Source organism: Cucurbita maxima, unplaced genomic scaffold, assembly GCF_002738345.1.
Source record: "Cucurbita maxima cultivar Rimu unplaced genomic scaffold, Cmax_1.0 Cma_Scf00028, whole genome shotgun sequence".
In the NCBI taxonomy this organism is placed as follows: Eukaryota; Viridiplantae; Streptophyta; class Magnoliopsida; order Cucurbitales; family Cucurbitaceae; genus Cucurbita; species Cucurbita maxima.
In genome coordinates, this window is record NW_019272044.1 from 217,976 (window position 1) to 278,923 (window position 60,948).

The window sequence follows — 60,948 nt, forward strand, 5'->3', positions numbered from 1 at the left end:
TACCCGTATTCAAAGCTATATCATTAATTTTTTAAAATATTAGGACTTAAAATAAATTTTCTAAAAAATTAAAATGAAAATGAGTTTAAACCCTATAAAATAATAAATAAACCTTTTTAAAGCTATATATCAAAATAATTATTTAAAAAAAATAGCTACCGACTGACATTTAAATATTAAAATTAAACAAGAAAAATCTAAAATTTTGAAAATTTAAAATGAAACAAAAACCATAAAATAAATAAATAAAGGCACAATAAAAAAGATTGGGGTGACAGATAATGTGAGTGTGAAATCCAAATCTGAAAACGTGGAATTTTGTAAGATGGTGATTGGCACACAATGCCACCTCCCCAATTTTCCCTTTCCCACTTTCCAATATTTTGTATGGGCCACATAATTTAATTATACAAAAATGGATCATATGTTTTCTTATCAAAGTCGTCGCTATTAGAATTGTTTTAACCATTATTTTAGAACGATTAAATTTGAGTTTTGATTATGAGCTTATGACTTTCAATGCAGTGGTATGGTCACTTGAATGATTGGAGGGGATTATGAAAGCCCTATAATCAACTTATAAGAAAGTAATGGGTCTACTCCATAAGCAATACCACAATTAAATTTAAATCGAAATCCAGTACATAACCGGTGATATTCACAGGTTATCAAAAATGTAGACTAAAGAATGGGATATAAATTTAAACAATATAAAAGACCTAATTCACAAATGACTGACACCCCAAGACGACCCTCTCTGTGACCACGCAACTCTCGAACACCTACCTATCTCAACTGATAATCAACTGATAATCAACTAACACCTGAAAAAGGAAGGTAGAATGAGGTGAGTATTAAAATGCTCAATAATGAACCTACTTACCTAGGCTCTTGTTATATCTAATTTTAGTAAGTTACCACAACTTTTCTCTATGCTCTAGAAAGTTGGGTCCTAAGTTCTACAACTACTTGAACTTTTGGGAAACCTCAAAGTTTCTAGTGGTTTTGTTCCGAGACACAAATCCAATTTGGATTTGAAAGTTGCTCATCGGATTCTAGAGTTGCAGGTCTACTAGATGGTGTATCTTATCTCTAGGATGAACTAACTTTATTATTTCTTAGACTTAGTTCACATGCATTGTCACAACAGTGGATGACCAGTATCATGAGTAGAGGCGCGACCTCATTGCATCTCATAGCCCAATATAATCTCTTTCTAGACTACATTGTACAAGATTAACTTGCAGCCCTTTCATAGGAACCACCGTAGAGTAAAAAAGCCCAAGGGAGCAACCCACTACTAGTTTACTAGTTTACTAATGTGGTCCTTCGTCCCCTCTCAAGGTGGATTTACAGTGCAATGACCCTATTCATGGAGCTTCTGGCCACTTCACACGTGTTAATGACACTCATCTCAAGCTAAGCTACCTATGTAGTCTTTGTTCCCTCTCAAGACAAGTTTACAGAATTCAAGTTTTAGCACTCAACTCGTTTCTACACACAACAATGACACGCATCATAAGCTAAACTACTTATCTAGTCCCTTGTTTTCTCTTAAAATGAATTTAAAAATTGGGGCCTTAACACTCAACCCATTTCTAACCTACCTATTCAGTCCCTCGTTTTCTCTTAGGATGGATTTATAGAATTTGGACCTTGGCTCTCCAAATGTCTAGACACAATAGTAACTTTTCAAGTAGCCACAACGCGTTATACTATTTGACCTTGGTCAAGCTCGACATTACAGATTCCTGAATACCTACCACTTGGCAAGGATACTACTAGGTCCGACCTAGGTGATATGAACCAAGACATCAATCATACAATATAAATTTCATGGAAGATGTGAATAAAATGTTGTCAAAATTATCAAAAACATATTTCAGTTCATGCCAAGGAAATTTTGGGTGGATCATAATGTAGAGTTATGATGTTTCATTAATACATTTTAAGACTTTTTGCTTACTTTATGTTACATTTACATCATGGTTAATTATTGTCATAAAGTATGAATGTTACCGCTCTTGAAATGCCTAATGGATGGTCAAGAGTTTCATTTTGAAGCTATATAAAGCCATGTATCTTAACTTTGTAAGGGAGACTTGGAAGATGTAGTAAAATGAGCATTTGTGTTTTAACCAATGACTAAGTTTATTTACAATTCTATATAGTTTAGGTTGCATGTAGAATCATTCAAAGTTAGCATGATCAATCTTTCTTGTGGAGTGATTCGAATCTCAAAGTATTCTTTCCTTGAGATATTTGATTAACAAAATAATCCGAATCTCACTTTTCTTGTAGTGATTCCATATCATTAGGTCTCCAAATAGGGGTTACTATGGTACAAAAGAAAATAGAAGGCAATCTAGCATTGATGTATACAGTTCACACTTCTGACGGGCCTTGCAAGCTTTCTTAACTTTCCTTGGATCTCGTGAAGGTTTACTAAGTTCTTATGACATCTAGGCGGCTTAAATTTTTAACTATCATTTGTAGTATGCCCTAGACTAGCTCTTTAGTGCTAATGTTTTTCTACAATCATTTGGAGTATGCTCTAGACTAGCTATGTAGTGCTAATGTTTCTCTAAGCAAAAATCAGAGGGTCTAGGGTTTAGACCCTAATACTTCTAGACTAAGAAAGACTCGAGGAGTCAAAATATAGTAGTCTCAAGCCAGAAGTTCACAGTAAGCCACCTAGCCACCCTAAAAACCTAATAAACCTCCTCAGCTCCCAGAAAAGACCTAGATGATATTTTGATTATGTTATCCTATGCTTTAGGTGATCTATAGGTTTATCTCCATAACAAGCATGCACTAAAGAACCTAGATAAGATTAGGGCGCAATACCTAGTGCAGTTTACATGTTGACATGGTCAGTATGTTTCCAGTGGAGTGAATACAGCAGGATCGTGAGCGGCAATCAGAGGCCAGACCTATGTGTACCCAAAGATTGGATTAGCCCCAAGGAGCTAACTCCGAGAGTCCTAGATATGAGATATGAGATTTAAACCGCCTAGATGCCCCTAAAAACCTAGTAGACCTCCACAACACCCAAGTATGACCAAGGTAACTCTCAAGGCTATAAGTAGTGTGAGTGGTGTCTTCAAACCCTCCACTACCCTTTCCACCCTGGTAACAGTAATAGTACTATTGAGCTAGACAGAGGATGGTTAGAATAATGTGAGCTTCAACTTCGTTGAATGGTCAGTGATCTCTTGAATAGGGTCAATGTGCTATAAACCAATTCTTGATAGGGGAGCATGGGACCACGTCAGATAGTCTAGTAGTTGACCGTGACACGAGAATCGCATCCCCCAAACTTAGGTGACTCTATGGTCCTGAGGGATGTGTCAGCCAACCTCCCTCCCTTAAATGATGTTCAAACTAGAAATCACCGAATTGTCTCATCAGAATTTTATGACGTCTCGCCTCATCCAAAGTCATTAGTCATTCATTACGTAACCAAGTTTTCAAGGCCAAAGAGTAACAAGATTGTAACAACTTAACAAGTCAAAAGTAGCCTCGAGGCCATTAGCAGTTGGTAAATAGAGCTTTCACTTCCCTTTCCACTCCCATACTATACGAGTTAACTATGCATAATTGAGGAAGATCACCAACCTCATCGTGCGATCTAACTATTTAATCATTCCAAATAATTCTAATACTCCTCTCCATTTTAGTTTTTTTTATGATGGTTCTTATTTTAGAGTAATCATAACTTTTGATTTTAATAGTCATAATTATTATTGATTAATTTATTGATGAGCGGTCGTTACTAATAATATCGATAACTATAACTATACGTGTCTACGTTATATTTAAAATTTTTATATAAATTATGTCATATTAATAATTATTTTGTGAGAACTATCGAGGTGCACATGATTATATATATTATTTTAATACGACATGCTCCTCACGTGGCATTTTAATATTTTTTAAATGACTTTGGGTCTTCCTTTACTCAATTATTTATCCCAATGTATGGGAGATTTAATGGATAAAGTAATGGATATTAAAAATCACTTTTTTCCATATTCATACCAAGCTATGATTTCATAGTTAAGTACTTCGGTTGTGATGGAAATTTTCTTTGACACTACCACTTTCGATATCATGGTTGCCTTATTGTCTACCAAGCCTACTTGGTTATCTTCATTTGAAGTACTTTACTAGTATACATGGGTCATCCTTTTTTCGCCTCTCCAATTATGACATTACATTTGTTTTCTATGTTTCAAGACATCGGATTGAAACATCTAATCTTTCTCAGCAAAATTATTTTCATTTGTATATCCGTGTTTAGTACTCTTCTACTTTTCATGACGCTATAACTTTACAATTTCAATACAAATTTTGCTAAATTAAAACATGTTCCGAATCATCAAAATCATGTAGCACTCACATTCTAGGTATAGTAAATCAACATAATTTATTATCTTTTATAAGACATACCTGACGGTAACAAAGCATTCACTGTAAGGCCATAGAAACATTTTGAGCCTACCTCATAAGCTAGTCTACAAAATCTAAACCTAGAGCTTTGATACCATTGCAATGACTTTATTGATGTATCATGGTGTGCATGGCATAACAATAGAGGTATCATGCATCATACAACAATATCCAAAACATATGTCACAACATAATACGTATACAACCATGGAGAGGATACAGAGTGTGTTATTCATATTTCATACCATTCATCCAACCAAGTTAATAGTAAAGCCAACAAAATCCAACTCTCTCAAAAGTGGGAGTCAATGTTGAGTGAAAAATAATTATATATCAAATATGAAATTCATAGATGACATCAGTTACCCAAAATTAGAGTGAGAAAGATCCTAATGGATAGTTTAACCCGGCATCCAAGATGGTCACTCGATCACCAAAGACCGACCTCCTTGGGGATCAGCTTAGAGTCCTACACGTTACTCATTTTACAAAAACACATGTTACACATAATACAAAAGATATCGACCTACTCAATTTTCTATTACGTTACAAAATAATCTCAAAAAAGTTTAGAGAAAGCGATATTAAATCATACTCACAAATATAGTACTTTGTAATATCCAAAACATTCACAAACTCAATACGAATACGAGCATCCAAGCGTGTAACTCGACACTAGACCAAGCACGATTCTTTTTACCTTTCACAAAAGTTCAACTCTTTGTAGGGAAATCCATTATAAAATTTCATTTTCCATTCAAACGATGAATGATTGTAATCGAAATAATTGTTTTGTTTGAATCAAATGATGAAAAATTGAGAAGAAAATGGGATAAACGCGTTGCGACAAATAAGTGATAAAAAAAAAAAAGAGATATGAATGCCCCAAATGGGTCCCCATGATAGTTGATTAAAATACTCGGTTTTCACACCACATTCCCCTCTCTCTTCGCCTCTATAAGTTCTCTTACATTCCATTAAGGAAACCAAAAGGAACAAAAACAATGGGTTCCCAACTCTTGTTCTGCTTCATATTCTCATTGCTCTCAATTTTCTCCACCATTTCGGAATCTGCCTTAGTTCCTGCAATCTATGTCTTCGGAGACTCATTAGTCGACGTTGGAAATAATAACCACTTGAAGCTTTCGATAGCCAAGGCCAACTTTCCCCACAACGGAATTGATTTTCCGACCAAAAAGCCGACCGGGAGATTCTCTAATGGCAAGAATGCTGCGGATTATATTGGTATGTCCGACATAGACCCTAATTTATGTTTTTTCTTTTTCTTTTTCTTTTTTCTTTTTGTAAAGATAAACATACCCAAGAGAGAGAACTAGAAGAGGCTTGATATATTCTCTTCCTGTCATTTTCGAGATATTTAAAACTGAAAAAAGATGAAAGAGAAGATGGAATAGCCTCATATATAAATCTTAAAACTAAGGGTATGAATATGATATATAATAATCTTCTAACTCTACAAAATAAATTAATGTTTTATCGATTAATTAACGTTTTAAAAACCTTGAGGGAAGTCTGAAATGGAAAACCCAGAGAGGACAATGTTGGTTAGGGATGAGCTTGGACGGTTACAAATCATATTAGAGCTAGACACTGGGCAATATGCCAACGAGAAGACAAGTCTCAAACGGGGTGGACATGAGGCGGTGTGTCAAAAAGGACGCTAGCTCTAAAGAGGGGTAGATTGGAGAGTTCTATATCGATTGGACAAGGGCACGAGTGCCAGTGAGGATGTTGGGCACTAGAAGGGGGCGGATGGTGAGATCCCATCGATTGGGGAGAAGAACGAAAGATTTTTTATAAGGGTGTGGAAACCTTTCTCTAGCAACATGTTTTAAAAACCTTAAAGGAAAAACTAGAAAGAGAAAACCTAGAGAGGACAATATCAACTAGATGTGAATCTAGGCTGTTACATAGAATTTTGGTTTTAAGCCAGTACGTATAGCGTTGTGGGTTCAAAATTAAAGTACCAATACAACCCTAAAAATCGTTGATGGTACCCAAACATTGGTCGAACAAAAATTAATCGGAAGCAAAACTATTTTTAAGTATTGGTGGTCGATCATACCTATCGAAATCATCAAACAAGCATTAGGAGCGTAGTCAGCTTTTTACAACTCACCAGCTTGTTGAATTAAAGCTTTTAACGTGGCAAATTCTTCTTTGTTTTCTTTAATATTTAATTTTTGTTAATGGATAGTTAAAGTGGACTACAAACAAAATGGTACCCCTAATGTATGCCAAACTGTATTGCTCTAAACTTAAAACCCACAAAACGGGAGCCCACGTGTTCATGTGCATTCACGAAACGAACATGTGATGTTCATATCATATCAAACTGTTTTTTTTTTTCTTTATAAACAATATTTTAATAGTGTTGTATCCCATGACATGTCTAAATAACACATACGTGGCTGAATTAATTATGCTAATTATCCATAAAATATATGTTTAATTTTTTGAATTTTGATATAAAAAAATGAAAATTTGGACAGCTGAGAAGGTGGGGTTGCCGACTTCGCCGCCGTACCTGTCTCTGATATCCAAGTTCAGAAAGGTTATCAACACCAAACCCTTTAAGACAGGCGTAAGCTTCGCTTCCGGTGGTGCGGGAATCTTTAACGAAACAAATAATCTTTTTGTAAGTTCCTAATCTCGTATCTAATACATTTTTAAATTTTCAATCTCGTATAATACATCTTCGAATCTATTTGACATAAGTCGTGTTTCTTTTAAGTTAAACAAAAAAAAGTTTCATTAGTTAATATAATCATAAAATAGAAGATAATTTGTGTTTTGGTTTCTTGGATTTTTTTTAGAAGCAATCGGTGGCGATTGACCAACAAATTGAGTATTATTCGTTGGTGTATCAAAATCTGGTAGTAGAGCTGGGATTGTCTGCAGCGGAAGCACACCTCTCCAAATCTCTGTTTACCGTTGTGATTGGAAGCAATGATATCTTTGGCTATCATGAGTCGTCTGATTTGCGTAAAAAGTACTCCCCACAGCAATACGTGGAGTCCATGGCCTCCACTCTCAAGTCCCAGCTTAAGGTACCATCTTTTTATTGAAATGAGTGGCTGTGATTTCATATCTTTTTCCTTATAAGACAAACAAGTACGTAAGATAAGATCTAATTGGTTGAATATTTTGTTGGATATAACTCGTTAAGAATTAGGTATCTACACGATGATATGATATTGTCAATTTTAAATATCAGTTTCATGATTTTGGTTTAGGTTTTACTAATAAAGATGTATTCTTTATAAACACAAGATCATTCACTAAATTAGCTAATGTTCTGAAACAAAGTAAACTATAGAGCCTCCTCTGAGGCATATGAAGCCCACGAACAGTCTCCTCTTAATCCCTTAATCGAGACTCGACTCCTTCTCTAGAGTTCTCGAACAAAGTACATCATTTGTTCGACATTTGAGTCACTTTTAACTACACCTTTGAGACTCACTTTTTTATTGGACATTTGGAATTCTATTGACATGGCCAAGTTAAGGACATGAATCTGATACATGTTAGAGATAACAGATCTCCACAATTGTATGATATTGTACACTTTGAGCATAGCTCTCATCACTTTGCTTTGGGCTTCCCAAAAAAGACCTCCTACCAATGGAGATGTATTCCTTACTTATGAACTCACGATCATTCTCTAAATTAACCACGATCGAAATATGTCAAAATAAACAAAGGAAACTAAAAGGACAACGTGAGGGGAGGGATCTTTTGAAACAAAGAAACCTTAAGCAATTAGCTTTTCAATTCTCTTATTGTTGTCGTGAAATTAGCATACATTTCGTGAGTATTTATAGTAGAGAAAACACAACTAATTTCTTAAACTTTTTCCTCAAGTTAAACACCACTAACAATCTTCCTCGGAAAAAACGACAGAGATTATATGGGTATGGAGCAAGAAAATACGTGGTGACGGGAATAGGATTAGTGGGGTGCACTCCATCGCAAAGGAAGAGGAGCAAAACAGGCGAATGCGACGTGGAAGTCAATAGCTGGGCAGCACAGTACAATGTGGCTCTAAAATCAATGCTGCAAACACTCAAAATGGAGCTCAACAACAACATTTCCTTCTCCTACTTCGAAGTGTATGCAATCATGTCCGACTTCGTTCGTTCACCATCTTCATACGGTAATAAACTCACTCTTCTCAAAAATCATGATCTCCCCTTACCACTTTGAGCTCATGCTCTAATCGCTTTACTTTTGGTTTTCGAAAAGGCCTCGTACCAATAGAGATGTATTAGCTACTTATAAATCTATAATCATTTCTTAAATTAGTTAATATGGGATTCCCTCCCAACCATCCTCGGATATTTCTAACCTCATTTTATGATATCAGGATTCACAGAGATTAGGAGTGCTTGTTGTGGGCATGGGCATTTGAATGCAGACCTTCCATGCTTACCAATTGCAGCGTTTTGCTCAAATAGAAACAGTCATTTGTTTTGGGACCTCTATCATCCTACACAAGAAGCAAGCCGCATGCTTGCTGATTACATATTCAATGGTCCATTTACATACCCAATCAATGTCAACCAACTCATTGCTCTATGATTCTACACACAAAAAACAAGTGAGCCCTTAATGTAGTACTATATCTCTTTTGATGTAGAGGACAAAATAAATGAGTGTCTCTTCATAATTCTTAATTACCTTGTTTCTTATTGTTTGTTTTATAGAAATCGTGGTTACTAAATTAGAAATACAAGGTTTAATGTCCTAACTACCGACTTAGAACTCGTTAACATATGTATGCTAACAAAAGAAAAATAAGCCAGTCACAAACTCGAGTAGTTCCTAAAAATAACTTTATTTTTGTAAGGAGTACTCCTAAAAATTAAATTAAAAAGCGATACATTACCATAAGCTCTGTACTATTGAGAATTATTGGGAAGAGTACAGTAAAGATGGTGGAGAGATATATTTGGTATATATATATAAACTGATATTCAATACAGATATATTGGGAGATTATATTTAAATATTTTAAAGCTATATTTAGTAAATTGAAATCCTACTTCATAATAATTAGTTGGGATGTTGTATTCTAGGAAGATAAGAGTTGGGACAGGGATAAGACCTATGAATAATCCATTATGTACGATCTATAATAGGGTGATCAAGAGGAGGCAGCAAATGTGTTTGATGAAAACGAAGAAGGGAGTGCTTCTGATATAGAAGCTGCAGAGAAAAATAATGCATATTTCCTATGCCTCTTTGGCTGAAGCAAACTCTCCTTCTCCTGCTAAGCAAGTTGTAACGACCCTAAATTTTCACATATCTAGAGTCGCTCTAACGTCTCATGCTCATCTATAAAGCGGAAATATAACTCTTACATGAACATCATTTATAACGTAAACTTCGAAAAACGTTTAAAACAACTTCTTCTCTAGAAAACACGCCATGGTTTTATGTGTTTAAATACAAAATACTAAAATTTAGAGGAAATAAAAACAAATACAAAATAATTTAAAACAAAGGAATGCACAACAACCTATAAACTAAGAATTTAAAAGTGTGCAAGTGCGCCTTGCCTTTACCTGAAAAATGATGTGGCACACGGTCTAAGTATTTCAAAGATACTCCGTAAGTGGCCCCACTATAGGGGCCATGCAAATGCAATCATGTTTTAGGGACCTATCTCTAATCATCTTAGGGGTGGCCTTCAGTCTCGGATAAATTGAATGTGTAGTACTTCCCTACACATGACTCACACGTGCAAGTGTGAATCCCCAGGGCGCTCGCACACCTCCTGGATCCTCTGGTCAAGCTAATTTGTAGCGACATCCGGAGGTCAGCGGAACCCCATAGTGTCATATGCCTCATGAACACCCTCATTTGTGTGCATTCGCACCTGTGCGCATTCGCGCTCATCATATGGTGCGCGTCCGCACTCATCATCTCTAGGGGAAGTAGCCCTATACTTATGAACATATGCATGAGGTCCCTCTAAATCCATCATAATAACACATACTCGTGGATATTTATATTAATATCATTTTTCACGCTCTTAGGGTTGTGTCCTATGTCGATCTAACAACATGATGCAATATGACACTCATCATCATATTAAGGTAAACGTCATGCAATCATAATACTCATGATATTGCCACAAAGTGCATCAAACATGTCAAGTACGTCATTCATCAAAATATATATATACTGCACACATCATCGTAACTCATACAATTTTTAGGCTAATTCTTTTTTGTGTTTGCTATTTCGAAATCTAATCTTCTCTCTTTCCATGTATTACTCTTATATCTAAATCGTTTAATTCTATTCCAAGATTCTTTTGGCCTTTACTATTTCCAAATTTGGTATTTTTTTTATTTGAATACGTTTTCCCGATCTTCTTTTCCCTATCTTCCTTTTCATCCTGATTTCCAAATCTTCTTCTTTTTTTTTATTTGAATATGTTTTCCAGATCTTCCTTTTCCCTATCTTCCTCTCTTTCTTATTTATCAATTCCTTTTTTTATATCATTGCAACCCATAATTTCTAAATTTCTAACTCATCTAAATAATTGCTAATATCGTGTAGAAAGGAGAAGCTAAATCTGACTACTAACCTTTTCAAATGGCATCTCTCTTCTTTTGTCTGCCTACCATTTCTCCATTGCCCTTCATCTCTCCCTTATAAATATTATATTTTCTTTTTGTTTCTGTTTTGTTGGCTGAATTATTGATACTAAATGAGGGAGGTATTTTATGGGAGGGACAGAGAGATTAAAGGAGGTTGTCAGTTTTTTTTGCATACAAAGACAGTGATTACGCTGGAGATTTGGATGAGAGAAAGAGTACTTTAGGCTGTGTTCTTATTGAGTTCTAGAGCAGTATCATGGTCATCAATAGTAAGTCTATCTTCCACAGAGACAGAATTCATAGTTGCAACTTCATGTGCATGCCAGGAAGTATGGTTAAAAAGGGTGTTGGAAAAACTAGGTCAGAATCAAGACAAGTCATAGTAGCTCTGCTATCAAGCTTTCAAAAAACCCAATAATGCACGGTCGGAGTAAACACATAGATGTGCATTTCCATTTCCTTCGAGAGCTCAGGCAGGCACTGTGGAGTTGGTGCATTGTGGTACATAGGAGCAGTTAGTGGATGTGATGACTAAACCACTAAAATTGGATGCTTTGTTGAAGTTGAGAGAACTATTGGGAGTCGTTCGTTGATATAAACTAATTACTATGGAGGAATTACTATATGTGTTTAGTTGAAGGGAGGAATTGTTAGGATTGATTTAGATTTGATTTAGTTATTTGGATTAGATTTAATTTAGTTATTTGGATTAGATTTAATGTAGTTAATAGAAGGAGTGGATTTGATTTGTTTTCATTATATAATACTATATAATAGTCAATTTCATTCTTAAGTAGATTTCTTCCAATTTATATATGATCTTTCTAGTTTTCTCTCTCGGTTCTTAAAATGTACATATCTGAAGTCATTAATAAAATGCTTACAAAATGTATATTTCTTCTAATTGTCTTTGGTGAAAATGTATATTTCTTCTAATTGTCTTTGGTGGCGATGTACATACCTGAAGTCATCAATAAAACCTTTAATCAATAAAATGTTCGCGTGAAAGATACCGACCTTGGAAACAAGGATTCCATTTGAGCTTGTTTTGGAAAGATGGCCAAGGACCCTTGGAAATAGAGATTCCATTTGAGCTTGTTTTGGAAAGATTACTGAATTTGGACATTTTTTTTATAGGATTGAAATTGGTGTTGGAAACCTACCCAATTGATTCTTGGTATGGTAAGGAACATTTCTAAAGGAGGCTCGAAGCCTAACAAGCTAAGGAACACAATGAATTTCTCATGGAGACTTTTTGTCTCTATAAATTGAGAAATTCCCCTCACACACTAATTCTCATTGTCTAAGGCTTATTTTGTAGCATCGTGGAGAGATTTGAAACAACTTTGACGAAGGAAATGAAAACTGAAAAGGTTTGAAACGTCCTACTCAAAGTGCTAGTGAGTTTAAGACCAAAAATCTGAGAGCTTTGACTCCAAAATTCTCCCCTTACCATATGATTTGTGATATAAGTCCTAATCTTGAAGCTAGGGTTGGAAGAGAAGCATCTTTGCAAAAGAATGCAGAGTTATATTGAAAAACAAGATCTCACTACAAGAGAAAGATCTAGACTCGTTTACAATTTCAGTATAAATAGGAGGGAAGGAATTAGGGTGAGCACTCTTTGATTGAGGGGGCGAACATCAACTTAATGTCTATCCATTTATACGAAGTTAGGCAATGGTGAGGTTAGACCAATTACAGTCACCATCCAACTAGCAAATCGATCCCTCACTTACCCAGAAGGGTGTTTCGTTCTCCTCCCCAACCAATGTGGAATATCACAAGGTTTCCACACCCTTATAAGGGTGTTCCGTTCTCCTCCCCAACCAATGTGAGATATCACCATGACCCACATTGCTTAAAGGTGAGAAGTAGGGGGTTGGCCTCCACTATAGAAGGGAGATCCCTCACTTCAATTTAGCATCCCACTTGAACTCAGCATTTTCGCTGATTTGATTTGAGTCTGATATGCTCGAAGCCTTCCTCATAGTTTCAGTTCTTAGGAAGTGTTTAAGGTTAGTACGGTACCTCTTAGGTAGTTTAAATTTTTGGAGTAAGTTTAAAGTATCTATGCATAATTAGGCAAAACTAAGTGAGCGAATTCTCATAGTAGAATTCTAATTTACAATGTTAAACTCCTTAGCTAATTAAATTTCAGAGAGTAGCGTTAAGCTAGCATCGATGGGTCATAGTAGCTTCGACCTAGGCCAACCAAGTAAGTGACCTTACTATCATTTAGTTAAAAGTTGATGTTTGTATGATGACATGTGCTCCATGGTTCTGCGCGTATATATGTTTTATATGTGTGATATGTTTCTGAAACAATATGACTATGATATATTTATATGAATATGATATGTTAACGAAATGATATGACTGTGATATGTTATGTACATGATATGATATATGTTAAGGTATGTTGCATTTGACGATATGTTTTTGTCCATGATATATATGTTATGACATGATATGTGCATGATATGAATTAATACATTCAAATACATGATAAGTTTATGATATGACATATGTGCGACATGAATGATATATGATATGATTGACAAGCAAATGGTAAATTTGAATTATGTACAACCCCGATATACAGCTAGAGATTATGATAAATATATATATATATATATATATATATATATATATATATAAGAGAGGGGTTATAATACATGATAATGAAAAAGGATAGATGTTGGGACCTCATGCATTATCATGTGTTCATTCGTTGGGGGATACCCCTTCTCCTTTTACGATAATATGGACTCGTATGTTATGAGACAGAAAAATGATCATTATGTTTACCTTAATGCTACTATGAAGGCCGCTATTCCTAACAAGTGTTCGACATCAATAACTACTACAGAATGCTTGCCCGGCCAGAAAAGACCCAAAAGGTGTGTGAACTGACTGATGGGTTCATACTCGCACGTGTGGACCGTGTGTAGAAAAGTAAATACACATCCAAGTGTCCACTTAGGACAGTCGTCGTAGGAAAATAGATTGATATGATAGTCACACTCATGATTGTATATGTTTGCATCTAACCCTAATATTTCAAGCAAAGGTCTCACTCATGTATGTGTTTGCATCTAACCCCAATATGATAGGTCCCACTCATAGGGTCACTTATTGAGTATTTCTAAAAATACTCAAGTCACGTGCTAGCTTTATTTCAGGTAAAAGCAAAGCATCCCTATACAGCTGACGACGACATCGTAATTCGAGACTATAGCACATGCATACGGTAGTTGTACATAATTTCTTAGACTTAGGTTAGAATATGGTGTTTTAAATTGTAATAATTATTTATTTCCTTTAATATTTGGTTGGGTTGTTTTAAAGATATTTTTTAACCTTTATTGGAATAGGTTTAGGACGTGAATCAAGAATTGGGTAGAAATTACAAAAATACCTTTATTGCACCTTTTACTCGATTTCATGGGTTTAATGAACTCCAAATGACATTTTACTTGTTTTCTAAAAAATCATTCATGAAAAGATGTATGACATATTCATGAGATTATAAAAAGATGATACGTTTACGACTTTTATGCTTGGATTTGGGCTTATGAACCTTACAATATGACATATGCCTAGGTTATGCTTTTAAGTTATAAGAAAGAACCTTAATGCTATAACTCAATAACTTATGCTTGGGACTTCAAAATCATCCTTAACCTAGAAACTATATTTAAGAACTTATAACTCATGACTAGAACCTAAGGATTAAGGTCCTTAAAACAAAAATCAAGATCAAGATAAGAGTGCGGTACCTAACAACCACCATAGATATTGAGCCTACAAGTAAGTTACTTACCGAATTTTATACTCACTCTAGCTTTCACCTTTTTTCTATTTTTTAAGGTTACTTGTTCTATTTAAGTAGTCCATGAGGTTGGAAATTTGGGTAACGCCATTCACTTTACCCAACTTTGATGATAAGAAAGAGGTTCATGCATAATTCGCTTAATAATATCCAAGCCCCCAACTTTGAGTTAAGCCCTTAATGTTCCAAATGTTGTGGACATTGGACAATTTGACAATTTAACTTCAGTTCATCAACCTCTACATCTCAAGTCTTTCTTACAAACTTCTAGGATAGAGAAAGATGTAGTAAAGTTAAATTTGATGATGAAACTCTGAGTGAAGCATAGGAGAGATTTAAAGAACATCCCATCATGGAATACCTAGTTATATTGGGTTTTACCCAAGGACTTGCCGAAGGATGAACTCATAGGGAGAGAGAAGCATGGAAGAACGAAGTGTAACACTCAACCTCCATGTATTGGAGTGTATTTTAATTTTAAATGGGTCGAGAATTTGAAGTGATGAAGAAGGGAAAGTTGGCCCTACTAAGGAAGGAAAATAACAACAACAATAATAATAATAATAATAATAATAATAATAATAATAATAATAATAATATTCAAATAATTCGAAAAGAAAATGGCATATTTGGTTTGAAATTGTACCAATTCAAATGTAATGGTTGGAAATTGTTCATGATTAAAATATGTGGAAACAAATGATTAAAGCAGAAGAACAACTTGAGAAGAGAGAACTATTGTGATATGATAAGGAATTACTACAAGAGAAGTAAGATTCAAATTACCTTGTTGATTGAATATCTCAAGACAAGAACATTGTTTGAGATTCGAATCACTCCACAAGCAAGATCGATCATGTTTTGTTTGAATGATTCTTGTTGATCAAATATTTCAACGTAAGAACACTTGTTTGAGATTTGAGTCACTCCACAAGTCAGATTGATCATGTCGAGTTTGAATGATTCTATATGCAACCTAAATTACATAGAATTGTAAAGAAACTTAGTCATTGGCTAAATAAAGTACAAATGATCCTCTAACTATATTTTCCAAGTCTGCTCATAAATAGAACATACATGGCTTTATATAGCGTCAAAATGAAACTATTAAAGATATTCCAAAGAGTGTAACATTCATACTTAAAGTCATAATTAACTATCATTTAAATATAACCTAAAGTAAATAAAGCCTTAAAATATATTAATGAAATACAATAACTCTAAATTACTCTAAATTGTAATCCATTTAAAATTTATAACATGAAATTTCATTTTTCTTCCATGTGGCATGAATTAAAATATTTTTTGATAATATTAACAATATTTTCTTCACATCTTCATTGAAATATATTGTATGATTGATATTTCTTGATTCATATCATTTTAAATAGAGGAACCTTAAGAAGGAGCTCTATCGTCGTAGGCTGAGGAGCACAGAAAACCAAGCAATCATTAAAGCCCACCTTCGTAAGGATTAGAGATTTTGGCATTTTATTCCATCCAAATTCGAATTTTTAACCTATACCAAAAAAATTTAGAGTTGAAATATGATTTTTCTCCAGAATGACTCGAAAAACGATAACAATGGGAAAGTGTCAACCTATTTCTACAGCTTCATGAGAATATTTGGAACAAGTTTGAAGAAGGAAGCAAGAGCTAAATTGCTCTACAATTCATAACCCATATGCCGTGCCCTAAGATGTGAAGAATGAACCCCTTGGTGATGAGGGTAGCCAATGTTAAAGAACATGAGATGCGTGCATCCTACCCCAAGCACTCCATGATTTGACAATCGATAGAGAGAACATACAGAAGTCATACGGTTGTAGAGGGATTGTTAGATCGGAGTCATCGTACTTGTGTTTATGTTCTTATGTTGTTTTGGAACTTGTATTTTTTTTTAAAAAAATACAAGTTCCTTCTACCTACAATCTACACAGTAGTGAGTGACTCGAAGCCTTATGAGTTGTTATTGAATCAACCTCAACAATTGGATGAAAAGACGCTAACCAACAAAATCACATTAAATGAAAAGAGGCTTAGCTCATTCACTAATTTAGTAGCAATTGGAGGGAAGAAGTTGGTTGGTTTTGGTTCTTGATTGAAGTACTGAAGTAATAAGACAAGTAGAAAGAACCCGACGGAAGAGTTTCTTTGTACGAATAACTTAACTCTATGTTTTACAATTGTTGTTATTTTTTTTTTTTTTTTTTGGAATATAACAAACCATTTTCCTAAACTTCCCCATAATTACTAATAATTCTTTTAAATAAATTACTAATCATTTTCCTAAATTTACTCGAGTTAATAACTATTTTTACTAATTCACTTATACATCTTATGCCTACCTACAAAGCTCAACCGTTGTTGGGACCTTGGTTAAAATATATGCCCATTGCACTATAGTGTCAACATTCCTTTGTTCCTAATCAACTTCGTCTTCTTCCTAATAAATTTTAATTTCACATCATGCAATTTCTTCCCCTTCTCTCTTTTGCATGGGAACTTCTTCATCTTCTAAGGTACTTCTTTGTCATTCAACCCTTTTATTATTGGATAATTATTTATATTTCGATCTACCTCTAAGACTCTTTGGTTAAGATGACAAGTTTAGAAATGCCTTGGTGGTCTTCCTCTAGGTCTCCTTGGTTGATATAATAAGTATGAATAAGAAAATTGACTTATACCTCTAGGCCAATTATATAGGTGATTTAGGGAACATGGTCTTTTATTAGTATCTTATATAGGTGGTTTAGGGAACATTTTACCTTCCATCAACATGGCTTTGTTTCTTTGGCATATCTTGAGAAACAAGCCAACTAACTTCACTATGTTATCTTCTTCTATCTTTTGACCAAGGCTAAGAATATTATTCTTCAAACTCGAGATCTAATATACCTAGAACAAGATGGATCATTTTCTTTGGATTGATACAATTGATCTGTCACAAAGTTTCACATTTCTAATGTACTTCTCATCAATTTTCTTGACTTTGCTCGATCATCAATCATGTGGTTGCTCACTCCATTGTCTAGGTACCACATGTTGATCTCCTCTTGGTTTTCTTAACCTGTAGGGAGGTTGGGCATTTTCTCACCCAAATAAGTGCAGGCTCCTTATCATGCTCCTTGTTGCGGCACTCTGCCACATAATGTCAGTATTTTCTACAAGCGTAACACTTGATCATGCTCATATTCTTCTAGGGTTTGGGATTGTCATGGATTTGTGAGGTATTTTCACGACCTACTCTATCGCCACGTCCACGTAACATTGCATACCTCACAAATAACACATGAGAGGAACATCCTTTAGGACTGCTTGGTAGATGACAGCAAAAGTCATCCTATCCTTATACTCTTAAAGTCATCACCATGCTCAATGGCATCCCACACACTTTGTGCATGTAAGTTAACACACATCTTTATCAACTATGCTGCGTAATTATCTTTGTGAGTAATGGGTACGGAAGCGTTACACTCCCTTTCCTTTTGCTTCTTATCATTATAACATCTCCTCTTATGACTTTTTGTGTTCACGACATTTGTTTCGACATCCTAGCTCTGATATCAAATGTTTGAGTACACAAATGAAAAAGGCACCTAAAAAACTACTAACTGAAAACAATACATACTACTATCTTATCTTAACTTCCATGGTCATTCCAACATTCATCGTCATCCGTGCAGGGACCTTTACCTGAAATGTAAGTGTAGCACATGACTTGAGTATTTTAAAACATACTCTTAAGTAACCCCATTGTTGGAGTTTGGTAATGCAAACACACACATACATGATGAGACCTACCATTTAATATCATAGCATGGCCTTGGGCTCTTTCCAATTTTGGGTAGGATTGGAGGTGTAGTGCTTCCTCACACACAACCCATGAACATGCACATGGACCCACCAGTTGGGCTCGTATACGTACCTATTGGGCCTGACTTGATTAGGCTCAATGCTCTAGCATGCATAAATAAAATGCATGAGGTCCCCATGGTTTAAAATCATAGGATAACATCATAATCATTTCCTTATTGTTTTCATCCCTGACATAAAGCATAAGTAATCATCATGTTTTTCATCTTATATCATCACATAGCTTTACATGTCAAAACGTGGCATGAGATACATATTTTTTTATTTCATTCACAACATGGCATGATAGGATATCACATACATGCATAACATGGCATCATACATCAACACATAACATGTATAAACATAGCATAACATTATAGCACATGCAGGGGTACAGGGCATGCGTAATCATACATCATACAATTCTTCCATTTCATGGGTAGGTAAGTCATTTACCTTATTAACTTAAGATAATGTCACCAATTTATCATAATGAAAGTTCGATTTTATCCTTTGAAATCCTACAAGTCAACTTATGTAAGCCAATAACATCAATTTCAGATCAAGCTTTTAAGAAACTATTTCTCTACATTTCGCAATGGTCCATATATTAGACTTCATGCGAATATTAGAGACTTTAGATGAGTAGAGTCTTGAAATATATATATATATATATATATATATCATCTTCTACTTTAGGTTATAATATCTATACTTTTTTAATCTGACATCCCAAAATTAACTTCATTTTCTATAGCCATGGGTGTGATTCTTATTCCTTAAAATGAAAGTTGTGTTCCATATTTTCATTGTTTCTTGGTAGTAAATATTAAATTAAAAAAGATATTGTCATGTCTCACATAATCTAAATATTATTTATGTTTGTGAAATTTGACAAAACAAAAAAAAAAAAAAAAAATAGTAATGTTTTGGATAATCGACTTACTTTGACGGCCTCTTTTTATGACAATCTTTCTTTCACTAATCATCTGTGTTAAGGAACTGATCAAGAATTTCTACCTGTTATATAATCGCTACTGTGTGAGGCAAAACTCTTTACCGTAATGAGAATTGGCAAGGGAATTTTATGTGAAGTGAGGGTTGGTTTGAAGAGATATATGTGGAAGAAGGAGTTAGGAGAGGTGAGTGTAGAGAAGTTTGGGGAAGGGATGTTTTCAAAAAATATATATATTATTTATTTATTTTATATCATAAAAAAACTTTCATCCCATTTTAATCTTGGATTAACAAGTCTTTAACTATATGGAGAGGTTTATAGTCTAAAACGGATATCAAGTCAGTCAAGCATTTATGAAGAATGGATATGTGACATATATTATCATTACAAAGAGAGATAGTAGTAGTGTTGATCAATATGTAACCAGTTTGATCCAACCTTGAATGTTGAAAGATTCAATCAAGCATGGCTTAAATTGCACTTTCATTTGATTGTTGGTGAAAAATGTGTAAAAATTCATCTGGGTGCTCACTCGTTCTAAAGATTGGGTTAGAATTTAGAAGTTAAGCATGAGTTTTGATCCAACTCTATCGACACAAACATTTCATGCAATCAACAATATCTTTCCTCTATAGTTATTCTCAATTCTCTACAGTTTAGGTATTCTTTCGTAGCAAGACGTAGCCGAACTTTGTAAGTTTATCAATAATCGACCATATCATTGTATATTTTTGAGTGATTTTTTTCCATTAATATCTTGCCACTTGGTATTCATTAAAAGTCTTATTTTTTCTATATGAATATCTTGCCATATGCATAAATGTTTATACCAAAAATGTTCTAATCCCTTGAGATTTTGCACCAAAATATATATATAATATATATATACATACATCAAGTTTAAAAGAGTCTCACACAAGTTCTATAACCTTTGGCTTTAGGATCTTAAAAACATTTTAAAATTATTATATGGGTAGGTGGGTCATTTATCACCCCAAATTTTTGTTTAGATCCTCAACACATTCCAATGGCCTTGCAACTTTGTGTACTTTCTTAAACTATGACATAAGGTTTCTCATCAATTTTCATGTCATTAAGGGTCACTTTGGTCATAAGCGAGTGGACATAATTATAATGGTACTTTGGTCATTTTACCTCTACTCTTGGTTTGGTCCCATATCATAATCTAATGATCTCCAAATTTCCTATATAACATTATCATGTCCTATCGAGTCTTCTTCAAATCATTTAGTGTGTTCGTGGCTCAGTGAAATTAATATTCATGTGGACGCTAATGTTGGAAAATCTTACACAGTCTTAATTCTAACATTCTCATTTCTTCAAGTTGATTGCTTTCTTCCATCAACTAGATCAAGAGTAGATCAAGAGTTTTACTAGTTTCATGCATTACATTGTCGTCTAAGTCAAATTCTCTAAATGTTCAATAATTTACCTCTTTGCCCCAACATCCTCACGGTCTCATTTTAACAACTTTCCTATAAACATAAAGAAAAGAAGCCACAACTTTTTTTTCCTAACTCATTTGTAACACAAGGAAACTGAAGAAAATTATCATCTAAAAACTGATATTATACAAACATAGTGGATATACTTACATGAAATAAAGTTTAGGATAAACGAGAGTTTTGAAACTTGAACTACGACAATATCTTTGAAACAACTTGACATTGCTAGGAAGAATTTATCATTAATTTTCTATAAAAGTTTGTTTGTATTAAGCTTTTAAAATGTATTCGTGTAGCGGGACAGGGAAGATACCACGAAACTTCTAGTTGATTTAGAGAAATTTTCCACATTTATAGTCATAGTGGACCCTCCACCCCAAGTCCATCTTAAATCATTTTCCTAAATTTAAGACATCTTACAATCTCATAGGTTAGTCCATCTCTAAGTACCTATAAATACCTATAAAACTTTGATCATGATTGTAATGCCTCATCCAAACTGTGGCTCGATATTTTTAACTCACCTCATAACTTTCATACTTGCGGTTGTTCTCAAACTTTGATTTAAAACTTTTCGATTAGTGTTAGGGCAGGGGTTTCTACATCTCACTGCTTCCAAAGCTCAGCTTTCAAATTTTTACAATGAACTGTGACTCAAAGCGACAATGTTGTGTATGCAAGAAGTACTCGAAAAGACATCAATACAAAAATATATATTTCAAAGAAAATTTTCATACAAAGTATCAAATCATGATTAGTTTTGACAATGAAGAAACATGGAAGTTTGCGTACAAAAATAAGACTAGATTGACACCCTGAGACACACTTTCCTCTTTGACCATCCATGTATCTCAAACACGCCCTCTCTTGAAAAGTAACATAACACACCTGAAAAGGAAAATGAACAGGGATGAGCATAAAACTTATACTGAGTAAGCCACCTACTTGTAGGCTCTCATCTCATTCTAAGAATAATAGATTTCCACGAGATTCTTATTGGCTCTAGTATGTCTGGTTCTAGTCTTATCCCCTTAGGGATATTCTAGTTCTCCGTCTTTTCATTTTAACCCTGGGTGTACCTTATGTCGCACTGTGAATGAATGGTGACATGTCTCTTATGAGACTATATAGTGTCTTACCTAGGGGGTTAGCTGGCACCTCCAAGGTCCATAAAGTCACCCTCGTTGGGGGTGTGACCCCTCCCTTATCTTATCCAACTAATGGGCTATACGATGTGGTCTCACATTCCCCATGTGGAAACAACTTAGCATTAGTTGGGTCTTGATCAGAAAGCTCTGGTCTCACATGAAGTTGTTGACGTCGTTCACATAACACACAGCCTAAGGGCAACTCTTAAGGTGGTTTATAAGTCGTGGTGGTCTATTAGACCCCTATAGGAAGGTTAGGTCTGAATTTAAATTTAGTAACAAATTATCCTCAACAATAATTCCCTGGTCTTAACGTAATATCTTGTTCATTAAAATTAACGGGTGTGCACACAATACTTAACTAGAATCATCATACAACATTCTATACAAAATAAACACACATGCTCAACCGGGCGATAACATCCATCAAACACTTAGAACGCATATCAAAATTTTTCATCCTCCTTTTAGCATGGAATAATCATATAGTAAAAAGAAATATAAAGCATAATAGCATTAGTCATACATTCTACATGTCATGTTTCCATACTAATGATCCATAAGACCTATGTTCATTTTATGGAAAAAAACAATCAGAGTAAATATACTAGCATGCATGCAATCCAAGCGAATCCTACAAGTATTTCTTTCTAAATATCGTGTGGTGACTTACATGATTGACGCATGCCCTTTCATTTCACGTTTCCACACAAATAAGATGTCCAAAAGTAGTGATTTTCTTCAATTAGGTCCTAATTCACAAAAGAATATGGTTATAATTGGAATCGGGATGAAAATCTAGCAAACGAAAGTCAAACATACCAAAAAGGGACTTACACGGGCTGAGAAGAAGTCTACTTGCAGGATTCACCCGCGAGTGCCATGTGTCACGGTCATGCTCGTCCAGGACGTGTTGCCCATGGCCGCATGCCTATGGCAAGCCAAACCCTTGTCATGTCTTTTCATTCTAGTGTTTTTACTTTTGTAGTTCTAGGGCGTATGACGCCTCAAAAATATCATGTCTAGGCCTACCAGACATGAAATGCCTCAAAATGTACTATAGGGGGGTATGACTAGTTGTCAACTTCTCCCTACCCAAGGTTATATATGCTAAGCCGTTGTTATCTCTCTCTTGCTTACTTATATAACGTCTCTTTCAAAAATCTCTCTTTCTAAAATCTCTCTCTACCCTCGTTTTCTAAAACCTTCTTTCAAAACCGAGGCTAGAGGGTCGATCATACGTCGCTTGGCCGTAGGCGACGCAAGAACAAATTGGCTTAGCTCACTTGTCGTTGGAAAGTGAGTGCCGCACAATCGCTAGTCCGCTGCCTTTAAAAGTGCGATTGTGTCAAGTGGTATCAGAGCTTTGTTAGCTCCATGACACACTAAAGACCGAAACCATGTCGGCGAAAAAGTTGACACCCAAAGCACAAGTCGACCGGCTTACGCTAATAGAGGAGGAAATGCTGTTCCTCAAAGAAGTCCTTGACACCCTCCGCTTCCTAGAAGCACGGGTGACCGAATTGAGTGAGAAAGTCGTAGGAATCGACGCAATGGGCAACCGCCTGGATGGGTTGCCAATCGCAAAATTGATGTTTCGAGTGACCTCGCTCGAAGAAAGAGTTGCTCCTACGAGCAGCCCAAAACCGTCTGGTAGTCCGGATAGCTCTGTCGCGCACAAGGAGGGACGTGGCGAAGAGTTCGATGTGCTACAAAATACAATGATGAGCTTGTTCAATGGATTAGCTGATGAATTCAGAACAACAATCGATGACATCCAAGAAAGGATGGTCTCCATGGGCACTCGAATTGAAGTGACCATGAAAGCCGTGGAGAACGTCACGACTGGGAAAACTAATACAGGGTCCAACAAACTAAGATTCCCATATCCTAGAGCCTTTAAAGGGAATCGGGACGCCAAAGAGTTGGAAAACTTCATATTTGATGTCGAACAGTACTTCAAAGCCACAACGGCTTGTACTGACGACAAGAAGGTGACCGTAGCCTCGATGTATCTCATAGACGACGCCAAACTGTGGTGGCGTACGAAGGTGCAAGACATCGAGGATGGATTGTGCACCATTGACTCGTGGAAGGACCTTAAGAAAGAGTTGAGGGACCAGTTCCTCCCCGAAAACGCAGGACATTTAGCAATAGAAAAACTAGTAGCCCTGAAACACACTGGAGGCATACGAGACTATGTCAGACAGTTCTCAACCCTGATGCTAGATATCAGGGGCACATCAGAGAAGGACAAGGTGTTCTTCTTTATAAATGGTTACAACCGTGGGCCAAAACAAAGCTACACGAGAACAAGGTCCAAACCCTAGTTGCCGCAATGGCCTGTGCCGAGAGACTCCTAGACTATGGGAACGAAGCGGGATCCCAAAGAAGAATGACACCAGCCCCAAACACTTGGGGCAAGACATACAAACCACCAAGTCATCGAAATGGAAGCCCCAACAAGCTGAACGGAGGTAATGACAGACCAAGTGGATGGACGGATAGACCTCCTCAGAACAACCAAGCGGGGACATCTCGAGGACCTTACCATCAAAGGAACCACCCGACGACGCCTTTACAATGCATGCTGTGTAAAGGTCCCCACAAAGTATCTTACTGTCCTCATCGGGTCTCTCTCACTGCGCTCCAAGTGTCCATTCAAGAGAGCAATGACGCAAGGGTTGAGACTATGCTTGACAAGAAGGAAGATCAAGACAATCCCCGAATGGGCACGCTTAAATTCTTGTCAGCCCTCCAACGGAAGGTCGAACCGAAGGAGATAGTAGAGAAAGGGCTCATGTTCGTAGATGCGACAATAAATTCCCAACCGAACAGAAGCACTCTGATAGATTCAGGAGCGACCCACAACTTCATCGCCGATCAAGAAGCCCGAAGATTAGGACTCACTATAGGAAAGGACCCGGGGAAAATGAAAGCTGTCAACTCTGTGGCCTTGCCTATTGTGGGAGTTTCCAAAAGAGTCCCCTTCAAAATAGGGGATTGGACAGAAGAGCTAGATCTTGTCGTAGCTCGCATGGACGACTTTGACGTGGTACTTGGGATGGAGTTCCTCCTAGAACACAAAGTTATCCCAATGCCGCTAGCAAAATGCTTAGTGATCACCGACCGCAACCCCACAGTAATACCTGCAAGCATCAAGCAACCAGGTAATCTTCGAATGATCTCGGCCATACAATTGAAAAGGGGACTCGCACGAGAGGAACCTACATTTATGGCCATACCATTGATGGAAGTAACAACCACCGAAGAAACTGTCCCAAATGAAATCAATGAGGTACTAAACAGCTATGCTGACATAATGCCAGAGAGCTTACCCCAAACATTACCACCTCGTCGAGGCATTGATCACGAAATTGAACTCATCCCCGGGGTTAAATCGCCAGCGAAGAACACATACCGGATGGCTCTGCCCGAGCTAGCCGAATTAAGGAAACAACTGGATGAGTTGATGAAGGCGGGATTCATCCGCCCGACAAAGGCACCCTACGGAGCCCCCGTACTATTCCAGAAGAAGAAGGATGGGACGTTGCGTCTGTGCATAGACTATAGAGCCTTAAACAAGGTGACGGTACGCAACAAATATCCACTGCCAATAATATCCGACTTGTTCGACCAACTTCACGGGGCCAAGTACTTCACGAAGTTGGACTTACGATCAGGGTATTACCAAGTACGTATTGCCGAAGGGGACGAGCCCAAGACGACGTGCGTAACAAGGTATGGGGCCTTCGAATTCCTAGTAATGCCCTTTGGCTTGACAAACGCTCCAGCTACTTTCTGCACGTTGATAAACCAAGTTTTCTACGAATACTTGGATCATTTTGTCATAGTATACCTCGACGACATAGTGGTTTACAGCACAACCCTAGAGGAACACAAAGTGCACTTGAAGCTGGTGTTCGACAAGCTACGACAAAACCAACTGTATGTCAAGAAAGAGAAATGTGCATTCGCACAAACATGCATCAACTTCCTTGGACATGTCGTCAAATGTGGACAGATTAGTATGGATAGCGATAAGATAAAAGCTATCCAAGAATGGAAGGTTCCTACTTCCGTATCCGATTTGCGGTCCTTCTTAGGATTAGCCAACTACTATAGGCGGTTCGTCGAAGGGTTTTCACGACGAGCCGCCCCATTGATAGAGCTGTTGAAGAAAGACCACACTTGGTCGTGGTCAAATGATTGTCAAATGGCCTTTGAAGATCTGAAAACAACCATGATGAGGGGTATGATGAGGGATCCTGTCCTCGGATTGGTAGATGTTACAAAGCCATTTGAAATAGAAACAGACGCTTCCGACTTTGCCCTAGGTGGGGTCCTTATTCAGGAAGGCCACCCCATCGCTTTCGAAAGTCGAAAGCTCAATGACGCCGAACGTAGATACACTGTCTCTGAAAAAGAAATGCTGGCAGTAGTCCATTGCCTTCGAGTCTGGAGGCAATATCTCTTGGGATCATAGTTCATAGTGAAGACGGATAACAGCGCCATTTGCCACTTCTTTGATCAACAAAAATTGACGGCAAAACAAGCCCGGTGGCAGGAGTCGTTGGCTGAATTCGACTTCAAGTTCGAACACAAAGCAGGGAAGAGTAATCAAGCAGCCGACGCACTGAGTCGAAAGGGCGAACATGCGGTCCTATGCATGTTAGCCCATATTCACTCAAGTAAGATCGATGGATCGATGCGCGACATCATCAAGGAACATTTACATAAAGACCCATCGGCCAAAGCCGTCGTCGAACTAGCTAAAGCTGGGAAAACACGACAGTTTTGGGTTGAGGGAGACCTTCTGATGACAAAAGGAAACAGAACATATGCTCTAATAAAAAAGGGGTACTTCTGGCCAAACATGCGAGACGACATCATGCAATACACCAAGACGTGCCTCATTTGTCAACAGGACAAAGTCGAGAAAGCCAAAGTCTCAGGACTCTTAGAACCTCTACCTGTGCCGACAAGACCCTGGGAAAGTGTATCTCTGGACTTCATAACACACCTCCCAAAAGTCAGGGAATATGACGCTATCTTGGTTATCGTAGATCGATTCTCAAAATATGCGACGTTCATCCCCACTCCTAAATTATGCTCGGCCGAACTCACAACTCAACTATTTTTCAAACACATTGTAAAGTTATGGGGTATTCCGTCGAGCATCATCAGTGATCGAGATGGCAGATTCATTGGGACATTCTGGACCGAGTTATTCGCTTTCTTGAGAACAACCTTAAACATCTCCTCGAGTTACCACCCCCAAACCGATGGTCAGACAGAACGGTTCAATTTCTTGCTCGAAGAATACTTACGTCACTTCGTCGACGCTCGCCAGAAGAACTGGATACAACTGTTAGATGTCGCTCAATTTTGCTTCAATTGTCAAACCAGCTCGTCTACGGGAAAGAGTCCCTTTGAAATTGTAAGTGGACGACAACCGGCCTTACCCCATATTATTGATCATCCTTATGCAGAAAAAAACCCTCAAGCTCACAACTTCACAAGAGAATGGAAGCAGACAACAGATATAGCCCGGGCATATTTAGAGAAGGCTTCCAAGCATATGAAAAAGTGGGCAGACAAGAAGCGTCGCCCCCTTCAATTCCGAGCAGGAGATCAAGTCCTCATCAAGCTGAAACCAGAACAGATCAGATTTCGCAGCCAAAAGGACCAGAGACTAGTTCGAAAATATGAAGGCCCGGTTGAAGTCCTTAAAAAGATCGGGACTACCTCCTACCGAGTTGCATTCCCCACATGGATGAAAATCCACCCAGTAATTCATGTGAGTAACTTGAAGCTATACCACCCTGACCCAGACGACGACCAACGAAATGCAATCACAAGATCGAGCATCGATCTGAGGCAAAAAGAAACAAAAGAAGTAGAGGAGATCCTCGCCGACAGGGTTAGGAAGATAGGAAAACCTGTACGGACGATTCGTGAATTCCTTGTCAAATGGAAGAATCTTCCTACAGAGGAAACCAACTGGGAACGCGCCGAAGATTTGAACTCCGCCGCCACCCACATCGCTAGGTTTGAAAGTAGTCGGTTGACGGGGTCGTCAACCAATTAAGTGGGGGAGGATGTCACGGTCATGCTCGTCCAGGGCGTGTTGCCCATGGCTGCATGCCTATGGCAAGCCAAACCTTTGTCATGTCTTTTCATTCTAGTGTTTTTACTTTTGTAGTTCTAGGGCGTATGACGCCTCAAAAATATCATGTCTAGGCCTACCAGACATGAAATGCCTCAGAATGTACTATAGGGGGATATGACTAGTTGTCAACTTCTCTCTACCCAAGGTTATATATGCTAAGTCGTTGTTATCTCTCTCTTGCTTGCTTATATAACATCTCTTTCAAAAATCTCTCTTTCTAAAATCTCTCTCTATCCTCGTTTTCAAAAACCTTCTTTCAAAACCGAGGCTAGAGGCTCGATCATACGTCGCTTGGCCGTAGGCGACGCAAGAACAAATTGGCTTAGCTCACTTGTCGTTGGAAAGTGAGTGCCGCACAATCGCTAGTCCGCTGCCTTTAAAAGTGCGATTGTGTCACCATGCGCGGGGCATTTTCTGCAGTCACGAGTTAGCATTTCGGTTTGGGTCGGGTTAACAATTCAGGTTGGACAACGGGTCAGCCAGTTCAATGGGTTGCAAATCAGATCAAGTCGATTGACGGATCGCGGGTCGAATAGGGTTGCAAAGGTCGCGTGTCACCATTACTCCACACCGCACATGACACATTGCTCCATGCAAGCTTCATCACAAATCCCTCACTTGTCCAATGCATTTCTTCTCTCGCTGGTTGACACGTGGCTCGCCGGAGTCATTTCTCTTTCCTCCTGTCACACGAAAACCCGAATTTGATTAGTTTTTCCTACTTTTCTCATTTTCATATCTTTTAATCTAGAATTCGATTGATTTCTTCAGCAAAGTTGTAGATTGTAATACAAACTTCATCATGATATTTTTCTTGAATTTTGCACATCATCCCACACTAAATTATGATGGTTCAAAGTAGGTTCCTTCACTTCCCTAACATTCTTGGAAGAACTTTCGGAACTCTATCGTCAGACCAGAATTTCGGCTAGGTTTCTTCACGAATCCTATAGAGGATTCCCCTAAGATGAACATAGGCTCAAATATGAGGGAAAACGCTCAAGATCTTACCTCACGAATCTTCTCAATTTTCTTGATGGAAAATAGGAACCCGACCTCTCGAAACCTCCATTTCCTTTCAAGGAGAAGTCGTTGCGTATAAGTCTTGGCCGAAATAACTTTGACGATGGTTTTTTTATGAGATATCTGGTGGCTCCTTTCTTCTCTCAACTTTTCTCTCTCGATCTTTTTTCTTTTTTCATGTATTCTGATAGGGTTCTCCTTGAAACCTACAATGGCTTGAGGGGCAAAAGGACTTATTTGCTCCTATGGATTCTGACCTCTTTTTTATTTATTTAAGTGTTACATCTTTCCTGTATCTCGATGCTAAAGGATATTCAAGCATTTTGTTTCGGTCTATGTCACGAAGTTGTGGGTGGCTCCAAAGTCGACAATAGTGTTTTTGGCCACTCTATGATTATCCTAGGCCTTGATATACATAAGACCATGTTTCATTGGCTCTTCTATCTCTTCCACTCTCTTCTAAAGAGCAGACAAGTACTTTACTTCCCCACGTGAGGGTGCTCAACATTTTCTATTGACGTTATTTCTACTTCTACCGTCTCATACTCAACTTCTGAATTCGCTCCTAGTTTTGTTTGGAAGGCATATAATGACACCTTTTTTTGGCATTCTGATGTTTGATGGGCCCCTTTGTATATGAAGCAAGACGAGGGGCCTCTGATTTGACTATGACTTTTAGGCTATGAGGTTTCTGTCATGGAGTCTTACCTCTCAGTTGGGAGGACTCGCATTCCTCTTACTTGTCTTCAAGTCTGTCACTTCCCCCACCTTTGGGGGAGTTGGGTCGGTAATTCTTATTTCCATCACTTGCAGACTCTTAGTTCCACCCTATCTCTTGCGTTGATTGATACTGAGATCAAACATTCATTCAACGATAGCATAGACTCTGGAAAGGTCTTGAACTCTTTGTTGTTAGAGCTTTGTTTTTGCCCACAGCTTCAACCCCTCAACAAAACTGAAGACCTACATATCACAAATATTTAACATAAGCCTAGAAAACTGCTTAATATAGTCTCGGATCTACCCGTATACTTCATTCCGTATTGCAATTATCTTAACATTTTATGGAAAGAACTGAGAGCGGATTTCTTTTTCAAGTTATCCAAAGTGTCCAAAGTACATTGACCATCTTGAATGTCCATGTACTTGGACCTCCATCACAACTTTGAATTGTCGGCTAGATGCATTATTGCCAACGTGACCTTCACTTCTTCTACCAGGGTATTTGTGGCTCGAAAGTACTATTTGAGGTCAAAGATAAAGTTCTCTAGAGTCTTGACATCTCGAACCCCACAGAAGAGCTTGGGCTCCAAGACCTTTATCTTATGAAATTGTACTACACCCTCATTTGGAGTTTGGTTCCCTACCCCACCTCGCTCTCATGTTGAGATTTAATATGGCTCTTAGATCAGCCACTTCAGACCACTCCAAGGGATGCTCTCAAATCTTCAAACAAATATGAGACCATCTAACGATTGTTTGTTGGGCATTGTCTAAGCTCTCGAAGCATTCTTCCATTTGGGCAATAAAGCCCGTCAAGCTATCTCTACACTTGAAGCCACCAATAGTTGTGACAATATATTCCACTCAAATCAGAGTGAATGTTTTTCTCTCTCTATTTGATTTTTTGTTGAGAAAAATCTGTTGTTGGCTATTAAATAACACTCGTATTAACAAATTAGTAAAGTTAATTTATTAGTTTATAAAATTAAAATAAAAGCAAGGGCCTCAATACTTCATGCCCCCCATTCTCCAATCGGTGGTCTCAGTCCCTCAGAAACGTGAACGTCGGAATCGGGCTCTCCACTCTCCATTCGCCCCCACCGCCGCCGCCGCCTTCGGAGTCTAAGGTCTGACTTATTGCTCTTCGCCGCAGGAAGATGGAGTCCTCCGTGTTAGCGGTTGAACTCATTGTTTCCTATAATTTCAAGAACAAGAAGCTTTTAGAGGAAGCCCTCACTCACTCCTCCTACGTTGAATCTGCCTCCTATCAGCGCCTTGAGTTCATCGGCGACTCTGCTATTGGCCTCGCTTTTACCAATTACTTTTTCCTTGCGTATCCCGACCTCCAGCAGGGCCAACTCTCTTTACTTAGGGCTGCTAACATAAGCACCGAGAAGCTTGCTCGCGTTGCAGTCCGCCATGGCTTGTATCACTATGTTCGGCGCAAGGCTGTCGCTCTCGATGATAAGGTTTTCGATTTCACCTTCGGTCTTTGTTTCTTTCCTTTTTGTTTGTGACTAGCAGCCTTTGATTTTTCCCTGATTTAACTCTATTTAGGTTTTTTTTTTTTTAATTGTATAGGTTAGAGAGTTCGTCGATTCTGTCGCCCTAGAAAACAACTCAGTTCCGTATGGTGGGTTAATGAAGGCTCCTAAAGTTCTTGCTGACATTGTAGAATCTGTGGCTGGTGCTATCTATGTAGACGTTAATTTTGATCTTCAAAGACTGTGGGTGGTAGGTTCATGGGTATATTTTTGAAGTATAATTTCTATTTCATTACTAGTCGAGCACCGATTAGTTTTTGTTTTTGATCTTTTGTAGATAATTAGGGGTTTGCTAGAGCCCATCTATACTCCTGAGGATCTAGAGGTAGAACCCCAACCTGTGACTGTTCTCTTTGAAGTTTGCCAAAAAAATGGGAAGCAAGTTGACATCAAGAATTGGAGTAACGGTTCCAAGACTGTTTCTAGTGTCTTTGTTGATGGTACTTTTGTTGCATCGGGTTCTTCAACACATAAAGAAATTGCAAGACTAAATGCTGCCAGAGAAGCTCTCGCCAAATTGTCCAAAACTATGGATATCAATATTCGAACGGCTGTAACTATTGACGGTATTGATGAATCTTTTGAAATTGAAGGGGCAAAGCAGAAATTACATGATTTTTGTTGCAAGAAAAAGTGGCCAAAACCGAATTACAGGTATAATATTTTAGATGTTGCATAACTTCCATTACTCAGACTCTGAATTAGGAGGCAGTTTATCTTTTGTAATTGTAGATTTTACATTTACAAGCCTGCACTCCAAGTTAAATACTTGCTTATTGAGTTCTCAAGTAGTTTATGATGAAATGCAATTTTTTTAAATCTTCGTATCTTAATATCTTCGTCAAACTACTTTCATTCTCTCTGTACATGGAAATTTTATTTCTTCTCAAATTTTAACATTCTTTTTAGTGGTCATTGCTCATTTGCTGATTTGTTATTACATCTATACACTGATTTGTTTAAAATATTTGTCTCACATTCTATTGAATCTCCCCGGTGCATTATGTTGGATGAAAGTCCCACACATGCTAATTTAGGGAATGTACATTAACATGAGGCCTTTTGGGGAATCCCAAAGCAAAGCCATGATAGCTTATGCTCAAAGTGGACAATATCATACCATTGTGGAGAGTCCCGTGTTCAACTAACATGGTATTAGAGCATCTAACACATTATAGTGACCAATTAGATGTATTAAATTGTATGATTAAAGCTAAAGACCTGTTGTGAGTTTGATGTGAATGACAGTTTTGGATTGTTGTTTGTATTATCTCTGAGTCCGATTTGTGGGTAATAAATAAAAACAGAGCTAACAGAGAGATCAGTCACTTACCATATAGTTCTGTGACCATCTTTTTTCCCTTCCTCATCCTCCTTTTTCGGATATGTTGTAGCACTAAATACTATATGGGTTTTTTTTCACCTGCAGTACTGAGAAGGATTTTGGACCTTCACATGATAAGAGATTTACTTGCTCCGTTAAAATTTCCACTTCTTCTGGGATGCTGTATATGGTGGGAGATGAGAAGTCAAGAGTAAAGGATTCAGAGAACTCTGCGGCCTCTATGATGATTCGTGCTTTACAGGAGAAAGGGTATCTCTAATGCTTTATTTATTCAATTGGACAGAATCTAGCATATTTCATGTCCAACTATTGGATCAGTTAGGAAAAATTCCTTTTCATCTTTTTTTTTTCTTTATTTTATACTTATTTATACAGGTAGATATCTTGTGAATCCATAGTCTAGTTGCCTTTCTGAGCAAAAACTTGTATTAAATTCAGTATTCATTCATCGAAATGTAAAATTCAAGCCGACCAGTTTAGGTTGTCATGATGCAGTGTAAACCGATTGATATCGGGTCTGCTAGGTACATGTTATTTTAGAATAGGGATATTAGTGTAGATGGATGGTCGTAATTTATAGTATCAAATTTGGAAGATGAATTAGTTTTACAGAGTACATGGGCCTTCCATGATTTAAAAGATTAATTTGTTAACAGTTTGCAACTTTTGATTTTTAACCATCAACTTTGAATTTTGAATCCAATCATATGCATATGATCTGTGGACCCTTCCTGTTTGAAGTTTAGATTTTGTTTCAAGTTCTTTTGAATTTTTAAATTAATTTTACATCACTTGTCTTTCTCATGTATATCGTCAACACACCTCATTGATCTTCCATTGATGCTGAAAGATTTTTATTTATTTGTTTGTTTGTTCTTCCCAGATTGGTTAGTCGAGCTTTTCTCTGAATTCTTATATCTTCTTTTCATACGCTTGTTCACCCTTTTTGTTGGGGTTAAAAAACCGTTTTAGCCCCTAAACTTGTAAGGTTACCATTATAATTTAATTTGTGAACTTTAGTTGTAGTAATGTAACTTAAAATTAGTTCTTATATTTTAAATTTTGTGTAACAATTTAATCATAAACTTTAGTATGTAATATGAATCTTTCTATTTATTTGGCTTGCATGCTTAATTATTGAAATTAACTTTGTAAACCTTTTGATTTAATCTTTATAATTTAAATTTTGTAGCAATTTAAAGTGAAATTTTCGTGTCAATTTTGATTGTGCCACTACTTAGTTTATTTAATTCAAGAACACCGGTAATCTCTCTAATCAAATTTTCATTTCACATGTAATCTCTAAGCAAATTTTCAGTATAGGAACTCTCATTTATGATATTATGGTTATGCAAGTTCCAAATAAGGATCCATGATTGGCTTGAGATCCTCAAGAAACTGTTGTGCGTCGAAAGTGGAACACCAATGAATGAATTATATACATGGAGACACCAAGACACCAATGAACGAAATTATACAGGGAGACACCAAGATATTTACGTGGTTTGAAGAGAAGAAGTCCCCCTACATCCACAGTAGCAACTAATCACTAATCAAACAAAGCGTTTCAAATGAATACCTCACTGTCACAGTACAAAAACTCTCACCAAAATGTCACTCAAGAAATACAATGTGACAAAACTCTCCCAAATCCCCAATACCACTAGTTAGGAATGAGGGAGAAATCTCTCATTCTATTCCAATCTCTCATTTTATTCCCGTACTTACTATTATATAACATTACATAATCAAATCTCGAATATGACTAATAAATACTAAATCTAATTCAAATAACCCAATCAAATCTAATCCAAATAACCAAATCAAATCAAAACTTATGACAATTTACCACAAACCCAATCAAATCTAATTCAAATAACCAAATCAAATCAAAATTTATGATAATTTACCACAATCTCCCCCTTGTCACCGGTGAAATGAAATCTCTCATTCTATTCTCGAATAAAATTAGCTATTAGTTATTATATACTATTATATAGCATTACAAAATCACTCATTCTATTCCCGTGCATTACAGAATCTCTCATTCTATTTCGTATTATATAGCATTACAAAATCTCTCATTCTATTCCGAATAAAATTGCTATTATATAGCATTACAGAATCAATCTCTCTCATTCTATTCGGAATAAAATTAGCTATTATATAGCTTACATAATCAAATGATAAATCTCATTCAAATAACCAAATTAAATCTAATCCAAATAACATGCATTAAATCTCAATAATTATGAAAATCTATAACCAATCTCCACCGTCACAAGATCTCTGATAGCTGATTTGGTTTGTTGATAACTCATTTAGTTAGATCTCCCCGTTGATATTTGTGGATTCATATTCTCTTGCCAGTGTAAGCTATTCGGCTTCTTAAATTTATTTGCGGATTTATATTCTCTTGATAGTGTAAGCTATCCAAGCTCTGAAGAGCATCTTTGTAACCGTTGGGAACTCCATCAATCATAGAGAAAACATATGCTATCGTATCATCAAACCTTGCAGGTTTTCGAATTTCCCTTCGTGGTCTATTCTTGGCGATGGACTCAGATTCCTCCTTATTTACAGGGCTTTGCTCCTCAAGGCTTGCTCTTGTTCTAAGACGTCAGAGTTATTATACGTGATCAATAGGTTATTCAGTAGGAGCAACCATATCAGGAGAGAATACCACCTTCTCCACCTGCTTCAATGCTTCGTCATTATTTTCAATTTTCTGCAAAAACATTCTAGACTCATCAAATGTCACACCTCGACTATTAACAATCTTACTTGTTTCTGGACACTATAACCTATAGCCCGCATTTTTTACTCTAGATACAGCTTTGAGTCTGTCACATGATATGTCACATGATAATAAGCAGACACCCAAACACATGCAATTTATCATAATCCTGAACCTCTGTCTGAGTCTGAACTCTGGAACCTAAACCTCTCTCTGAGTCTAACAATTGGGGTTGTTTTTCGCGACCAAAGAAAGATCCGCAAGAATATCTTTCTATTCAGCCCACACACATCCTCCACCCTCCTCCTTCTTTACTAGAACGGGATTGGCAAGCTATGCCGGGTAGTAGACTTCTCGGCCTTCATAGGACACCCAAACACGTGCAATTTATCATAATGTCACATGATAATAAGTAGGACACCCAAACACATGTAATTTATCATAATCACTAATAGGAGTATCTGACTATACCTCAAGCGAAGTTTTCCCACCATTTCCAGAAACAGGTAAACGATTCACCAAGTGAACTGCATAACTGAGAGCCTCAGCCCAAAAAGCCTTGCTTAATCCTGCTTAAGACAATATGCATCGAACCTTCTCTATTAATGTTCGGTTTATTCTCTCAGCAACTCCATTTTGTTGTGGCTTATCAGAAACAGTGAAGTGTCGAACAATCCCTTCATCTCGACATATTTTAAGGAATGGATCATAAGTATATTCTTCACCATTGTCTAATCTCAGCTTTTTTATTTTCTTGTCCGTCTTATTCTCTACCATTTTTTTCCACTCGAAAGATTTGAAGAACCTCGTTTTTGTGCCTCATGGGATACATCCAGACTCTTCTCGGGTAGTCATCAATAGAGGTGACAAACCACCTCTCTCCTCCCAATGAGACATTCTTCGTGGGACCCCATACATCAGTGTGAACATAATCCAAAATGTCCTTTGTTTGGGGTATAACGGTACCAAACTTCACATTTTTTTTTGTTTACCAAATATACAATGTTCACATAAATCAATTTTACCAGTTGTGGCACCCTTTAAGAACTCATTGGTTCACCAATGTCTGAAGCGCCTTCTCACCAGCATGCCCATGTCTCATGTGCCTTAATTTCGATATGTCTTGTTCTTTCAAACTTGCCACAGCAGCATGTCCAATTATTGTGGTTATGTTGAGGTAGTATATGCTACCTCTTCTAGTTCCTTTAATTGCCACCAAAGCTCCACGAGCTACTTTCAAATTCCCTCCTTTCAAAATGATATGATAACCACTCGCATCCAAAACGCCAAGGGAAATCAAATTTTTCTTCAAGTCAGGGACATACCTCACATCATTGAGTTTTCGTATAACCCCGTCAAACATCTTGATTTGTACTGAGCCAATTCCCGTCATCTTGCAAGTACTATCATTGCCCATATAGACAACTCACCATTGAACTCTTTGAAGTCCAAAAACATCTCTCTGTTGGAACACATATGATAGGAGCACCCAGAATCAAGAATCTATTCACTGGTTTGGCTGACTGATAAGGAGTTCGTCAAGGCATTATCTGTATCAGTGTCGTCATCTCTAACCACATTGGACTTTGACCCCTTCTCTTTTAAGATCGGTCAATCTTTCTTCCAATGGCCTTTCTGTCGACAATATGCACACTCATTTCTATGAAGTTTTCTCCAATGATCAAATCTACCTCTCGACTTTGATTGGGACTTTCCATGTTCGCTTTTTTTCCAATTAGAAGTCCTTCCACGAGCCGTGAGAACATTTGAGCTAGAATCTTGATATGCCTCCTTTTCCTTCTTTCGCACCTCATTCTTCATCAAGGCATTTGAAGCATCTTCAAAATCAATATCATAGACTCCATGCAGTAGTGTGGTTACTAAAAACTCGTAGGACTCCGACAAAGAATTTAATAACAACGTCTTGTCTTCGTCATCAATCTTAACATCAAGATTAAGCAAATCAGTGATGATTTTGTTAAAATCATCCAAATGCTCAACCATTGATATACCTTTCTTGTAGTCAAAACGGAAGAGTTTCTTATTCAAATAGAGTTTATTTTCCACACTCTTTTGCGTATATTTCGCCTCAAGCTTGTCCCATAGTTCTTTCGCCATGGTTACCTTCATAAATGGATCCTTGCCAATACAGGATCGAATAATTTCACAAGCTTGCCGATTTAATTTCGTCCATTCTACTTCTATCATGTCTTCAAGCATCACCTCTTGGAGAGAAGCATCAAGATCTTGCATGACCAGCAAATCGTTAACTTCGCCTAGCCAAACACCAAAATTATTGGTTCCATCAAATTTCTCTACTTCGAGATTAGAACTCAAAAACCTCGATCCACGTCGTGATTTAATTCTAGATGATTCTACCATTTTCAAGGAAATAAGCATGATTGTGAGCACATCTAGTGGTCGATGAGGCCAAAACTTTCACAATACCTCAAATACCACAATCTGGCTCTGATACCACTTGTTGTGCGCCGAAAGCGGAACAAATGTACTCACAACACCAATGAACAGAATTACACAAGGAGACACCAAGATATTTACGTGGTTCGAAGAGAAAGTTCCCCTACATCCACGGGTAGCGACCAATCACTAATCAAACAAAGCGCTTTAAGTGAATACCTCACTATCACACTACAAAAACTCTCACCATTATGTCACTCAAGAAATACAATGTGACACACAAAACTCCCCCAAATACCGATACCACTAGTTAGGAATGGAGGGAGAAATCTCTCATTCTATTCCCGAATAAAATTAGCTATTAGCTATTATATACCATTACATAATCAAATCTCCGATAGGACTAAATCTTATTCAAATAACCAAATCAAATTTAATCCAAATAACTCAATCAAATCTAATCCAAATAACCAATCAAATCTAATCCAAATAACCAAATCAAATCAAAACTTATGACAATTTACCACCGAAACATATTATGATCTCTATAAAGACTTAAGCAAACTATTATGACAAGTTCACATGTTCACGACTTCGGGTTAGGACTTATGTCATAGTCATGCCTTAAGAGTAACCTTTGGAACAAGAATCCAAGAATCTATGAGACTAGGAAAACACTCCCAAGGACAAGTACCAAAAAAAGAGTCACACAAGCCCTAAGCCCACTAAGACTTCAAGACATGATTAGTAAAAGACGAAAATATCCCTTGCGGTCACTTTATTTACTTAAAATAAAAATCTGAGAAATATACTTAAAATTACAAAAATGACATTTTGTCATTTATTCTTAATATTTCCTTTGCAAACCTTTTCCAAAAGACCTTGTTGGAGCATTGAAACCACTTACTTTAACTACCTTATTCTTGCTCGAGTATCTCAGTCATACGCGAAAATTTCCGCTTCTCGATCATTTAATTAAACTTTAAAATGTTACCTCTATTTTAATATCTAAAATCTTCAAAAAAGGGAACCATATGAATGGTCATTTATAGCTTTCAAAATAAATCGTGAACCACTTACTATTAATTGAAAATTCATGATCACTATCTAAATTATAAAATAAAATTGAAAAAAATACTATTTTAAAATCCAAAAATACAATAAAACCTCTCTAACATGAGATTGAACATTCTAACCAACCAGCCTAAAATTTGCAACCCATCTCAAAGCAATTGAAGCTCCACTTGAATATGTTGGTACTATGTTCATAAATGAAACTTGACTTGTCTGATAAAGTATAAGTTGCAATTGAGTTCATTCAATGCAACTTTATTTGTTGTCATCTTGAAACAACATGCAGGGGTAAAATATCATCGTTCACCTTGAAGTCTTTATAGCATGAATTCTATTTTATATTCGGCTTCAGTTTGAAGAGACAATTTACATGTTGCCTATAGCTCTACTAGATATTTGTTTCTTATAGGAATTCTCACGAGATAAAAAGAAAAAATGTATTTGGTCCCTCGTATATTCTTGAGTTATAGAAGAGGTGCCCTCCTTTTTGCTACTTTTTTTTGTTTAAGATCCCTTTGTTGTTTGAAAAGAAGAGAGATTCTTAGTTAGCAACAACAAATAATGCAAAAACTTGGAGTTAATATTTATGTTAAGGTAGGTATGGGTTAGAAGGGCAGGCATGTAGCATGTCAGGTTTGCTTAAATTTTGTGAGTTTCCAATTTCCTTATATCACTATCAAGTGTTGTTGATATGCATGTCCTTTTGTTTGAAGGGAGAATATCTTAAAGTCTTTTCACCTTTCCTTAAAGTGCTTTTCAAAAGTTGCTGCCTCTCTCAGATGTAAGACCCCAAGAAATCTCGTGAGATGCTCTTCTACTTCATTTTAAGATTATCAGCTTCTAGTTCATCACATGCTTTTCCTAATCTTTGCCTATATCAAGTTTGTTGATATATCATATTTTAACTGATTTCGTTAATAGTAGTTCATCGCTAGTAAATATTGTTTTCTTTGAAATTTGTCCTTTGGATTTTCCCTTGATGTCTTAAAACGCGTCACAAAGGAAGGTGGATTGGAGAGTCGCACATCGATTGGAGAGAGAAACGAGTGCGAACGAGAACACTGAACGAAAACATTCTTTATAAGGATGTAGAAATCTCTGCCTAGTAGACGCGTTTTTAACACTTTGAGGGGAAACCCTAAAGCCTAAAGCCTAAAGAGGACAATATCTACTACGGTGAGCTTGAACTGGTACAAATGGTATCAGAGCTAGACACCGGGCAGTGTGGTAGCGAGGACGTTGAGCTCTAAAAGGGAGGTAGATACCAAACGATGTGTCAGCAAGGATGCTGGCCCCGAAAGAAGGTGGATTGTGGAGTCCCACATCGATTGGAGAGAGGAACAAAATATTGTTTATAAGAATGTGGAAATCTCTTCCTACTAGATGCGTTTTTAGCTCAGAAAAGACAATCCTACGTGATAATTGAAAGCATGTCAACCCAAAAATATGCATCTTTACTCATATTCATTTCATCCATATGCTAAGTTATTATGTTAAATGATTTATCCCCAAACACTGTAAATGCACTAAAATAGAAGTGATTTTGGTAACACGAGTTAATTCAAAAGTAAAATAGAAACACAATTCAATATACAAACCCTTCAATTTTAGTTTTATTCTTCCAAGACTCCTCTTTCTGCATCTCCAACTGCTTATAGAAATTCGCAATAAAGGTCTCAGCTTGGGCAAACAACTCTTGCCCATTTCCGCCGCCGCCGCCGCCAGAAGCTTCCTCTTCCGCCTCCTCACTGTCGCCGTCTCCGATGAAGAAAATGGTGGAAGCAGAGGGACACTTGTTCAGAGATTCCATTTTGGGATTGGGAGGGGGAATGTTGTCGGAATGGGGGTTCTCCAAAGCCCTGTGGTTCTTGGCGGAGGTGTCAGGGGAAGGGGTGTTGGGGCTGTGACCATTATTCGGGAAGGCAGAGGAGAGAAGGCCAAGGATGAGGAGGTTGAAGATGAAGTAGAGATATGTGGGTCTAAGGGATGAGGAAAGAAGAGGAGTGATTAGAAGAAGCGCGGTGAGGCCCAAAAGTAGAACAATTTCGGACTTCTTGAACCTGTTCATGGCTTCTCATCCTCACCCAGCTGCTGCTAAATCATCCTAAAATGATACTAAAACTGATTACAGAGTTGTTGCTGTGGAAAACAGAGCAAAGCTTTTGGCCTATTTATACACACAACATAATCACTTCGGTATTATTTTTTTTGGCGTATTTTACAAATCTTATCCATTATTTGCTTGTGTTTGCATGTTTCCCGCTCAACTGTTTTGTTTGTGGTTTCTAATTTCTTTTCGTTTTATTTTTTTCTTCATGAATGTAACAATACTTACCAAATAAAATAAAATAAGTTAATTAATTAATTATTTTAAATAAATAAATAAAAACTGATTTTTCATCCCCAAAATATCTCAAGAAAAAAAAAATACTTGTGAAATAAAAATTAAGGATGGATACACGGAAGTGAATTTTGAAATGTCCCAAGGCAAGAAAGTATAGTATCCATTAAACTTAAGTATGAACACATTTAAGTGTACTTTTGGTGTCAATTATTGTTGCCTTCAAACCTTGTATAGGTTATCTATGACTATGAATACCTAGCTCTACATGTTAGGGTTGATTGACTCACATGTGTACCTTCGGTGATTAAGTAAGGATAGACTAATTGCACACCTAGATTGGTAAGTCTAGAAATATGACCTTTGTTTTATTAACATGACTAAGTTAAAGGTACGACTCTAGTACAACAAATCTCTATAGTATTATGATATTGTTCACTCTGAACGTAAACTCTCACTCCATTCATTTTACTATCCTTGTTTTGCATTAATTATTTTGTCTGAGTTATTAACTTTTTAAAGATGATGTTATTTTGAGCTGTTTATTAAATTCAATTTCAAATGTCCCTTCCGATTTACATATTTTACATACTTATATAAAAGTCAAACCATTACAATAAATTTTTAGAATATAAGTTTAGAAAAAAAGTTATATTAAAAAACTTACAAATTTAGTTCAGAAATTTATTGAGTACTTGATCTCAATATTTGTGTTTAAACTACCTATATTTAGAATATAACCTAAAATATTAGTCCATACACTTCAATTTGTATTAAATTAGTACTTATTTGTATCAAACAAAATATTATTTACGTATAATTTATTGAAAAAAGAAAATCAAAAGTACACAATATTTTTTTTAGTTCAAAATTTTCACTCAAATTACTTATTATTCTTGAGAAAAAAAGTAAAACAATATATTAAAATATTCAGAAAAAATTAGTATGACATATATATGTTAAAAATAAAGCTACAACTAGGAAAGAAATTCTAAAATAACAAAATTAATAAAAAAAAAAAAAAATTAAAAAGGTTTGAAAAAGTTTTTAAAATCTAAAAAAGAAAAAAAAATTGAATAAATTCCTAAACAAGTTCAAAAAATTAAAAGATAAAAGAAAAAATCAAATGGGTTTTAAATAGAAAGCCATAAACTAAAAGAAATTGGATACAACTTGTTCTAAGCTAAGAGAGTAGATCCATCTTGGTAAAAGGATTCTATAACATATAGTTCAAGGTTGACATGGCCAGTAAGAAATATGAAGCAGTGCTACCAAATTCGAGTTCAGCCGTCTCCAACTAAACAGAGACACACCCTGACAAAAGTTCAAGATCATCCAAGTTTAAGATTTAGGGTTTAAGGTTTAAAGTTTAAGCAATCATTCAACTATCCTTAAACTGAAAAACTCAGCAAATCGTACTCGCATTTCTCTGCTAGCGAGCGGGATCAAGCCATTCGCCTAGTAGCAAACTTAAAACTCGCCCCCATTATAATCTTAGTAATTTGTTTAAACAAAATCATCCTAGAAAAGCATGTATAAAATGTCGAAACTTACAATGGTGGCATTTCTTCACCATCCAAGTAGCAAGAGTTTCACGAGCGCCATCCGAATATATAGACCATTCTTTGCTTGTCGGAAGTAGGCAGCCCTCGGATCCTCGTCTACATCAACAGTGATCTGCAAAATAACGTATAACTTGTAGTAATGACATGTTTGAAAATAAATGTTTGAGAATACTTGTTATTCATCTTTGTTACCTCGTCGAGCCGAGGGAGGGGGTGCATGACCACAGCATGTCTCTGCATCACTTTTAACACATTCTTATCCACAATATACTTGCCTCTAGCTTGTTCATACAGATCAATCCTCTCCCCAAATCTTTCCCGCTGAATACGAGTTTGATATACCACATCACACTCGGACGCAACTTCCATCAAGTTCTCACATTCTTCCCATTTCACACCTTGTGATGACAAATACTCTTTTATATCATCCTAGATGAACAAACAAGTTCTACGATTAGAAGATCTTAACCTCACTAGTTACTTCCTACAGATTTTCCTTCAACGATTTACCATAAAATACCAATAAGTAAAGCAAAATCAGTTTATCCGGTAATTATTTCTCTAAATATTGCTTCCCAATATCATGGTACAACAAAGAATGTCAGCCGATAGACAATACTGTCATATTTTTGCTTCAAAAGTTACCTTCATTTTTACAACATCTGGAGAGACGAAGTATATCTTCACGTCTTGATACTTGGCGAGCAAATATGCAAGTGACCGTACAGTTCTACCATTGGCAAGATCTCCCACAAGCCCAACTTTAATTCCATCCAGTTTTCCTATCTCTCTCTGAATAGTATATACATCTAGAAGAGCCTGCCAGAAGAAGGTCAAGGGTTAAAAAAAAAACAAAAGCAAAAACAAAAACAAAATAGATGCAGATATCCGTCATAGCAGAATATTACGAACAGCATTATTTTCAAGTTCTTGCAAAACTTAGCAAAAGAAGCTATGGAGTCTGAATCCATACTTCCTTTTCTGATGTTTTTTTTATATGACCCTCAAAATGAATCAAGTACCTCATTCTTTTATCATATATTCATGGTAATCAGTGGTTCTCATTGGAATCAAACGCAATGAAAGATCAACATTCAAACACTTGTTTGAACTCTTATACAAAATTCAGCAAATCAAGCAAATACAGATGATAGGAGATAAAGTCATATTTATTTAGTGGCTGTTAATAACAATAACCCTTAGTTGATTCGTTTCTTTAAGAAAATATTTGTAACAATTGAGTCGATTCTTTAATAATTTTGCAAGTACTATGGCACTTACTATTTATATTGCTTAATGGAAGCAGAAAAGTGGTATATAATTAGTAATTTGTCAATATCAACTTTTCTTGTGAGGACGAAACTCGGTGAAAATTTTGGACATCAATAATCTTTCGAATGAACATACTCATTTCAAATTTCTACCATTCATGCTGTACTCCGTCACCAACAAGCATGCTTATAACACTTCCTTATCATTTACACTTATATGTTACGTATTCATACAACCATTATATTACAAGACTAAAAAAGGAGCTGACAAAACCTGAGTGGGATGTTGTCCAGGACCATCACCAGCATTAATAATAGGAATGCCAGCAGTTGCGGCAGCTTTCTTAGCAGCACCACTTTCAAAATGCCGCATTACAATTATATCTGAGTAGCCCTCAACAGTTCTGATGGTATCTGCAATCAAGTGCATATAAATTACAAGTAAACTACCGTAGGAAGGTGAAGAAAAGGAGGTGAAACAATTCAATCACCTTCGAGAGTCTCTCCTTTGGCTGCTGAAGAAAACTCCCGCGCATTTTCAGTTGTCAACACCTCCCCACCTAACCTTTTCATGGCAGATTCAAATGAAAGCCTAGTTCTAGTTGAGGGCTCATAGAACAGGGTAGCCATCAAATATCCCTTGAGCATTTGGCTTTTAGATGAACTTTTTTCAATCTTTTCCATATCATGTGCAACATCGAAAATATCATTGAGAATCTCTCTATCAAATTGCTGAGATTCGATCACATCATCAAGCTCAAACTTCTTGCTTACAAAGGGAGAAAGTGAATTTTCAATTTCCACAGCACGGCACAGGATTTCATTCCTCATTGGAGATTTCTGAATATGTTCCCAGTTTGATGAATTCTCGTTATGTGAAAACTTGGCACTTGTTAGGAACTTGGTTTTGGAGTACCCAATCCGGGAGTAGGATGAACATAAGTTACCGTACATATAGCCCTTGCAGCGTTTTATTGCTGTTTCGGTGGACGCATGCTCTTGCAATGAGTATGTCAGAAGGGATGATGAAGCAGCCATTTTAATATCCAAAATATCCTGGATAGGCTCAAGTTATAGTAAAATAAGCCTCCTTATTTAATCGTCTTTGACATAGCCAACTAGCATGGAATATATCAAATAATAAATGAAAAAAAAAAAAAATTGTTCACACAGCATACAAAAGCATTACTACATACGTCTGCAAGTCTGCCTTACAGAAAAACAGATGCAGTGAGGTAAAACATGGCGCAGGAGACTATTATAACAAATAAGCTACCTTTACGAATCTCGTACAAATGGCATGCAAAATAAAAAAAAAAGGAGTAGCCCATCAATACGCCCTGGAGCTTATGGAAACTAAGGCATGTTTGGATTGATTTTCAATGAAATGTATTAAGCACTTCAAAAGTTAATCCAAACAAACCTTCTCTAAATTAGAAAGGGATTAGAGAGGTCTATGGCAAAGAGGTCAGCAAAAGAAGACCAAAAAGGAAAAACACTAGGGTTTTCAGGATAAGGCAGCAAAATATAATTTATCCATTTACAAAAGATAGGACGGAGTGTTTCCAAACTCCTCTGGTTCAAATAAACAACAATTTCGAAAATGCAAGCACAGATACTAACAGATATCTGCTGAAATGAGGATTGTTCCGAATCCTCTCTCCATCTCAAACACGATTACAAGTCATCCACGAAAGGAAGCAAAGAGTAAAGAGAAAACAGAAACCAAAGGAACAACACCGAAACAAATCCTTAATAGAATCCATTGAAGTAAAGATGCAATTCACAAGGAATATTAAGAACAATTAGCCTAAAAAAACAAACGATTAGAGAGAAAAAAAGAAGTGAAGAGATGATATGGAATACCTGAGAGTGAAGCGAAGAGTGAGCGGAAAAAGTAGAGGAGAAAACGCAGAGGGAGCGGAGAAGAAAGAGGGAGAGGTAAGGAAGGAAGGGAGAGGAGGGGCGGCCGGAAGCGTTGCGGGTTGGAAGCGGAAATTTTTGAAGAAGAGATGCCGGTGAAGGTGCTAAGGAAGAAACGGGGACGGCCGGAAGCGGATGTTTTGAAGAAAAGATGCCGCTGGTGGGAATGACAAATTTAACAAAATAATTTTTGGAAAATTATTACCAATGATTTTAGAATTTTTTTGTATTTTGTTTTTAAAAATGGTAATTTTTAGCCAAATTCAAGTAATAATAATAATAAAATAAAAAATCATTAAATCTAATCTAAATATATATCCACTAAAATATTACGGCTACCAGATATTGTTCTCTGCAAGCTTTTCATTTTCAACTTCCCCTCCAGGCTTTAAAACACATATGATAGGGAAATGTTTCCATACCCTTATAAATGGTGGTTTGTTCTCCTCTCCAACTAATGTGGGACATCACAATCCACCCCCCTTCGGGCCCAGCGTCCTCGTTAGCACTCTTTCCTTCCTCCCATCGATGTGGGATCGCCCCCAAATCCACCCCTTTGGGATCTAGTGTCCTTATTGGCACAGCGCCTCGTGTCTACCCCCTTTGGGGAACAACAAGAAGGCTGGCACACCTTATACCATTTGTAACGTCTCAGATCCACCGCTAGCAGATATTGTTCTCTTTGAGCACACCTTTGGAAGCGGATATTTTGAAGAAAATATATTGTTTGTGATAATGAAAAACTTTATAACGACTCAACTTTCTAGACTGTTACAGGAAAACTTTAATTTAATTTTGAAAAGATATTTTAAAATAAATACTTGTAATCGTGTACAGACAAGACAAGTCATCAGTAAGTAACCTCTTATTGTGGATACCGTATCGGGAAATCAAACATAGAACCATTAAAAAAACAAGACCAACTCTCATGCACACCGACATGAAATGAGTACTTTCCATGTATACAGATGATTAATTGTAATAAATTATTACATAATACAAAAAAAATAATAATAATAAATAAATAAATAAATAAAAAGATTAAGGAGTAAGAAAATGGCAAAAATGTAAAAAAAATTAATTTTTAATTATAAAGAGAATCTCAATCCATCGTAAGAAAAAGTGTCCAAAAACAATGAGAGAGAATTTATTAGAATATAATAATTGTGAAAATAAATTTTTTCCTTTGAATTTTTCCCTTTTTTCCAAATGGCCAAGGTTACACTTAGGACCTTCGCACGAGGCCATCCAACGACTGAGATTGCCCTGAACTCGTCTGAGATGGTGAGAATAGACGCTCCAAAAATTGCATTTTTACCTCAATTTCATATGGGAATTCACAATAATTCTAGCTAAATTAGAGTCAGTGACCATAGGACTACTGAACGAGAAGTAAAGGACTATCTATCTATGCTTTTAGTTGGAGAAGAAACGCACTAATACCCAAGAAACATGCTGTTATTTGAGGACCTACATACTACCAAACTTCTTCAAACTTATTCCTATACATTCAAAGGGATAGTACCCACATTCTTGCGGAATGGCTCAAGCAAAATAATAATAATAAAAAAAAATAACGTATTTGCTCAATTGAGTTTCGTGAAGTAAGTTATGGACATGTGCGTGTTGTGGCCTTGGGCCTTTTGGGTTGCTTGGTGCATTTTGGGAGTTGATACATCATCAATAGTGTCTAAACAATGTCCCCTCGAGTCTTTTGACCGCCACAGCTCTTCTTACGACTTGAACTCTTCAATCCAATTAACTCATGAATGCATGCAATAACACTCCCGTTTGCTCCAAATACTTGAAATCTACAAATTATACGAACAATCTTGTAAAATTCACTAGAACTACCATAGTTGATCGAACCGGAGAATAATGTCTATTATATGATCAACCAATTGGACCAAAATTAGATGTATTTGTTATTTATTTACTTCTCACATTAATTCTTTGGGCCTAAAAACGGGGACCACTGACCACGCTCCATCTGCTGCTGCGTTCTTCATTTTCATTCTTCTTCTTTCTTCTCTAAGCTCCGGCCTCTGATGGACGAAGTGATCGTAGCAGCCGACGCTTCGTACAGGCCTTCACTTCTCCCCTCAAATCTTCCTCTCCTCTCTGCCTTCCTTTCCTTCGCGCTCGCTCAGTTTCTCAAGCTCTTCACTACCTGGTACTCTCTATTCCATCGTTTCTCCTGCTACTCTTTCTTCTTAATTGCTATCTTATGCTGCTTCTACTTCATGCCTTCCTAATTTGTCTCCAAGGTTAATTTATGAGTCTGTTTGAGATCGTCGGGTTAGGTTTCACTGTGTTTTTGAAAACTGGGCTCTAATCCCCTCAATCAGATTTAGGGTTCTATTACACCCACCTTCTTTTTGAAATTTTGTTGCATTGTAACTTTTTTTAAGCTTCCATTTATGTTTCTGTAACTTCTCTAGCTTGGGTTGGTATCCCACTGTTCTAATCTCTTCAAGGGAATAGATTCTTGTAAAGTTAATGCGATAAACATTAGGTTAATTTTTTAATTTTATTAGAGAACATTTGTTTAAACTCAATTCATGAATTTTAGTTTTGTTCTATATCGGAATTAATTGATTTTGGTTCTTTAGAGTGAATTCAAGTGTGCTTCTTGATGAAACTGGTATGTATCAGATTGTAAAGGGAATCTCTTGATCCTTGAAGCAAGGAAATGAGGGAGGAATGAAATTGTCTCGAAGGGGATTTTGAGGTTCTCACTAGCAGAGAGACAAAATGGAGGCAAAAGTCTAGGGTAAAATGAGTCAAAGAAGGAGATTGGAGGACCTCCTACTTTGATAAAATGGTCAGTGCCAAAAGATCTTGGAACTGTATTTTTCTCTGATGTTGGAGGATGGGAGTGTAGTGATCAAAGATTGTCGTTGAAGAGGATTTTTGGAACTTCTTCTCTACCTTGCATGCGTCTAATGCTATTCCTTACTTATTTGTAGTTGGTTTGGACTGGGACCCCAATTAGCAATGTGGAATGGAATTTCCTTGAACTTACTATTCTAGCTGGAAGAATTGAGGCCACAATGTTTAGTTGCGAGGGGAAAGGTTCTTGGCCTAGTTAGTTTGTCTGTGGCTTTTTTTTTTTTTTTCAAGAGAATTGGGTTTGATAAAGTTTGATTTCTTTTGGTGTTCATTGAACTCTATGGGAGAGGTGTGTGGGATGCAACCATGAACAAAACATCAAAACCTATATTTGCTCGATTTCAAAGAAATTGGATGCTAGGAAAGTCAATAGGTCTATTAGCTTGGTTTCTAGTCTATTAAGGCCACAAATGTAGTTGCTATGGGGTAAGGCTTTTGGTCCAGAAATTTTGTCTATATCTTTCTTTCAAGAGAATTGCAATTTGATCAAATATGATTTCTTTAGGTGTTCATTGAACTCTTTGAGAGAGGTGTGGGGATGCAATCATTAAAAAAAATGTCAAAACCTATATTTCTCTATTTCCAAGAAGTCGAATGCTAGTTAACTCAAGGATCTTAGGTCTATTAGCTTGGTTTCTAGTCTATTAAGGCCACAATGTTTAGTTGCAATGAGGTTAGTCTCTTGGCCAGTTAGTTTGTCTGTGGATTGAGATTTGATAAAATATGACTTCTTTAGGTGTTCATTGAATTCTATGAGAGAGATGTGGGGGTTGCAACCATGAACAAAACGTCTAAACCTATATTTACTTGATTTCAAAGAAGTCGGATGCTAGGGAAGTCAAGGATTGTAGGTCTATTAACATGGTCTCTAGTCTTTAGATGATCATATCTAAAACTTTGGCAAAATGAATGTAAAAGGTCCTCCCAACATTATTTCCCCATCCAGGGTGCTTTTGTGAGTGGGAAACAAATCCGTAACTAGGTTTTGAAAGTGAAAGGCATTTGATAGTATTGAGTCATGAAGGAGGAGAGTGCAATCGTTAATGTTGACTTTAGAAAAGCATATGATCATTTTTTTTTTTTTTTGGAATTTATGGATGATTTTTTTTATGGGAAAGATGGCTTTGCTCCTATGGTTATAGGTAGTGTATCCTCTTTCCCCTTTATTTTCCATCTTTATTGGTATGTTCTAATTCACCTATTGATGAGAGGCGTGTTCAAGTCTCTCATTTACAAATGAAACCATTTTTGTTTTTAACTAAAAAGTATTATTAAGCGAATGAAACAACACCACGAAGGCTATGCTGGGGAACTTCCTCTTTAGACTACACATGCAACCAAACTGCGGTCATGTCCTTTCAGATTTGAGAACATGTGGCTGGACAACCCCTCCTTCAATGTTCTTTTTCTTCGTGGTGGAATGTGGAAAGCCCTAAAAATTGGGAAGGTGTTTGGTTCATGAGGAAGCTGATGGCCCTCAAAAGGACTATTAAATTGTGGAACAAAGAGGTCTCTGGGATTTTAAGGACGAAAAGGAGGTGTTGGCTAGAATTAATGCTTTTGACAACCTTAAAGAGGAGGTAACGTATATGAAACCCAGAAAGAGGAACATTTTTCTTTAAAACTGGAATTTGAGGAGAGTTAGTAAGGAAAGAAACCACCAGTTGGAGGCAAAAAGCTGAAGTGAGATGGGCCAAGGAGGGAGGTTGCAACACTCCGTTCTTGGCGAATGGGCGCAAAAATAAAAATTTCATTGGTTCTTTGGAAAATAATAAGGGGAGGTGCTCAAGGGAGACGAGAAGATCGAGGGGGATTTTTTCTCGAACCTCTATGCGCCAGTTGTCGGGCCGAAGGCCTTTGTTGAAGGCATCAATTGGAATATGATCTCAAAATAATCGGGAAGTAATAAAAGAGGACCTTGCACGAGTTTTTAAGGGGTTTTCTGAAAGAGGGATCTTGGACAACACCCTGAATGAGGCCTATGTTTGCTTCATCCACAAAAAAGAAAGGGCGAATAAGGTTAAAAACTGCAGCCCATCGGTTTCATTACAAGTGTGTACAAAATCATTTCATCAAGCTTAATGGTGAGTTATGTGAACTAGTATTAAGGTTCATCCTTGTTTGTTTTTGCCTGTCTTTATTATTTGTTTTGAGAAGTGTGTTAGGTTAGTGATAACAAAAATTGAAAACAAGGGATTTAACAGAAAACCAAGTTGTATTCTATGTTTTCATTGTTTCTAAATTGTGTTTGGTAGTAAATTTTAAATTTAAAAATATGCCAAATTGTTTCGCTTTTTGGGTCACATGATCCAAATACAATACAAATATTGTTTTGAATAATTAGTTAATTCAATATTATAATTAAAATGAGTTTTTGAGGACTCAAATTTGTAATTTTACAGATATAGGAGACAATTTATTTGATTAGCAACAGATAATAAGTTAACGGAATCCTAGAGCTATACTGGGCTGTTCTTCCTTTGCCGCTTCTTTCTTGTTTCACTGATAATATAATGGATTGTGCAGGTTCAAAGAGAAGAGATGGGATTCCAAAAGGATGCTGGGGTCTGGTGGAATGCCTTCATCACATTCGGCCACGGTAATGTCTCTAGCTGTAGCTATTGGCTTGCAAGAAGGAACTGGGGGACCAGCTTTTGCACTTGCTTTGGTTTTGGCATGCATTGTACGTACTTAACTGCCAGGTCTTGTTCATAATTTGAGTTTAACTTCTATAATGATATCTTTTATTGTTGTTTTCTGTTTGATAATCTCAAACGTTGTATGAATGAATATCTATAATCACGACTCTCCTTGGAAGTTATAAGAAATCTTTAATTGTCCAAAATTTCATCAATTAGTTTTTGGTTCCTTGGGAGATTAAATTAGAGAATTCCATTGTTTTTTGTTTTTTTTTTTTTTGGAATTTCAGTATCGGTACCTAGTACTTTTTATGATATTCAGATCAACAAATTGCCATGATACACCATGTTTCATCATAGGGGATTACATGGTACTTTAGATACAGCAGTGGCAACAATATTTACATAGATCAAATATCTTCAACATACTCTGGCAGCTAAGATGAAGCCTTCAATTGGCATGCGTCTGCTGTCATCAAGGATTTAAATTTTGATGTAAATGAATATGTTAAGATTTCAATTATATAATCTATATTCATATAGGTAATATTCTTATTCGACTTATATATATACACACTACATTTGTATGGTACATTAGAAAGATATCAATTGTATGCCGTAGCTTCCTTGTATGTCATTTGGTTGCTATGAATTAAGTTACTAGTGGGTGGGTGATTTTTATATTCCTTGAATTCCTGAAACTGTTGAAGCAAATAGAATTAATGACTGGTATGTTTTGGTATATCTTGTCCCTCATTACTGCCTTCTTTTTATTTGATCTTTCAATTCTGGAAGGACTCTTTATTGACAGAAATTCAAGACTTGTTTTCTCTATGAACACAAAGACCCATCGTTGCATCTAGAAATATCTCTATTGGTTACTGTTTTAAATTTTGAGAAGCATCCTTGTGCATCCACATGATTCATCCTCTTAGAATGACAAACATGGTCATAGCTCAACTAGCATAAAACATGTTCCCTCAACCAAGTGGGCATTGGTTCAAGTTGATCCATCCTCTTAGAATTATTTCAGAAACTGAAGTTTCAATAAGTTATAATGCCCTGTATGACAGTTATATTTTTTTGAGAAGAGAGACAATTTCATTGATAATGAAATAGGTGGAGAAAACCCCGAAACACCTATAGGTAAATTATGTGAAAGTGTTCTCCAATGAGAAATTAACAAAGAGGTTATAAGTATTAAAAGGGTATTTACATTTACTCCAAAACATCGCATGAAACAGAAGTAAATCCATAAAGCAATTAAAGGAATCTCAGTATCTCGGAAAATTCTGATATTCTGTTTGTCCAGAGAAAGACTATTAAGAGCCAACCGTAGCTGCCAAAATTGAAGCAAGAAAATAAAAGATGGTGTTAGGCAAATGTATGGACCAGTCGAAAGCAGCGAGAATAATATCCCAGTATCTAGAAGTAAAATACAGCGAGCAAATAGGTGACTAGGATTCTCTGAAACTGCGGAACACATAACACACCAAGATGGAAAAAGGTTGATGTATGACATTCTCTGTTAATCTGCTAAGACACACAAAGGCTAAAATGAAGACACTCAATTGAGCATCATGAGATATTAATCTGCTAAGACACTCAAAGGCTAAAATGAAGACACTCAATTGAGCATCATGAGATATTAATCTGCTAAGACACTCAAAGGCTAAAATGAAGACACTCAATTGAGCATCATGAGATATTAATCTGCTAAGACACTCAAAGGCTAAAATGAAGACACTCAATTGAGCATCATGAGATATTAATCTGCTAAGACACTCAAAGGCTAAAATGAAGACACTCAATTGAGCATCATGAGATATTAATCTGCTAAGACACTCAAAGGCCAAAGGCTAAAATGAAGACACTCAATTGAGCATCATGAGATATTAATCTGCTAAGACACTCAAAGGCTAAAATGAAGACACTCAATTGAGCATCATGAGATATTAATCTGCTAAGACACTCAAAGGCTAAAATGAAGAGAAAAGGGGAAAGCAGATCACCTTGAAGAATGTCCCGAGAAGGGACAATTTTACCTCTGGCTCTACCATTAATGGTAATCAAATAGTTCATGCTAGAGATACAACAACGAATCTATTTTCTCCAAGTTGAGCTAAAACCTTTTGCATGAAGAATAACGTCCAAAAAATCCCAATCAACTTTATCACATGTTTTTGCAAGGTCCAATTTTGGAACCATACCCTTATTGCGAGAGACATTCCAGTCATCAACCAATTCATTGGCCAATGAAGAAGCATGCAGAATTTGTGGATTAGCTACAAATGGCAGTTGATTCTGAGCAATAATAGTAGGAAAGACCAGTTTCAATAATAACACAAGCAATAATCTTGTAAGCACATGGAATGAGACTGATTGGGAGTCAATTCACTTTGGGATTAAACAATGATAGTTTCATTCAACCCCACGTTAATAATTCCAGAAGAATAGAAATCATGAAGCATGACCATTACATCATGCTTAGTAGTGTTCCAAGAGTAACTTAAAAATTTGGCATTTTAAATCTTTTGTACCAGGAGACATACTTGCACCCAAAGAATCACAACTTGGAATTTCTTACGGACATCATTACTGGTGGCCCATAAACAACAGAAAGCTAAAAAGAAAAACCGTCAACCATCAAAACATGAACAAAGATATAGAAGTGACCTTGGATAACCTCTCGCACTGAAAATTCTGGTTCACTCCTCAAAACAAGGATACCCCCAGAGGCTCCAATCAAATCAAGTGATGCCCAACTAATATGAGATGAACTCCAAAGAGATTTAACAAGATAATTGCCGATCTCTGATTTTTTAGTTTCCTGAAGAAAAACAATTCCCAGATTGGATTGATGAAGAGTTTTCTTGATCAAAGGTCACTTTCTCCATGATCCAGCCCCTGAACATTCCATGAGATAAATTTCATTGATCAACCGATTCTCCCTTCAAAAGAGCCGGTGAGGTTGTTTTATCATAATAGTGGACAGTGGTATGGAGATATTGCAATTCCGTCTTAAATTGGAATTTCTTCCCAGAAGTTGTCATAATTTCTTTTTAGTTGGTTGTGGTAGAGGGGGGATAGCAATAATGCAAAGACCATGTTTACTCAGAATTGGGGTCAAATGGTGAAGGTACGAGAGAAGGGAAAAGGGTGAGGGGTATGCAGTTGGAAAAGTGTTATGTTGGATGGGTGGGTGAATGGATTGATGGTTGAATAAATAGGGTGAGGTGAGCTCCAATAAGAAAAGTTCAGGCTGTGGGGATAATGGTTGATGAGGTTGAAGAGAGATAGAGGCATCAAATGAAGGTAAGGATAGATTGGGTGATGGCCGATGAAAGATGAGGCTAGCTGAAGGAACTCCATGAAAGCAATAGGCAGTGGGAGGTTGCACGACTACCAGGTAAGTTCATCACAAGCAATAGAGAGAAGTTTGTGGTCAATGGTGATTGATCGGTTGGAGTAATTTCATCAAGGCTGGATGGCTATGGGCATGGTGGTTGGAGGGGGAGCAGACGGTTACAAGCCAGAGGAGAGGCATACTTGTGTCTCATTCTTATAAATTAAAAGATCTTTGGGTTTGTCTTAACATCTACTTCTAGATTCTAGATGCTTCTGGTGTTGGAATACTTGTGTATCCATCTCGTTGTCAACTTCTTTTCTTTATAAATCAGGGCTTACTATTTTATAGTTCAAAACGAGTTTTTATATTTCTCCTAATGAAGATGAACTGAGCCAATCCCAGAAAAGCTAGAACTCGAGATGTAATCACGTTAGCCCTTTATTGTAGAAAACAGCTGGTCAACAGCCATTTCCTATTCTTACTCCAAAAACTGCGACATTAATAAGTGAGACGATAAAAAGAAATCCAGTGGATGATTCTTACTCATCACTTCTTACATAACAGATATTCCAGTTGTTTTTCTTATGCTTCCTGTACTAACGACGTGCTACGATAATTGACAGGTAATGTATGATGCTACTGGTGTTAGACTCCATGCCGGTCGCCAAGCTGAAGTACGGTTGTTGATTCGTATGAAAACACTTTTATTTGTCAATGGTCTTTTGAAATCAATGGCATACTTTGAAAATTTCAAATCAGCCTGCCCTTTACACAAAGCACTCATGCTGTTTAGCTAAGGGCTTTGAAAAACCCATTTCATCGAGAAGTTTGTATCCTTTGAAAGGATCCATTTCATATTAAATTCATATCTGCTACCTATATCATAATTTTCCTTGCTTGATGTAATATCTTGCGTGTATGTTTCAGCTATTAAATCAGATTGTCTGTGAACTTCCTCCCGAGCATCCTGTCTCAAGCGTTAGACCTCTACGGGATTCGCTTGGCCATACCCCGCTCCAGGTTTTTCGTCAAATGCCTTTCAAGTCGTCATAGTTTATTCTTTTTAGTATTCACACTATTTTACGACTGAGTTTGATATCATGTTATAAACTGCATTATTCATCCAACATATTTGGTTACTGATATGGTCTGTGTTTCGGTTGCCATTCGAGGGATCTTCATCGATTACTAAAGGTTTTCCAACTTCCACACGCTTGGCACTTGAGACATTATCCCAATTTCTGAGTCTCCTTCCCTCCCATTGCCCCTTTGGGAATTGTATGGTTGATATCTAAGACTTTGACATGACTTTGGGTGCAGGTGCTTGCTGGGGCAGTGTTGGGATGTTTAGTTGCGTACCTGATGAGGGTTTGAGATTAGGCGTACAGTTCAGAGACATATCCTACAATTTGTGCTTGCTTGTCCTATCCAGTTGAACGAATGTGGATGTACTTAGCTTCCCACTTAATACGTAGTAATCTTATTGTTTGTCAAATAATATACACATATATATAGAAATTTTGAATGGGTGTCTGTCTATTCGTATTGCATCAGTTTTCTTCTGGAAAAATTATATTTCCTATGTAAGTATTGAAAAGATACTAACAACTCTATGAAAGGTTGTATGTCATTTGTATTTACTAAAACGTACAAATGAGATTGGTTTAGTTGTTTCTTGTCGGGTGTCATGTGAGAAGTTGCAGATGAGGGTTGTCTAGTTTCATCATTCTGATTTCCATCTTTTCAAGTCGAATGGGTTTTCATCATGCAAAAATTCTGTATATAGGTTTTTCGGCAGTATACTCCTCAGCATTACAACCTTCAGATTGATTTCCATTTTGAACACATCCCTTGATAACGTTAATGTACATCATGATAATGTGCATCTCCCATTTTGAACACAAATCTAATAATTTTACGAAGGGATTGTCTAAATATTTTAGGAAAATAATTTAGGTATATTAAGAATAAATATACCTAATTATGTTAGAATAATGATTTATGTAATTTAAGAATAAATGATTAGATATTTTAAGAAAAAAATTGTACGAATCCCAAGCAAAATAGTGTAATAGTATTCTACAGAGTATCTTGTAATTACTTATCGTGTTAATAAAGAGTGTCCTTCCACCCCCATTGATTTTCTCAAGAATCCCAAGTAAAACAGTGTAATAGTATTCTACAGAGTATCTTCCACCCCCATTGATTTTCTCAATAATCCCAAGTAAAACAGTGTAATAGTATTCTACAAAGTATCTTGTAATTACTTATCGATTTGTGTTAATAAAGAGTGCGAGTGTTTCCCACAAAGAGCGTATTTGATAATCTAATACCAAAGCGAGGTTGGTATAAGTTGTCTGATCTCTTGAAATTCTTAATCGGTATGCTTTGTAGTTGCAGCTCTATTTGATGTTCCACATCAAAAATAATTTCTTGGGGTTATTATTTCTGAGTTTCTTTATGTCGTAAGTAGTTTGTGACTCTACAAGTTTTGTGTCAAAAAAACTCGTTTGGTATTACTATGGTATAACCAACACGATGTGTGATTTTCAAATCGTTGGAAGAATCAAGAAACTCAACAACAGCTACAACACGTGGGCAACATGTGATGTCCTTCGTACAAGGACATGAACTATGGGAGATCGTCGGCAGGAGTGAAACTATGTCGCCAGAGAAGAATCCTAATGGCACATTGCACAAATGGAGAATCAAAATAGGCAAAACAAGTCTTGAAGACCATAATCAAAGAAGAGATGTTAGAGCACATTTGGGATTACAAGACACTAAAAGAAGTATGAGACAAGTTCAAGATGTTCTCAAAGAAGAACGATACGAGGCTACAACTTCTAGAGGATGAGCTGTTATCAATCTGACATGACGATTGCTTAGTACTTCCATAGGATCAATTCAATATGTTAGATTATTACTGAGCCAGATCCAAAGTCTGTTATTGGAGAAACTCGAATGAAGATGATCATTATCCATGGATTGCGATCATAACGTAGAAGCTTTATTATTGTTGTACAAGGATGTCACTGTTTAACCATCACTTATAGAGTTTGAAAATTTGCTAGCCAACCAAGATATCATGACTAAGCAAATGGGAGGCATTACACTGAAGAGTGAAAGAAGAGGCGCTTTACACAAGTAAAAGTCGAAGCAACAATAAGACACATGTATACAAAAATGGTGACAAATGAAGAAGTCACCAAGAAACTACACAATCTTGGAGGACTCAGAAGAACGACAACAAAAGTTCTTAAGGGAAGAAATTTGAAGGTATTTGCTACATGTGCAGGAAGAAGGGCCATATGTCTAAGGATTGTTGGTTCAAGAAAAAGTCCGTCAAAAGCAATATGGCAACTCCCAAAAAGGAGATGAAGGATGAATGGGATGCAGAGGTACTATATGTCATAGAAGAAGACGAGCTAACGATGATGATGGAAAAATATATCAATTACAAGAATAACTGGATAATTGATTCAGGATACTCAAACCACATGATTGACGATTAGAGTGACTCATTGGAAGCCTAGTGCCCTAGGACAACATTGAAAAAATTTTACCACAGTAGATGGAGGGAGCAAATTGTACACATTTGGTTAAGTGTTGATGCGCCTAAAGATCCAAGTGACACACTAGTATTAGTGAACAAGAAGTAACTAAACCAAGCTAACTTAGTGGAAAAAAAAATGACATCTCAATAACTTAGACGGTTTGAAAGAATCCAAAAGCCAAATTCAAAGTATACAAACACAGCTATTATAGAAAACGAAGTTAAAGAGCTAGAGCCGTATGAAGAAGCATCACAAAATACTACTTGACAAATGGAAATTGAGGAAGAATTTATTGCATTGAAGCAAAATCAAGCCTAGGAACTAGTGTCAGGACTAAGAGATGTCAAATCCATCTTTTGCAAGAGGGTTTATAAAATAAAGCATCTATGGAATGTATCGATGGAGAGATACAAGGCTCAACCTGTAGCTCGAGGGGTCTCTCAACAATATGGACTAGACTATGGTGAAATGTTCTGGACAGTGGCAAAGGCCACTACCGTACGGGTTTCGCTAGTACTTGTAGCAAATAAAAATTAGAAATTATGGTTGATGAATGTGGAGAATGCTTTCTTACACGGAGAATTGGATAGGAAGATCTACATGAACCAACCAAAAGAATTTGAGAATGCAGTTGGAGTCATTACTCGTTACATGCAAAGTTTGAAAAACCCTCATTTGGATGTGGTTCGACAGATCAGATATGTCAAAGGTACAATCAACTACGATCTTTTGTACAAAAGAAGTGAAAACTGCAAGCTAGTTGGATACTATGATGTTAGCTATGTAGGATACCAAAAGATCAATCACTAAATATGTGTTCAAGCTCATATCGGGAACAATTTTTTGGTGCAGCAAAAGATAACAAACAATATCATTGTCAACTATAGAAATGGAGTACATAGTAGCACCTGAAGCAAGTCAAGAAAGTATCTAGCTAAAACTCTTAATGGAGGATTTGCATCAAAAAATTGACTATCCAATATCACTTAATTGCGACAACCAATTTGCAGTTTGCCTAGAAGAAATTTTGAGGTTTCATGTTATAACAAATCATATGGAGGTGCATTACCGTTTTATTAGTGAGAAAGTCTCGACGGAAGAATATGGATGACCAAGTGACAAGCTCCAATATGAAAATTCAAGATTTGAGGTTAGAACATAACATGTGGGTTGGGATGAATAAAAGAAAATAAAAGAAATGGAGATGGTGAGGTACCAAGATAAGGGTCCTAAGTTTAAGGATTCGTAACTTAGGTCCTCGTCTATCTGTAAGGATTCGTAATATACCATGTGAGTTAGGTCAGTCACGTATTTGCGAAGTGTGAATTCATGGAATACATTATGCACCAATGAGAAGGACGGTGGTAGGGCTAATTTACACCACTGGTACGATTAGATCTAGAATGTTGAAGAGGAAGGGAATGGACTATTCATCCATATAACGGAAGCAGAAACCGTTTTAATTTTATTAAGAATTAAAAGAAAACAATAAATATGAGAGGAAGAATTTTACATTTATAGAAACGGTAACTTTCAAGACTCCATGAAGTATTCCAACAACATAGAACTTCTTCCACATTCTACCGGATCTTTCTTGTTATAACTTGATCCCAAGGTCATGACTTGTAGGAGACTCTCAAAAGAAAATCCAAAAGAGATCGGAGAATAAGAGTTTTAAGAAAATGTAAGAGATGGAGTAACTTTTGGCTCAACCCAAATGTCTTATTTCTCAGGATTGTTACCTTGTCAAATAATATATTCGAATGTTTAATATATTATAATATAATATTTTAATCAAATCATATTTAATGGGATAAGATATCCTAATATATATTTAACTAATTTGAATTTCATTCAAATTTCAAATATATATTTTTATTTAATATATATATATATATATATATATATTAATTTTAAACCATTCCAATTAAATATATTTTTCTCTATTTATTTAATATATTTAATATATTATATTATTAATTTGAACCATTCAAATTTTTATTTAAATTAAGACCTTATAAAC

At 36.5% G+C, this 60,948-nt stretch overlaps 4 protein-coding genes across 4 annotated transcripts; 3 read left to right on the forward strand and 1 right to left on the reverse strand.

Annotated features, from left to right (window-relative positions):
- Positions 1-5,422: 5,422 nt before the first annotated feature.
- Positions 5,423-9,165, forward strand: LOC111465054 (GDSL esterase/lipase At5g55050). The gene is made up of 5 exons (XM_023109317.1): positions 5,423-5,700; positions 6,969-7,114; positions 7,293-7,526; positions 8,380-8,632; positions 8,843-9,165. Exons 1-5 carry the CDS (start codon positions 5,460-5,462, stop codon positions 9,055-9,057), a joined length of 1,089 nt encoding a protein of 362 aa, XP_022965085.1. The 5' UTR covers positions 5,423-5,459; the 3' UTR covers positions 9,058-9,165.
- Positions 9,166-31,274: 22,109 nt separating this feature from the next.
- On the forward strand, positions 31,275-33,685 carry LOC111465061 (ribonuclease 3-like protein 2). The gene is made up of 4 exons (XM_023109328.1): positions 31,275-31,739; positions 31,852-32,004; positions 32,092-32,468; positions 33,244-33,685. The coding sequence occupies exons 1-4, from the start codon at positions 31,428-31,430 to the stop codon at positions 33,416-33,418; spliced, it is 1,017 nt and encodes a 338-aa protein (XP_022965096.1). The 5' UTR covers positions 31,275-31,427; the 3' UTR covers positions 33,419-33,685.
- A 9,293-nt stretch (positions 33,686-42,978) lies between these two features.
- Positions 42,979-46,656, reverse strand: LOC111465042 (aspartate carbamoyltransferase, chloroplastic). The gene is made up of 6 exons (XM_023109299.1): positions 46,432-46,656; positions 45,057-45,621; positions 44,840-44,979; positions 43,940-44,113; positions 43,487-43,723; positions 42,979-43,406 (listed from the first exon to the last, which is right to left on the reverse strand). Exons 2-6 carry the CDS (start codon positions 45,601-45,603, stop codon positions 43,299-43,301), a joined length of 1,206 nt encoding a protein of 401 aa, XP_022965067.1. The 5' UTR covers positions 45,604-45,621; positions 46,432-46,656; the 3' UTR covers positions 42,979-43,298.
- A 1,776-nt stretch (positions 46,657-48,432) lies between these two features.
- On the forward strand, positions 48,433-57,009 carry LOC111465129 (uncharacterized membrane protein YuiD-like). The gene is made up of 5 exons (XM_023109434.1): positions 48,433-48,661; positions 51,907-52,063; positions 55,992-56,042; positions 56,296-56,388; positions 56,689-57,009. The coding sequence occupies exons 1-5, from the start codon at positions 48,537-48,539 to the stop codon at positions 56,740-56,742; spliced, it is 480 nt and encodes a 159-aa protein (XP_022965202.1). The 5' UTR covers positions 48,433-48,536; the 3' UTR covers positions 56,743-57,009.
- The last annotated feature ends 3,939 nt before the right edge of the window (positions 57,010-60,948 follow it).

Bases quoted from the DNA above. Each gene is read 5' to 3' on its own strand.
- LOC111465054 (XM_023109317.1), top strand. From the start codon at position 5,460: ATGGGTTCCCAACTCTTGTTCTGCTTCATATTCTCATTGCTCTCAATT. The intron at 5,701-6,968 runs GTATGTCCGACA...AAATTTGGACAG, and splicing joins GAATGCTGCGGATTATATTG to CTGAGAAGGTGGGGTTGCCG. The intron at 7,527-8,379 runs GTACCATCTTTT...AAAAAACGACAG, and splicing joins CTCTCAAGTCCCAGCTTAAG to AGATTATATGGGTATGGAGC.
- LOC111465061 (XM_023109328.1), top strand. From the start codon at position 31,428: ATGGAGTCCTCCGTGTTAGCGGTTGAACTCATTGTTTCCTATAATTTC. The intron at 31,740-31,851 runs GTTTTCGATTTC...TTAATTGTATAG, and splicing joins CTGTCGCTCTCGATGATAAG to GTTAGAGAGTTCGTCGATTC. The intron at 32,005-32,091 runs GTAGGTTCATGG...GATCTTTTGTAG, and splicing joins ATCTTCAAAGACTGTGGGTG to ATAATTAGGGGTTTGCTAGA.
- LOC111465042 (XM_023109299.1), bottom strand. From the start codon at position 45,603: ATGGCTGCTTCATCATCCCTTCTGACATACTCATTGCAAGAGCATGCG. The intron at 44,980-45,056 runs GTGATTGAATTG...ACTTGATTGCAG, and splicing joins CAAAGGAGAGACTCTCGAAG to ATACCATCAGAACTGTTGAG. The intron at 43,407-43,486 runs GTAACAAAGATG...GTTATTTTGCAG, and splicing joins CCCTCCCTCGGCTCGACGAG to ATCACTGTTGATGTAGACGA.
- LOC111465129 (XM_023109434.1), top strand. From the start codon at position 48,537: ATGGACGAAGTGATCGTAGCAGCCGACGCTTCGTACAGGCCTTCACTT. The intron at 48,662-51,906 runs GTACTCTCTATT...TGGATTGTGCAG, and splicing joins CTCAAGCTCTTCACTACCTG to GTTCAAAGAGAAGAGATGGG. The intron at 56,389-56,688 runs GTTTTTCGTCAA...CTTTGGGTGCAG, and splicing joins TTGGCCATACCCCGCTCCAG to GTGCTTGCTGGGGCAGTGTT.